Source organism: Hibiscus syriacus, unplaced genomic scaffold (genome assembly GCF_006381635.1).
Source record: "Hibiscus syriacus cultivar Baekdansim isolate YM2019G1 unplaced genomic scaffold, ASM638163v2 tig00111614_pilon, whole genome shotgun sequence".
Classification (NCBI taxonomy): domain Eukaryota; kingdom Viridiplantae; phylum Streptophyta; class Magnoliopsida; order Malvales; family Malvaceae; genus Hibiscus; species Hibiscus syriacus.
The window spans coordinates 684-72,772 of NW_024063134.1; the positions used below are offsets into that span (position 1 = coordinate 684).

Here is a 72,089-nt window from a genome sequence, read left to right on the forward strand (position 1 = left end):
TCAAAACAGATAGAGATGGACGCTTTGAGTTGGTTTATCGCCATTGGTGCTGCGGTTAGTAAATCAATATAATTCTGTTGACTCATTTCTGTTAGTTACATGCATTTAAAATTTAAATGATTATATTTCTTGTGTAATTATTTTGTAGATTCGTTCGTTTATTACTTGCATGCGCCCAGTTATTATAGTTGACGGAGCACATTTGAAAGGTCGATACCTTGGAGTAAACTTATTAGCAGTAGCCATGGATGCTAACAATGGGATATTGCCAATAGCTTACGGGGTTGGCAAATCTGAAACCTCTGATTCATGGACATGGTTTATGGGGCATCTTAGGGATTGCATAGGTCCTATTAGCAATCTGACAATCATATCCGATAGGGCAAACTCAATTGACAACGCTGTTAGAAGGTGTTTCCCAGATGCTTTTCATGGACTTTGTGGTGTTCATTTGTATAGAAATCTAAAATCAAGGTCTGGTATAAAAAAGCACAAATGGACATACTGGAAGACTGTAAAGGCTTATCGGGAAGTGGATTTCAATAAGCATATAAACTGTTTAAGACGTGTTTTGCCTCAGTGTGCTCAAACACTAGAAGATGTCGGGTTTGAAAGATGGTCAAGAGTACATCAACTTGGAGCAAGATATGGTTTCATGACGTCTAATAGTGCAGAATCAATTAACGCTCTAAGTCGTCATTCCCGAAAATTACCCATTACTATGTTAATGGAGTTTTTCGAGCCTCTATTCAACAGTGGTACTACAAGAAAAGAAACCATGCTGGTATTATTTCTTTGAATTTACAGGAACATTGGGATATATTTACTAAGTATTATTTATTTAAATTTACAGGAACATTGGAACATCGTGTTACACCATGGACTGAAAAAAAGATAACGAACGTGTGTGAAGTCAACGTCATGGAGAGTTGAACCATGTTCAAACACTTTGTTTGAAGTACTGGATAATAACTTAAATGGGCTTGTCGATCTAAATGCAAGGACGTGTAGTTGTATGAAATGGCAAACATCTGGTTATCCATGTGGCCATGTTATAAAAGTGCTCTTCATCTAAACCAAGATGATTCAAGCACATACGCTATGGATTGCTACACTACAGAAGTATATCGACAGACTTATGCCGAGATTGTCTACCCTATTTCACATCCTTCTGAGTGGGACATACCAGATGACTTACAAACAGTTTTGCCACCAACCATGGACAGAAGGCTACCTGGCCGACCAAAAAGTCACGATCGTATACCGTCTAAGGGTGAAGAGAAGAAGAGATCGACATGTAGTCGGTGCAAGGAAATTGGTCATACAAGGTTGACATGTGGATCACCAGTGCCATCACAATCATCTTTTCCTCTACCAAAATATGGATCATCATCAAAATCCAAAGCTCATATGGTGTCAAGAAAAAGGCAATCAAAATCGCAATCATCTTTAAAATCCCAATCAACTGGCTTCACCTTTTGGGTCTGTTAACTTAGGTGATTTTTAAATGCAAACGTTGTATTATGTAGATTTTATGTGTGAACTTTTAACATTTTCAGTTAGGCATGTATTAGTAACTTGAGTTTGAAAATTGCTATGATCTGTTCCAGTTGTTATCACTTAATAGGCAATCATCTTAATGTCCATCGCAACGCGGAAATTACTATCGCAATGCGAAATGAAAATCGCAACGAGAGAATCGCAACGAGGGAATCGCAATGCGAAATGAAAATCGCAACGCGAATTTAATTTCGCGTTGCGATTTTCATTTTCGCGTTGCGATTCTCTCGTTGCGATTTTCATTTCGCATTGCGATAGTACTTTTTGCCTTCAACATAATGCATATTGAAATCAACAAAATCAACCATTACATTTCAATCAATTAAACAAGCACAAAAGAGATTATGTTAACATCAATTAAACAAATCAACTTTTACAAATCACCTTTTACAAATCAATTAAACAATCAAAAAATAAGCAATAATTATTAGAGAAAATAACACTTCTACTATTGAATCAACTTTTGCAGCCATACATCATTTTCACGCAGCTCACTTCTGAGATTAACCTGCATAAACCAAACATTTGCTCAAACAACACTTTCTACACATCTAAAACCTACAAACAGCAAATTATTGAATTCTAGGTACTTAACCAAACATTTTCAAACCACAAGCCTATAAACATACCAATTGTTTATGGACATTTTTATAACGCGGATGCAGGTAGGGCAGCGTCTCGTATATATCGATCTAGCCATATAATGTCGAAACCACAAGCCTACTGCAGCTCTATCTATATCGGTGGGAGGTAGATACTTTATACTTCCTGTGATCAAACGGTCCAACGCCAAGCATACGAGAGGACCACAATCCCCTGGGTCCTTTCGTTTGTTGTGGTGCGGTCTCGTCTCTGCTAACTGTAATATTGAGCTTCTTTGGCTTCTTGTTTCCAGAACGAGTCCAATAATTTATCGCATCCAAGTATTTAGCCAAATAAGAGCTCCATCCCTTAATAATATCTCTTAAATCAGCCAATGATATGTAATTTATCATGCTGTCATATACTATTGCCTTAAGGGATGGGATCTGAAGCTCGACGAGAAGCCAATGGTTACGTTCCAAAACAGGGATAAACACCTGCAATCATAAGTAATAATTCATTTATTTGCGCACTTATTTATGAACACCTTTAAAAATTTAAAAATAAACACTAACCTTATCGACCTCCACCATGCAGGATAAAGTTTAGCTTGTCCATTGCCCAACGCAAATGATTCATCTCGTTGATTCTTCAAGTGAACTGCGTTAAAAGCCGTCGGCATTATTGTATACCGTGTATTTCTTTTATTTTCCTTAAGTTTCCTAATTATTAGTAGACGTGACACCCACGCATCGATATGCTGTTTTACAAAAAAATACATATATTAGTGAATTACATTAATTTTTAAACAAATTAATCAAATGAAAATATAGAAAAATATAAGACTTACCCCTCCATCGAAATAGCCATTGTCTTCGACCCCTAATAATACGCCCCACCAAGACCGATCAAGCAACAAATAGATATCATCATTGAGATTGCATATGTCAGTGAAACACCCCTGGCTTCGCTCGTGTAGATAAAAATCAACTGCAGTCTTAGCCCAAAGGGTGTTATCCAGAATTGTGTCCGGTAGTTGTTTCCTCTCCTCTTCAGATACCGGTATGGTACTGGCCGGTAACTCATACGAGAGCCAACTTGAATCCATCATGTCCGGCACGTCAGAGGGTTTCTCAAGAATCCTACATATGACGCCATGTGAATCGGGCTCTTGAATGGTGGGAGGAACCTCTTCAACGATGACAGTGGCCTCTTGAACGGTGGGAGGGGACTCTCGAGGAATGATAGGGGCCTATTCAACGATAGGAGTGGACTCTTGAGGGATGATAGGCGAGTCGGGCTTCTTCTTGCGGTGTCTTCGCACTATTGGGGTATACGGAGACTTAATAGCACGTGCACGCCGTCTGATGCGTGAACTCTGTCGTGCAAGAAAAACCTGACGTAAAGCATCCACCTTATCGGTCCGCTAAATAAAAATACAAATATCAGTAAATAAACAGACATGATATTTAAACAGTGAAAACAAAGATAAATATATTTCAAACTTTCAACCAAAAGACAAAACAAAGACAAATACTAACTTCACAGTGTTAAAGTAAAAAGTTTAGCAGTTTTGGCAGCAACCGAATAAATTTACTAAGCAATCTAAGTGAAATGGTTAATTTAAGTGAAATTACGAGTAAATTTATCATCAAGTTAAATATGGAAAATCTTAAACTTACCTCGTTGCGTAGAGTATGAACCTCATTCTGCAACGATACTACCATCTCACGTAGAGCGGCAACCTCACCACGTAAAGTAGACACCTCCACACGCCATGCACCATCGTTATCGCGTAGAGTACCGATCTCCTCACGCAAGGCATTGACCTCATCACGTAACTCCCTTGACTCATCCCGTGGAGGTGGAGAACAGGGAGATAGAAGTCGTGGCATCTTTGTCGGTCGCCTATCATGAGGTGATGGTGGAGAAGAGACTCGATAATGTGACGGGATAGGTGATGGCTCTCGTTGTAGAGGTGTATAGTCGGGTCGATCAGGTGATGGCTCTGGGTGAGGTGATGGCTCTCGAAGTGGAGGAAGTGGAGGCTGCTCATCATTCGTGCCATCAAAAAAACGCTGACTAGCTTGCCACCAATCAGTGGCAAGCTCAGCCTCCGTGGTGTCAGTCTCATTAATGGAGTGTTGGCCTCCTAATAATATAAAAACTAAAACAAAATTAAACGTCTACTATTAATAACTTGTTTATATATGATAGTATTTGTGTTAACTTACATTATTTATTGTCGCATATGGTATTAAGTCTTCCCAATCCAACATACGTTTCCTCTTCCAGGAAATAGCCCTAGGAATATCATCTGAGGATTTTAATGCATATGTCCGCATGCTGGGGAAAGCCTCGAATATCCAAATCTACAAACAATATAATAACAAACATTAGTAATTGTTAAATAATTAATTATAATTTTGAAAACATTATATAGAAATTCTTACCTTAAAGGCCCAAACAAAGCCTGACAAAGTGTATTTCGACCCATCGCCCCGCAAACTTTGCGGTCATCAAAGGCAGACGACAACTTAGTCCAGGTAGCTTTCCATATATACGAACCCCACGGAAACAGATTCCATGCATTTAGGTCATCTACCAATAATATTAGCTCCTGAGGAATAGGTTGTCTGGCCTCTCTGCCTAGAAAGCCGGCATACAAAAGTAGTAGAAGGCATACTCGGACAACATCGACGTCATTCATCCGAGTAAAACCATCTTTCTTATTAAACAATTTCTTCATGTCGTCGACGTGTAAGTTCGGCTTCTCTATTGACTCATCAGGAAAAACCCTGGATAACCATGATGGGCGGGTGATATGACGAGTGTACCGGCCTACATCATCGTGTCCGAATCGTAGACCAGTGATTAAGCAGAACTCCTTCCGCCCAAAACAAGTATACGCCGGTGGAAAATGAAACCATATCTCTTCCTCACCACGTTGTATACTGTCGGGTAGATCGCTAGTCATGGTCTGAAGCCACAAATGGGTCAAACTAGTATCTCCACCCGGATGCTGTACTCTCAGCCATGGCCCGAAGCAGGTTTCTTCAAACAATTTTCTTTGTGCAGGTGAAAGCTTCGAAGCAATTGTAGTGGCTAGGCTAACTTTATTCCTTAATGTCAATGAAGCCGAAAAAATTTCTACAAAAAAACAATAAACATACCAAGTTAGATATACCAAAAATTACACTGTCAAGATATACCAAAAACAAAACAATAAACATAAATAGTAGTTTATTCTTGAAACTAAAATTTGCAACACTGTTTCTGTCTTTTGGTTGAAATGAAAATCGCAACGAGATAATGAGAATCGCAACGCGGAAATGACTATCGCAACGAGAGAATCGCAACGCGAAATGACTATCGCGACCAGACAATCGCAACGCGAAATGAAAATCGCAACCGCGAAATTAAAATCCCAACTCGAAATGAAAATCGCAACGCGAAATGAAAATCGCAATGCGATTTTGGTTTCGCGTTGCGATTTTTATTTCGCGTTGCGATTATCTCGTTGCGATAGTCATTTCCGCGTTGCGATTCTCATTCTCGAAACTATTCTTCTTCTGCATTACTTCAACCAAAAGACAAAGCAAAGAAAAATACTAACTTCACAGGCTAAACAGTTTAGCAGTATCGGCAGCAATCGAATGAATTTAATAAGAAATCTAAGTGAAATAGTTAATCTATTATGAAATTACCAGTAAACTTATCATCAATCTCAATATGAAAAACCTAAAATAATGCAAAAATTTCAAAATAAAATAAAAAAACTAACCTTCGGAGGTTGATTTTCCATTTCTGAATGATTGTGAGGGATTTTTGACTGTGAATGGTTGTGAGGGATTTCGCCGGCGATGGGGACGGAAATCTTCGGAGATGGGGACGGATTTCGCCGTAGAGAGTGAGAGATGGAGATGGGACTGAGTGTTGTGTTTTTGGGTTTGAGGTTATGAGTTGCGATTACTGTGGACGGTTCATTTTCCGATTTATTAAGAAAAAATACGTGTTTGGAATTTGAAAAAAAAAATACGCGTTAATACGAATGGCGCTAAGTAAATCGCGTTGCGAAAGTCAGTATCGTGTTGCGAAAGTAAGTATCTCGTTGCGATTTTTTATTATCGCATTGCGATAGTCAGTATCGCATTGCGATTTTCCCAATTCGCGTTGCGATTTACTTATTCGCATTGCGAATTTCCCAATTCGCGTTGCGATTTACTTATTCGCATTGCGAATTGGGAAAATCGCAACGATACTGTAGACCATCGCAACGCGATTTTCAACTATCGCATTGCGAAAATGCAACGCGAATTTGCGATAATGGAGATCGCGTTGCGAATTAGCGATCGCATTGCGATTTTGTTGGTCATTTTGGCAAATCCGAAAAAAGTTGGTTAAAATCGTATATTATATGGAATTTTTGGTCACTGAGGTTATTTTCTCTTTTCAAATTTACAGCCAAACAAGTTTTATTCAACATTTTCTATTTTTTAAATTTTAAGAAAATGGAAATGAAACTAACTTATATTTTCTAAAATCAAACGACCCTAAATGTCTATTTTTATAAAATCACAAAATATAAAATTTAAATATGAAAATTTTGTTATATCACGTATTAAGTTCGAATCCAGATAACCGATTTCTTAAGATCAGATACGGATCATAATTTTAGTAATTGAAATTTTGGATATCCAAAATTTTGGATTGGATAATATCCTGTCTCCGGAAATGAACACCCGTACTTCAAACCAATATAAGCTTAGGATTTCACACTTAAAACTACAACCTATATAGCTTATGAAATGGAACATTTTCCATGACCAAATTATTACCATCCTCTAAGTTTCCTTGTAAACAAAGACACTACAACCCAGAAAGATGCTATACAGTACAGGTGCTAATGGCTACATGAGATTTTCAAGAAACCAAACCTCAGACGAAATGAGCAAGAACTGCATTCCAGTCTCGTTCGACTCCATAAAAAAAGTGAAACATCACTTGTATAATTTGACAACATCTTGTCACTTATCCTCAAACTCGACATCGATAATTTCTGGCTCCGACTTTCTTGAATTGGAGCCCTTGCTATCCCTGCGAAAGAAGCCTCCTTCGGATTGCCATACAATGTTTCCGCAGCTCGCACATCGGATTATTTGGTTTTTATAGCCAACAAACTCTCTCTTACAAGCTGGACAAGCACCCTGTCCAAATTTTAACATGGAATGGTTGGTAAGCCATTTTAAATAATGTTTTACAAGTTAATAGAAGGTAATAAAATAATTTCAGAACACAAGCCCTTCCAAAGCACGTCAACATAGAAGGTAATACTTTTTATTTCCTTACAAAACCATATACAAGTCAAAAGTTCTTTAAGATAATGCTACATTCTGCTAAACAAAACACAATCTTATACCCTAAAAGCTCCATATTTCTACATGAATACATTCAAAACCTTGAAAAACAACATTCAAGAACTTTTCAATCTAATCCACTGAAAAGAAAGCAAACAAATAGAAAGATGAGGACAGCAAAGAAAGTTTTATAAAGTAACTTGATTAATAAAAGGGTTAAAGAATCTAGAATCCTGAGTAAAAGAGTGGCTAATTACCATCTACATTTTCTTTTTTTTTTCAAATTATTTCTCCCCCTGAAACCAAACCAACATAAATATGTGCTAATAGAATAAAGATCTGCCTATTAAGGATGTGCTTAATTATTATACACATATCAATGTTTGATGGACTCTATCATAGTACCATTGTTTCATTAACTATTCCATTTAAAATTATAATTTCTAGTTTTTCTAAATTGTAGTCTATAATTCATAGTTAACAAGAATGAAAGAGACATAAGAAGTCACGAGCATTCATCATCACCATTCTGCAACTAAAGGACCATATTACAGCAGCTTCAACTGTAATCATCAGTTATTCAGAATGGCAAGTAAAATATTTGTTCAGCTACAGAGTAACAGACAAAGTAGCCTAAAGAATCACAACCAAGAAAAACTTTAATTTGGATCCTAAAGATCCACATGTTAAAGAACTCACCTAGCATCACCTTTACACGTAAAAAAAAAAGGTAATCAAAACTAAACAAGCTACACAAGTCCTCCCTTTGTCCTGCATTACATGAGTCATCTTACAGAAATAAGTGATACCTTTATAACAAGATTATTGGCAACAGTCCCAATGAGAAGCGGTCCAGCAAACGGCAGAATCCATGTGGCAAATATTATGCATCGAAACATCCAACCAGATAATGCAAACCAAAGGAAGAAAATTGTCTGCAAACAGATAAAAGAACTTCTATTATCCTGAAAGAAATAAGCTAGCAAACCCAAGCAAAAAAGTATTTAGATTTTAGAACTTCCCATAAAAATAAAAATAAATCCAAAGGATTTTGACTAATTTTCTCTGCATTGAAGAAAACACCTTGGAAAGATTAATTCCAATGCAGAAGATATTGATGAATGAGAGTCATAAGCATCGGGACTATAGCCAATTACTTTAATATAAGACCACTACACAAACAGATAGAGAGCTGACATGACATGACAAGAAAGATAACATGACACTCACCCTTAAACATAGGCCCAACATAAAATAATAGGCTTATCTCATGAACCCCCAAAATGAAAGCAACAAACATCTTTGGCATATGAAATTTTCTATCACAGGCAACTTGAAATAGGTGTTGAAGCTTAACTGCTGTGCAGGCAGCTATAAACACCAAAGACTAGTGATGTCGAATATCTGCTACTTAACCAACGTAAATGTCCCATCCTTTTTAATTAGTTACAGACAAGATATTGGATATTTGCAATTTAAACTACACATCTCAAGAGTTTTGAACTTCACCAATTATTTAACATTTAACAACCACCACCTGCAGCTACCAATGTTAATAGCTTCTTTCACAATATAATTGTTTTTAAACCAGATAAACATAACAGACATGGAACAGGGGATGCATGAACATAAGTTATGTCAGCATCTATGTTACTAGGACTCCAGGGTGCATGTCAAAGACAGGCATGTGTCTCATGCGGGTACAGTCAGATTTTTTAAGTTTTTCATGTATTTGGAGAATTCTTGAAGGTTATATTCCCTTATCTATGTATCAGAAATGGGTACTTCAACAAAAATTAAGAGTCCAACCAACATACATATATATATATAAAACATTTGCTAGCTTTGTCTAATTCTTTATTCTTCTTCTTTGGTTTCCTTCTTTCAAAACCCAATTGAGCATTTAGAAGTCTAAATTGTAATATTTTTGAAAAACTAAAACTCTAAGATTCAACTTTCATAGATAGTAAAATACAAGATTTTACTTCGCATCGTAGAAAATTAAGCATTTAATCAGTTAGAACATATCGCAATTTACTTCTTTTACTGTATGAAAAAAATTATTTCAGAATTAGAAACGCAATGTAACTGAAACTAGGCCAAATGTTGCTTACAGCAGAACTTCTTCCCAACGGAGTATCCAACAAATCATTCAGCTGCTTCCTGTACTGCAAACATATCAATAAAACCCCCAATAAGTATTGCAAGTATATAAATTCCAAGAGAAAAAGTAAATTAAATTTAAAAAAACACCAACCCTAGGCCAATTTCTGCTAAAATCCATAGAAAATGTCCGCCAACGTAGTCTTATCTCGAACTCCCGGTCAATCTCACGAGCACGGTCCGTAGCAGATTGGACGGCGGAGGATAGTTGGCGGGAAAAGGAGTACTGGCGGTCTAAGCGTTCAGCGTTCTTTTTAGTTTCGAAAACGAATTGCTCGAAGCCGTCGTTGGCGGTTCTCCAGGCGTCCTTCAAGGCCTCACCGGAGGCCATGCGGCGAGTGAAGGCGTCGAAGTCGCTCCTCCTAAAGGATCGGACAAATAAGGGGCGCCGACGGTGAAGGAGACGAGGCTGCGGTTGAAGCTTTATTGCGTGCCATGTCGTAGATGGCAGAGCTGTGGCCATAACTCAGACTCTGAAATGGTGATTTTTCAATTTTTCTCGCCCTTTACCCCTTTAATTGTTTTCGACTCCAAATTCTTTTCTTTAGTATTTAAATTATTATTTTTGTTTAATTTCAATCATCTAATTATTATTTTTTAAATCATATTTAATATTATAATTTTATTTTGTCATATATCGTTAAAAGATCGCTTATATCATAAATAAATACTTATAGTATATTTTATTTTTTATTTAAATACTTAAAATATTTTTTTTTCAAATAAATACTTAAAATTATCTTTTAGTCAAAATAGATACCTAAAATATTCTATATCAAAATAGATACCTAAATTATTTAAACTTTTTCATCTAAGTTGTAAAAAAACTGACATGTAACATTGATTAAAAAATATTTTAGGTACTAGGATGAAAAAATTGAATATTTTAGATTTCTATTTTGAGAAAAAAAATATTTTAATTACCTATTTTGACCAAAAAGATAATTTTAAGTACTCATTTTGATAAAAAATTACTTTAGATACTTGAATAGAAAAGATATTATACTTTAAGCGTTATTTGTTATAGCTTTGAAAAATTAACAAAACTATTGAAGTGATATATATATTTTTTAAAAGAACTCAATAATGATGTGATTTTATCTTATGGTGACACATCAATATCATTATTAATTTTGTAGTGATGAATAACTAAATTATAACTAAATTATAACAATAAATATGATTTTAAAAAATAATTAAATGACTAAATAAAACAAAAAAAAGATAATTAAAATATTAAATGTATAATTTACCATTTGTTTTAAAGCATTGGTAAAAATTAAGATTCTTATGCCTGATAGTCTAAAAGTAATTTTCAAAATCATATTTTCATCGTACTTTTCAAAAATTACCAAATTAGTCGATTTCTGAACTTGTTAAATTATAAAAAAAATCTGATTAAATTAGCTAATTATGTAAATATTAAAAACGACATTGTTATCGTATTATTTAAAAATGATTACGTCAATAATTTTATTAAAATTTTAATAGAAGAAAATTAAAAGAGAATAAAAATATAGTAATCTAGATCTAAACACACATATATGTGCGTATTACATTGTTTAAATCGACAACATTTTTAAATAATACCTTAATTAACATTTCAAGTAATCGATTAAATCGATCGAACCAAATTTTTTTCAGTTAATCGATCGGTTAATTTAAATTTGACCAGTTCACGATTAATAAATTTGGTTATCAATTAATTTGGTTCGAATTCGATTAATTAACCAAAACTTTTAAATATTTAATATATTATTTATAGCTTTAAAAGTGTTTAAATTTTAGTTTTAACCGAATTAATCGATTGAATTAACCAAGTTAATCGACCAAATTAACCAAAAATATTAAATAATTAATATATAATATATTATTTCAAATTTCTGTTAATTCAGTTAAACCGATCGATTAACAGAACTTTATTTAATTCGATTAATTATTTTCGAAAAAAATTCAATTCAACTAACGGTTAAAAAATCAGTTAACGAAATTTTATTTGGTTTAGTCGATTAACGGAACCGACCGATTGAACACCCTAATTTTATCATGCCAAACTTTAATACAATTATCTGAGACCCAGGATAGGGCTTTCGCTTTCTAACCCTCCAAAAAAATACACACGACATTGTTTGAAAAAATGAAATAAAAAGAAGGAACGTACACTAAACAGTAAACACCCATTAATCAGAAGATCAAAAGTAAGACTTTCCAAGACCAATTTAAAATTACCACTTAGGAGAATGGATTTAAATAATGTTATCGGAATAGTGGTCGTTGTATAGCGGGTTTGATGCCTTCTGAAATCGTTATTAAGGGTCTCAATCATAATTCTTAACCTGCAACTAAAAACGTAACCGCAACCTGGTCCAAATGGTAGAGCTCATAGTGGTAGATTAGGAGTGATGGCCCTGATCTCAATCCCTTGGATAATGAGACCACCCTTCCAATGACCTCCCTTGATCTCCAAAACACTCATTTCCAGATTCCCCTCATCAATGCATCCCTCATTGAAGAGCTCCCCCAGCTCCACCTCCAGCCACCCGTCTGGTCTAGTCTTTGGGAGTTGATCATCATACCTGGGTGTAGGCAGTTGGTCTTCTTCAATCTGCCAATCATGTAGTCTCGGTCCTCTTTCAGGGTCCAAATAAGAAGCTCTCTCTCTAACTTCACCGCCGGCAAATCCAACACTAAGTTGTGCAGGGTAGAATTCGAATCCGTAAATGTCGTGCATTTTGTACACAAGGTAAGCCTTGTACAACGTCAAGGGTGAAAGCATGGAGATACTGATCTTCCCACGGATCTCAAACCAACAAACACTCAGAAGCTCCGGTATCTCTTTGAACCTATTTTAACATCAAAATGTTTTACATGTTGACAACAACAATAGAGAAGAATTGCTAGAAAGAGTAAAAGTGTACTGCAACTCTCATCCATTAAAGTTAGATATGACAAACTTGATTTGAATCCGATTATTTGAATCGTTTTACCTAACCCGAAACTGGCCCGAATTTTAATTGGACCGATACAGATCCAACTGAAAATAATCCGAATTGAAAGTAATCCAAATCGAAAATAACACAAATCAAAAGTAATCCAATTCAAATTGACACCCAAAAATGACCCGACCCGACTTACCATAGACCCAAACTAAATCCAAACCAGATTGGATCTTGGCCTGAATCAACCTGAACCAAAGAACTAATACAACCCGAAATAATTCAACCCAAACCCGATTCAAACAACTTGTTTGACACCTCTAATTGAAGTTATGTTAGAAACTTTGAATCCTAGGAAACAACCAAATGGATAAAATATTTGTAACTTTTGTAATATTTGAATTCGAATTCATATAGTTTTTGTATTAAATCCAAATATAATCATGCATATCTGAGTCCAATTGAAGAAACATGAAGTATCCAAATTAACATTCCTAGAAGCATTGGAGTGATACCTGGACTCGGGTATAGAAATCCATGTCCAATAAGATGGTGTGTCGCTCCATACGATGTGGAGCTCCCTGGGAGACACCATGTAACATTTCTTCCCACTCGATCTTTCCAGCGACAAACTCTGTTTCATCCAAACCACCATTGTTAAGAAAAATATTCAAGCAGCAAAGCCATGGCATATTTTATTATTATTCACTCAAAATTTCTTCTAAGACTTCATCAAAAACTAAATCCAATTTGATGAAATAAGAACAAGCATGAGACATAAGTTTACATACAAATTGAAATCTCATATCTTGTTAATTCAATCACTTAAATTTGATAATGTTTTATCCCAATACACTTTCAGATATCAGAAATTAGAAGGCAAAAATCAAAATCACAATGATTTTGCTTTCCGAATATGATGCATCCAAATTTCAACCTTCAAATCTCCAAATTTTTAACTTGTACATCCCAAAAGGAAGTTAAATCACATAACAACGCAACGGAATTCTTAGTTACAATTAAAAAGAATTAAGCGTAGATAGTGAAAGGATGAAACTACCATTCGTCCACCATGGATGAGTACAGGGTTTTCACAGAGGCTGAGACAAAGCTGTTTCTTGGAAGGGAAAGAGAGCGGCGAGGGGATCAAATCATGGTATCTGGACGGAAAGAAGGATTCCCAAACAGCATCGGAATCGGCGACCGATTTAAAGGTGGTTGAAACAAGTGACAATCTACAGGCATCTCGAGGCGAAGTAAAGGAAATGATGACGGCGATACAATCTTGCGGGAGAGCATTCAGATTGAAACTGCAACACCCAACCTCTCCCTTCCCTTCTCCTTCCATTTCAGAAACCACGGATTGATTGGAATATGTAAATTATATATATATATATAACATAGGAAAACAGGGTAGGGGGAAGCGCTAAACTTAGCGGTTAAGTCATTGACTTTTTTTTTTATAAATTAATTACAAATTGAAAGATGAGGCGTGGCAATCAATCCCTAAAAGGAGCTTTTGTTTATTAGGATAAAATATATCCTAAATCACTTAATTGTATTTAAATGATTATTTTAGTTATTAAATTTTTAAAAATTATAAATGATCATTCAATTTATTTATCTTTTATAAAATAAAAATCACTACTTTTATTAAAAATAAAAATATTGAAAGAAATTTTAGTGAAGGTTAGATAATCGTAAACTAAACGCATAATAAAAATATTTTCTTACAATCATTAACACAATAAATTAATCACTTAAGACCATACAAAGAAAATGTTAAAAAATTTAACTAAATAAATTCGAATAAAATGTAGACACTAACATATTTGACTACATCAACAGACAAACCACAAAATGTATCAAGTTATTGAAAGACCACCAACAAACCGTAAACCAAAACCAAATAACGTGAGAAAATTATCCATGAACACAAATCGCATATCTAAATCTAATCCGAGGGACTAAAGCAAGGTGATCAACATGATAACAAATAAGAAACATTTTAATCAGACGTGGCGATGTGTATTTCACCCCTGAAAATAATAATAAACGAAAACAACAGTTAAACTATCGCAAACATGCAAAAAGATAGAGATAAGGTAAAGTTATTAAAAAAATAAAGATACAATATTATAAAATAAAAGAAAATAATGAGACCGATTGTCGATGACAAATACTAAAGTTAGCATCGGCGTCGCCATCAATCACAACGATAAAAAAGAAAATTAACTAGCAACGATACAAAGAAAATAGATAAAACTTGGGTTGAAAACCCTAATTAAATATATAAATGGTCGTTAAATTTTTGAGCAAATTACAAATTTCATCATCAAATTTTACTCTCTCCTATTTTACTCACTGAACTTTAAAAGTTTTCAATTTACTCACTAAACTTAATATATTGAGTTTTTTATCACTGAACTTTACTCTATATTTCTCCTATTTTAATCACTCCAACATTAAACAGTTAATGACGTTAAAATCGACATCATTTTTAAAAAAACTAAAATTTTAACCAAAACGACATCGTTTTGCATCTATATAACTGACCATTTTAAAGCCGTTAACTATTTAACGGTCGAGACAAAAAACCTAATGTATTAAGTGAGGAAATTGAAATGATTCAAAGTATAGTGAGTGAAATAGGAGAGATAATAAAGTTAGTTATTAATTTTGTAATTTACCCTAAAATTTATTGAGAAGGTGACTCACCAACGTGGTCGGTCTACTCGTGCTCACACAAACTCTACCCTTTTAATCTTTTTTTTTTTGGATAAGTAAAATTTTCATTATCCAAATAAGAGAAAGTACATTACAACACAATCAAGGATCAAAGAAAGCTAATTACAACAAAAGAATGGTTAGCCTATACCCCAATTGGTACAAAGTTGCATATTAACAAAATCAAGCCTATTTAGTTCTCTATTCCTAAGTTGAGAACCAACAATCTCCTTAATAGCAATGAGCAAGTCATCCATAGTTCTAGCTCTTACTTGGAATAGGCGTCCATTTCTTTCTTCCCAAACAAAATAGATGAAAGAGCTCCAAGCAATCTTCAAAATAGATGAAAGAAGAGATTTACCTTTCCAACAAGAAATAGCCCAAGCAAGCTTGATATCCCAAGGCATATGAGGCTTGGTTAAGAGTGAAAGATGCAGAATTCTATTCCAAAGAGAATAAACCATAGCACAATCAACAAATATGTGGTTTCTTATTTCAAGGCCCTCGTTGTATAAGGTACAAGAACCTTCAGTGGTTATCCCCATTCGAATGAGTCTTTCCCGAGTGGGAAGTCTATGAAGAATTGTCATCCAAGTGATGATACTGAATTTTGGAACATGGAGGGGAAACTAGATAAGTTTATGCCAAGGAACTTTTTCCTTTTTGGTACGAATCTCATCCCATATATCGTTGCTTTTAGTAGCTCCTGCATTGAGAATAGGGATGGCCTCAACTTTCATGTTTAACAGCCTGTTAAAACAATAATTGTAAGTAGCATTGGTAGGCAGCTGAAAGAAATCCCTTGATTTAATAACATAGTTATAAATCCAAGCAATCCATAAGGATCATTCACCAGTAAGAATGTTACGAATAAGCTGAGATATGCAGACTTTATTCCAGGTTTTTGAATCTTTAAGTCCCAGCCCATCTTCAGATTTGGGACAACAAATGTTGCCCCAACTTACTCTTGAACCATTAGCAGCAGAGTTGGTGCCTTTCCATAAGAATCTAGAACATAGCTGGTTAATTTTGTTGATAACAGCTTAAGGAAGCAGAAATTGTCTGCACCAGAAATTAGTTATACTTTGGAGGTCAGTTTTGACAAGTTCAAGTCTTCCTGCATAACTAAGATGTTTCCCAGACCATTGATGAATTCTTAATCTGATTTTGTCAATAAGAGGAGTACAATCTTTAGCAGTTAGTTTTTTGGTGACAAGTGGAACCCCAATGTATCTCATTGGAAGAAGACCATTCTTGAATCCAGTAGAATTAATGATATTATGAAGGTTCCTTGGGGAAATTCCAGCAGCAAAGAGATCAGATTTGGCTGCATTAAGCTGAAGTCCTAACATTTCATAGAATTTGTTAAGGACAGAGGTAACTCCAATGACTGATTCTAAGTTTCCTTTACAGAAAATGAGGAGGTCATCTGCAAAGGTTAAATGAGTGAGTCCAAGTTTTTTTCATTTTGGATGATATCCAAATAAGCCTTTGGCAGCAGCAGGGTTAAAGAGATTAGAAAGGATGTTCATAGCAAAAACAAAGAGGATAGGTGATAGGGGATCACTTTGTCTTAGGCCTCTTTCACCTTTGAAATAACCTATCAAAGAACCATTAAGAGAGATAGAGTATCTAGCTTGAGTGAAACAAACTTTAATCCAAGCATAGAATTTAGAAGGCATATTTATGACTTCAAGAATAGAAGAAATGAACCCCCAATGAATAGAATCAAAAGCTTTTTTGGAGATCAATTTTAATGGCATATCTTGGAGAAATGTTTTTCTTTCCATAGCCCTTGACAAGTTCTTGAGCAAGAAGAGTGTCGTCAATGATATTTCTACCTTTGAAAAAGGCAGTTTGGTCAAGAGTAATGATTCTAGGCAGAATAGTGGTCAATCTTTTAACCAAAATCTTGGTAATAGATTTATAAATGATAGTGCAGTAAGATATTGGTCTATAATCTTTAACCTTTCTAGGATTGGAAATATTTGGGACCAAGGCAATAATGGTTGAGTTAAAGGCTGGAAGAATAGAGGAATTGGCAAAGAAATATTTAACTGCTTTAATGACATCCTCACCAACCACTTGCCAACAAAATTTAAAGAAGAAAGGGGTAAAATTGTCTGGACCAGGTGCCTAGTTATTACCTTGACTAAAAATAGATTCTTTAATTTCCTTAGAAGTGATGTCTTTATCCAATTCTGCAGAATTTTCAGGAGGCAGATTATACTGAAGAAGGTTTTTAAAAGATTGAAGGCCACTGTCTCTGACTTGAGGGTCATCATTCCCTAAAAGATTTTTGAAGTAAAGAATGATTTCAGAGGAACTATCATCAAAAGACTCAAGTCTACTGGCTTGTTCATTCTTTAAGACTCTTATTGTATCTCTTTTGTTCTTGGAAGCAATGACAAAATGAAAGAATTTAGTGCATTTATCACCCTCCTTAAGCCATTGAACTTTGGCTTTCTATTTTAAAAACTGATTTTCTGCTGCTTCAAGGGCTGGCAATTCAATCCAAATTTTAAGTTCAGTGTCAATGGAACTAGTTCTGTGTGGAGTAGAGAGTTGAAATTGTTCAAGTTCAACTTTCTTTTGCTTGACCCTTGTGGAGATATTATTAAAACATTCTTTGTTTAAAGTCTTCAAACTAGTTTTCAGTCTTTTAAGCTTGAGAAACAGAGACAACATAAGGTTACCATGGATAGGTTGCTGCCAAGAGTTATGAACTTCATTAAGAAAATTTGGATGTTTGGTCCAGAAATTAAAAATTTGAAGGGTTTAGGGTGATTAGCAGGAGAATCCTTGTAAAGCCATACAATGGTCATGCAATGATCAAAGGGCCCAGGGGCTACAAATTCCACAAAAGAGATTTTAAAGTTGTGATCCAATTACAATTACAATTAACAATTAACAAATTCCACAAAAGAGTTTTTAAAGAAATGATTCTTTTTGTTTATTGCTCCAAGTGAAGGTAGGTCCAAAGAAATGGTGATCCTAAAAGAGAAGGGCATGGATTGTATCTTGGAAATCTTTCATATCAGTGGAAACAAATGAACCAATAATGTCATGGTCAGAGCTTTCTGAAGAGTGAAGGATAATGTTAAAATCACCTCCAAGGATCCAGGGAAAATAACCAAAATTAGAATCAAGGTCTTTTAAGTGTTGCCATAAAAGCCTTCTTTGGGAACCATCATTGCTACCATAGATTACAATAATATAAAAAAGTTGACCCTGAGAAAGACCTTTGACATAGATACTTTGGGCAGTAGCATGGCAGAAATATATATTAAGGCCTTTAGTCCAAAGAAACCAAATTCTTCCATTGGATGCATAATCATATAGTGAAGCAATTCCAGTTGCTAAACTTAGAATTAAATAAGTCTTCAAACTTATCAGATTTAACTCTAGTCTCAATCAGACATAGAACATCAATTTTATAAAGAATAGCTTTTTGCAGAACTTTATTTTGTTTTTGAGGATTGTTAAATCCTCTGACATTCCAGAAACTGATGATCATTGGGAAGAGGAGCCCAAATCACCCCCATTTACACTTTCTGAAAGACTTTTAGCTTTAATAAGATGTTTTTTCTTTTTGTTTTTGAGGTCTTTGATCAGTAAAGCTACACCCAGAGAAGCAAACCTTGGTTTTTTTTATTGAGATCCTCCATGGAGGAAAAGGTTTCATCAACAGTACTTAGGACCTCAAATCTGTTAGAGGATCCTTTGAGAGCATTCTTTGGTTTAATCTTAACAGGTCTTTCTCTGCCTCTTTTAGGAAGTGAAACAGATTTCATACCTATTACAGAAGGTGAATGAGAAAGAAGACCTACATCAGGAGAGCCATTATCATTGATAGGTAAAGGTACCTCTGATGTGCAAGTAAGGATGTAGAATGATCATTCACAACAATAGTGTCCGAGTGGCACAAAGAAAGACATGGTGGTTCTTTACAAGAGTCATAAATAATTTGAGTAGTGAGAACCCCTACTAGAACCGAGGAGGATGAAGAGGGATCTTCAGTGGCTGAAGATTCATTAAGAGGAATGAGAGATTAAATGGTTCCTTAGAAGAATCATAATCTTTTGTAGGATCAGTTTGAAAAGTGTTTTGAGAAGAACCATTAGTAGCAGGAAGGTTGTTAAGAGCTACAGGAAGAGAATCTCCTTTATTTCTCCAAACTTGAGAAGGATTAGAAACACCAGAAGCTTTAACCAAGCATCATTTATCATTGTGATCAAAAGTATTGCATCTTTTACAATTGTAAGGAAACCAAGGTACTTCAACGTAAACACTAGTAGATTGGCCATTAGCAAGGATCACATCAATAGTTTTAGGAATTTCACCCCTTACTCCTACCTCCACACAGATTTTAGCAAATTCTAATAGTGTCTTTGAGGCTGTGATTGAATCCATCGACAGAGGGATTCCTATTGCACTAGTAATATAACTTAAACCCTCTCTTGAAAATAATTCAAGCGGGACATTATACAGATGAACCCATAAGGGAATACGAGAAAGATTAGAGACTTGTTTAAAATGTGTCAGGACCATTTTCTATAACCCAGTTTCTTGCAGAATCAAAATTAAAAGTGTATAGATATAAGTTACTACCTGCAAAACTCACCTGGACACGAATCCCCTTTGTTGGGTTATTCCACAGATTCTCTATCATCCTCTGCATAGTAGTGAAATTGGGTGCAACCCCAAGGAATTGACCCACAAGTGACGTCCTCCATTCGACAATTCCAGCTTCAAAAACTTCTGGAGGAGGCTGAACAATGGGGTTGGAATCGCGAGATTTTGGTGGGAAGAATTGAAGCTCATGCCCCTGTTGACAGCCGAAAGGCTTTCTTTTATAGAGGAATTGAATTTGAACTATATGAAGTTTTTTTTATAATCGAGTGGACTACGAGGTAATATTTATTTAAAATTTTATTAATTAACTGACAATATATATATATATATATATATATATATATATATATATATAGATGCAATTACTCGAACTCATAACATCTAGGATTCGAAGTTTTCCCCCACTCAAAAAATTACTTTATTTTTTTACAGGATTTGAATTAGAACTTTATGGAGTTTTTTTTAATAATCTAGGGTGATTATAAGATAGTATCTATTTAGAATTTTCTTAATCAATTGACAATACACATATACTATGTGGATGCAGTTACTCGAACTAGGACATCTAGAAAAGACAATATTTCTTTTTACCACTGAAAGTATTTAATGTGATCGACTATATGAAGTTATTTCATAGTAATTATCATTTTTATGCTAAATTTTGTTACTATGGATATATATATTATGTTAAAAACACATTTAAAAACATTTTAACAAATAATTATTATTAAGTAGCAGGAGATTTTATATAAACACATTGGTTTTCAACTCAATTCTTAAATAATAATTTTAAATTATTTTATTTAAAAAATATAAAAAGATAAAAGATAAAAATAATTTTATAATAATACTAGTTACCCTTTAAAATAAAATTATTTTAAATATTTTTAATTAAATTGATTCATGAAATCAATTTAATCATTAATTTATATGTATAAAATGCATATATAATTTTTGCAACATATTTTTGAAAAAATTTGACATTTTCTCGATCTGAAATTTGGTTTTAGTGGATAATAAATAGGAGAACGTGCACATGCACGTGCAAAGATGGTACTCTTTAACTTTTCCTAACTTCTTCAATTTCTTTTGTTATTGTCACATGGAACACTCCAAGTTAGTCATTTATTCATTTATTATTAATAATTATGTTAACAGTTAGGAGTAAATCTTAAAATTAGACATGTGCATTCTCTGAAATTTATTTATTTGTTATTATTAATTATGTTAAATTGGGGTCTACTAACATTTTAAAAAAAAGTTCTCTCTCAATTTGTGGTTGAGAGCCACTTATAGTGATCCTAGCCGGTGATATTAGATATAAGATAATAATGGTTATTCGTAAGTTCATAGGTTGAACAAATATGATAATCAAATCTTAGATTTCACTCTGGTGGGTTACGTGGATCCGTTAAAGGTTTTACCTATACATCATAATTGGTTTGAAGACTTATGGCGGAAGATATAGGTTCCTTAAAAATTCTAGTGAGTGGAATTTTATAAGGTGAGCAATGTCATTTTTCTAATTATTTTTCAATCTTTATATGCCAATATCTTATGATAGCACGTCAACATCACTGCTAATTTTTTAAAACAAGTGACTAATACATAACATTAAGTGTGATTTAAAATAAATAATAAATGAGTGACTGAAAAAAAACTAATTAAGAAGTGGGTGATTAAATAAGTAATTTACCATTTTATTGGGCATGGGTTGGGCCATGGCCTAGGTAGACCTAGGCTTAAATATGCCCATGGTCATTATATAACGGGTTTGGTGTCATCCGAAGCAATTATGGCATGATTGCGATACACATAATAACACTCATTATGTATGCAAATTGCAATAAACATAATGCAATTAAAATCATGACTGCAATTTAAATTTATGGTCATGAGTCCGGTCTAATATAGATTAGGCGTGATGGCCCTGATCTCGATCCCTTGGAGAATAAGACCACTTTTCCGGATAATGTCGTCATTCTCCAAAGCTCTCATTTCCAAATCCAAGGCATCCCTCATGGAAGAACTCCCTAACTCCACCTCTAACCACCCGTCTATTCTGGCATTTGGGAGCCGATCATCGTCGCTGGGTAGGTAGTTTGTATACTTTAATCTGCCAACACTGTAGTTTTCGTCTTCTTTGTGGGTCTAAATACGTAGTTGTCTTACTCCGTTGACCGCCAGTAAATCCAACACTAAGCTGTACAAGATAGATTTTGAACCCGTAAGCGTCATGCACTTTGTAAACAAGGTAAGCCTTGTACAGCGTTAATGGTGAAAGCATGGAGATACTGATCTTCCCACCGATTTCAAACTAAGAATTACTCAAAAGTTTAGATATCTCTTTGAACCTATTTTAAGCAACATCAAAATGTATTACATGTTAACAACTATAATAGAAACAACAAAAACAATAACAACAACAACAACAAAACCCTATTCCCATATACAATAGGGTAAGGGGGGAGGTAGGGTAGTAGGCTGCCCCCAACGCCAAGTTGAGAGCAGCTTCCGTGGAAGACCTCCAGCACTAAGAAAATTAAAAATAAAGATAAAATGCAATTCATAAATAAATAAATAAATAAATACATAATTGAACAGTCTTCATATGCAGTCTTCATATGCGCGTCTGTACTGGGAAGTAATCCCTGCAAATAAATTCCTGCGTAAAAATCTCTACATATAGACAGAAACGTAAGTCCCAGCTAAATTTAAAAAGAGGAAATATAAAGAGAAGGATAACCAGAAGTCAGCGATAACAAGCTACTAGAAGGAATAAAGTCAAATCGGTTAAAAACCTAAACTAAGGCAGCACTACTCCGCTACCCTAGTTGTAAGCCTTCATAAATTCCAATGACAGAAGCGTATAAAAAGTAGAAGTCATGGAAATTACTACAAAGACATTAAAAAAGAAGACATAAATGCTGCACCATATGGCTGTGAACCACACTACTCGACTACCCTGGTCTTAAGTCTCCATACTTTCCTATCAGAGGTCATGTCCTCAGTAAGGGCTAAATCCTTCAAATCAGATCTCAAGCAGTCTACCCACTTCCTCATTGGTCGTCATCTCCTTCTGGCACCGTTGACTGTAATCGACTCTACCCTCCTGACCGCATCCGACGGTTGTCGCCTAAGGACATTCCCAAACCACCTTAGTCTTCCCTCTCTCAATTTTTTGGATACAGGCACCACCCCCAAGGACATCCTAATTGCAGAGTTTGGTGTCATATCCCACAGAGTCCTACCACATATCCATCGAAGCATTCTCATTTCTGCGGCCTCCATCCTCCTTACGTGACCCTTCTTGATTGCCCAACATTCATATTTTATTGATAATATGATTTTCGTCTCTCTAAAATTTGATAATATAAAATTTTGTGTCCGTCCTTGATAACATAATTGCTCAGAAATTAAAATCCCATGGGAAGGAGGAGAGTGATACCTAGATTCGGGTATAGAAATTCATGTCCAATAAAATGGGAGGTTACTCCATGTAATACCTCAAATTTTGGCTAGTGACTAAAATATAAGCTTTGAAAGTTTAGTGGCTAAAGTATAAACTTTGTAAAAGTTTAGGGATCAAAAGTGTAATTTTGGAAAATTTATATATTTTATCCTGTAAATGAAAAAGTTGACCTAAAACAAGAATTTTTGTCAGATTTTTTGTACAAGATTTGTGTTAAAAGCTATAAAGCGATAAAATTCAGTATGGAAATCAGATAATCGGATCGAACCGAAATTTCACGAAAATTTGAAAGATGCTAGATATGTGTTGGAAATATTATTTCCATATTTTAGGTCAGAGAAATTTTGTTTAGATCAGTGTGATTTTTCAGATTTTAGACCGAACAGTGGAAATTTAATGACTAATACAATTTTTGAAAATTGCATGGTCAAAGTAAAAAGGCAACACCAAGTTGATTCATATTTAACTAAAGAATATTTTAATGGAGGATAATACAATGTCATTTAGTAATTTTCAAGTTTTATTAATGGTAGAAATGAAATTTCTCAATAATTAATTTTTAAATTCAATTATATTGATTTGAAAGCCAAGTGTAAGATTAAATATTACTAGAATATTCAAGAGAAACAAATTTTCAGCTTCAAACTCTCTCTTGGCCGTGAGCTCCATTGCAAAAGGGCAAGGATTTTTGTTTTGATTTTTAAGTTTACATGATTGATTTTTGGACTAAGTTGTGAAATAGAGAATTAATCTACATGAAATTCTTTATCATTTGATATAAATATTACAAGGTGAAGATGCTTATATGTTGAGATCGAAAGTTAGTGTTTATGTAGGGTTTATGGATTTTAAAGAATTGATGAAAGATTATTATGTTTTTGAGGTTGGAGATTAATTCTAAGACATGGAAGATAATTAAAATCATGTGTAGAGCTACAACCATGATTAGGATTTTATGATATTGGTTGATTTTGATGTAATTTGAAGTTGTGATGATTAGAAGAGCATGAATTTGATGTTAGGAAGTTGAATTCATGCTTGAAGTTGAATGGAAATCAAGCCCTAGAAGACTTGTTATATTCGGCCATAAAGGGAAAATTAGGGGGAAAATATTGAAAATTTTCCTATGGTCTAGAAATGATATTAGAAGTGTTCTATGTGTTTAGGAGATCAATTTGGAAGATTGAGATAGTAAAAAGGGCTAATATACAAGTTTTGAGAATTGTGAGATATTATTGCAAGAATGTGATATTTGGGGTATTCCAATGTTAATTTTTAACATTGAAATGCTGGAATTTTAAGTTTAGAAAGTTGATTGGAATCAAATTTCAAATTTAGTAAAACTTGAGGGTGGAATTCGAAAGATCCTAGAATTATAGGGACTTGATTGAAAGTTTTTAAATGTGAATGTATTGTTTGGGTAAAATAGTAAAATTCTGGAAATTTTAATAGCATGTTGATTTTTGAGTTTAAATCATTGAGTTGGGATTAAATTGCAAGTTTATAAGGTTGGTGGTTGAATTCAAAAACCCTATGAAAGTTTAGGATGAAATTGCAAGCTTTTGAAATGTTTAAGTGTTGATTTGAATATTCTATTAAGATACTGGGAATTTTAGAAATTTATATGAAATGATCATAATGGTGAAGGGCTATTATGAATTTAATGGAAAAGTTAAGGTGAATTCTAGAAAGAACTCATTATTAGTGGCTTGATTTTGTAATTAGAAAAAGTTGAAGGGTTGATGACGGTGGAAATAAATATTTATGGAATTAAATAAATATTTTGAGAAGTTTGAAATTACGATGGAAGTACGATTTAGTTTTATATCGATTTAAGTATCGAATTTATTTCTATCAAATTTTATATTTAAGGTTAGATTATGTTAGTTCGATACTAACTTATAGTTTAAATATTTTATGTTATTTTATGAGATTGTTAGACCACAATAAAACTAGTGATCCAAGTAACTCAAAAGGAAAGGAAAAAGTGTGGGATTGAGAAGATTATCGTGGAGAAGGTTTGATAGTGAGGCAAATGTGAGTGCACATTTAATTTATACTTATGTTATCGAAAGGACATTGACTTGCGATGAGCCTGTGTCAAAGCTACTACAACAAGATATGACTCCTAATGTTATCTTATTTTTGGTTCAAGTCTATATGTTCATTTGATAAGTAATAAAATTATGGAATTAACTAAGGATGCTTATTAGGGACAATTATCTAGGAATTTATGATTCAAACAATAAGTTTAGAAATTCACCATAAATTATACAGAATTGATTAGAGAATGAATTTTATTCCGTTGGATTTGTATACCAGTTTAGTTTTGTTTAAAAGAAATGGGCTACTAATTTTGATGAGTTTGCAAAAAGATATGAATTTTTAATTGAGGATATGTCAGAAAACAGAGCGGCATATTCTGCTCAAAACAGTTTCAGCAAGTCAACTTTGAAAATTCACTATAAATTGTACAAGTGTAATTAGAAGGAGTGTCTTATGTGGTTAGATTTGTATTCGAATCTAGTTTCCATTGGTACAAGAGAAATAATTTCTAAGTATATAGATTAATACATAATAATATTTCTTTGAAGGTAGTGCAAATTGCAAAAATATGAAATTTTGATAAATTATGTAGTTAAAGCATTTGAACTCAAAGGATTGACTCTAAAGCTTAGTGAGACTTATATTTTGACTTATTAAAGAAATGTCAAAGTGAATGCAATTTATTTATTTAGTTATTTTGAGTGAGGACGACTTGTGATAAGAAAACATTTTATGATTTAAAGTATGTTTTCTATTCTAAACACATATTATTTTAATAATATTTGTATCAAGTTTATGGATCGTTCAGGGTATGACCTGCCCATGTTCTATTTTGACAATGATGAGTAAAAGTGATTCTGAATTTGAAATATTGTTTATGAAACAAATAAGACATGATCTGAAGCCCATTGTATGTTGCATTGAGAGTCGCATGTAGAATTAACATGCCATGAGGTGGAGTGATTATGATTATGATCTGGTACCTTTGTGTACATTATGTGTAGCATCGTTGGTGCAAATGATATGAATGCACTTAGAGTGCATATTCTGATTACGATGACAGCACTGAAGTGCTTATTGTGCACACTCGTTTGACTCACGTACCTTGCATTCTTTTACATATTGAACTATAAAATTATGACAGTTATGAGAAGTATATGAAAGAAAATGAATATGAAAACGAAATGAAAGTTCTGAATATATATGAAAGATAAGAATATGAATTGTTTATGATATTTGGTGTTGATTTACATGATTTTTTATAAAATCATGAGATGATGATTTTCAGTTTTTCAAGAGGAAAACCATTTGTATTGCTCAGTTTGAAAGTTTTAATGTTTTTATTTAAATTACAGTTTTAGGTTATAATACTTTGTGAAATTTAAGTTTTATATCATTTTAGCTATATATTGTCTCACCAACTTTTTCTTACCATGTGATGATTTTCATACGTAGGTTCGAGTAAAGAAAAGAATGTGAAGTGAGGAGTTTTCTGAGTATCTTTTGGAAATCAAACCTACCAACAATATCATTAAGACATATTATCTTTGACTTATTAGTGGTGTGTACATAACATCTGTTGATTTGCTTTACCGGATTCATTTTAAATGGGTATGTAATAATAAACTGGGATTATTTTAATTTTGACTAATTTAGTTATAATCATATTTATGAATGAATAATATTAATGTTATGTTTTAAATAGTTTTTAAATTAAGAAAAATTTAGGCAGTGTTATATAGTTATGATCATCACTGAACCACCTAATTACTAAATGAAATCGGATTCGTTTTCAATGATTAAACATTTATTTTTGATTTTATACGATTAAGATAAAAAATTAGTTGAAATAGTGAAAGTTTTAAAAAAGAATCGAGATTTTAAGCCTTTATGTTCAGTAAATATTTGTGAAGTTGATGTTATATCTTTAACTCGTATATCGAGACGTATACGGGTTATGTGTGTTACACTTCATACAATGATGAACTCTCTGGGTGACACCATGTAACATTCCTTCTGACTTGATCTTTCCAGCGAGAAACTCTATTTCATCCAGACCAGCAATGTTAATACTAAGTTACATGGAAAGATGCAAAAATAATATAAACACAGAGAAATTGTTAAGAAAAATATTCAAACAACCATGGCATATTTTATTATAAATCACTCAAAAGTTTCTTCTAAACCTCTATTTACTTCATCAAAAAAGATTTTAAAATAATATTATTCGCAAAAACTAAATCCAATTTGATGAAACATGAGACATGAATTTACATACAGATTAAAATCTCATATCTTGTTAATTCAATTGCTTATATTTGTTCTTGTTTTATCCCAATACAATTTATGGTAAAATTTGATTGAAATCTCATATCTTGTTTTAGACATGAAGTTTATTATGAATTGTTTTATCCCAATACAGTTAGGAATAAATCTCAAAATTAGACATGTGATCAGTTTAAAATTTAATTTTGATGCATTAAATATATGAGTAAAGTACGCAAATGATCATCCGATTGTATGTTGTTGTTTTGTTGAGTCACCGACTATTAAAGTTACAAAGTGATCCCTCGACTATAGGGTATTGCTTTGTTGAGTCTCTCGACTATTAAAAGTTATAAGATGGTCACCCGACTATTGATATGTTCCAAACTCGTATTTTTCTATTAAAAATTGATGGTTGTTTGACCTGTATGTTAACTTGTTGACTGAGATATGATAAAATTTAGTCTCATAATCTCAAACGATTATACATCTCAAATGATTATGGTATCAACTTTTATTATATCTCAGTCAGCAGGTTAACGTCAATCTCATCAATTATTTAATGGAAAAAATGATCAGTTTGGAGAATATGGATAATCAGGTGACCATGTTGTATCTTTTAATAGTCGAGGGACTCAACAAAGTAATGTCCTATAGTCAGGGACCATTTTGTAACTTTTAATAGTCGAGAGACTCAACAAAACAACACCCTATAGTCAAGGGACCATTTGTATACTTTGCCCTAAATATATTTAAAAATAAACGTATTGATTATTCTCATTTTTAATAATATAATTATTTTATATGTAATAATAAAAGAAATGAAACCACCATCATTAATCATTGTCTCCCATCCAAACCATCAGCACTAAAAAAAAAAATTAAGAGCTACAATTATAATTAATGATTTGCATCCATATAAGAATAGCTACCATCATACTCAATTATTGTATCGAACTAGCATACTAATAGACCATAAAACAGCTACTGCTACGGCTACTGTTACCGTGATCGTCATCGTCATTGTCACAGTCATCATGGTCCGATTCGTCATCGCTACACTCCTGGAGTTGCAGCTTGGATAAGATGGAGGGAGGGAGATTGGAAGGATCAGAGTGGTCATTTTTGGCCATGGAAAGAAAACTCAAGGCTGTCACAACATCACTCATCAAAGGGCGGGCAGCGGCTTCGTCCTGCAAACACATGGCTGCAATCCCGACAGCTTGATTCATGTCCCTTTCAGGGAATTGCTTCTTGAGCAAAGGATCAGCCATTTCCGGGAAACTTCTCGGTTGCCTGAATATCGGTTGAGCCTGTTTCAAACAGAGAACCAGCAGCCAACAGGTAGGTAGTTACTAAAAGTTCAATGGTACAGAAAGATTGGAGAACTATAGTAACCAAATACACATACCCAAGCAACTAAATTCTGCTCTTCAACAGGTTTAGTAGTGTCCATCACTCTTCTTCCAGTGATGAGTTCCAACAGAACAACCCCAAAACTGTACACATCTGCAATAGGTGTGAGTCTACCTGATCTTGAATACTCTGGTGCACTGTAACCATAAGTCCCCATTGCCCTCGATTGCATAGGCATCTTGTCGGTCCTAGGGTCGAGCTTGTCGAGTCCGATATCGGACAGTTTCGGGTTTAATTGTTCATCCAACAAAACGTTTGAGGACTTGAGATCACGGTATATAATGGGTGGGTTGGTCTTTACATGCAAATACTCCAGACCTTGAGCTGCCCCACATGCTATCTTCATCCTAGTAACCCACTCTAACGGCTTTCCCTGAGCATTTTTGCCTGCAAAGTCACGTTTCTCTTCAACAATACCAGAAAATTCAATGAAAAATGACCAAATAAATTGCAATTATACCAAGTAGATGGTCTTCTAAAGAACCCTGGGGCATGAACTCGTAAACAAGAAGCCTTCGATCTCCATCAGCACAGTATCCGATGAGATTCACCAGATTGGGATGCTGTAAGCGACTGAGTCTGGCAACCTCAGCAGGAAACTCTTTGTTTCCCAGCACTGCATTCCTGTCAAGTTGTTTCACAGCAACCACCTATCTCCAATTTCCAAAAATGGGAGATTAGGAATAAACAACAAATCAACCAATAAAATAATCAAGGGCAAACTATTAGTCCCTAAATTATTAATTTTGTTCGGTTTTATTTTTCAAACTTTGTTTTTTCTTTTAAAATCAAACCTAATGTATGGGTCAAGTTTTAATTTGGTACCTCACAATTAAAAAATTAACATACATGCTGACGTGACATATTTTATTTTTTCAATGATGACTTGACATTACCTAATGGTAACCCGTTAACATCACGTTAAGTTTTTTAACGATAGCATATCGAAATGAAACTTAAATTAAACATTAAGCATTATTTTTAAAAAAGAAATAAAATTTAAGTATCAAAACGAAACAAAAGTAATAATTTAAATATTAAACATGTAGTTTACCCAAAAATCAATAATGTTAACATTAAATCATATGTAAAAAGAAGGGCACATTCACTATCCAATTATCACTTTTGTTGTATTTGTTATCCAATTATTTTTAAAAAAAAAATCATACATAACATTACGTTTGAGTTTTATTTTGGTTACTCACCGCAAAAAAATAATAAAACTGCTAACATAATATTTTTTATTTTTCAATATTGACATGAAATTACCTTATGATGATATATAAGTCTCACCGTTGATTTTTTAAAGCCATATAACCAAAATGAAGCCAAAACTAAACGTTAAGTATGATTAAAAAAAATTAATTTAGTGACTAAAACAAAATAAAGTGATCGTTGGAGTATTGAACGTATAGTTTGCCCTAAAAGGAAATATTATTAGGCAGTAAAAATAAAAATTTGAGTGTAACCTGGCCAGTAGACTGGAGGGTGCCCTTGTAAACTTTACCGAAACCACCTTCACCCAACACAGATTCTTGACGGAAATTCTTGGTGGAGGCAGCTAGCTCTCGGAATGTAAATGCTTCCGCCTCTACATTCTCATTTTCACCCTCCAAGTTTTCTTTTTTTGCTTCTTAGTCCACACAAAAACAACAAATTTATTCTTTAAATCTTTCTTTCTCAATAAAATCACATATCCATAAACAATATTTTCATGTTTTAATTATTTTGAGATAATATTTTTCTAATAAATCTCATTATGAAAATACACAGACAAAAACTTATCATAAAATAATCTTTTTAAAAAAAACATATTAAGGGTATAATATGAATTTAGTAAACTATCAATTTTGATCTATTTTAGTACCTAAACTTTCAATTTTTTCAAAACAATACCTAATGTTTAGTTTTCATTTTATTTTTAGTACCCACCGTTAAAAACTTAACGCATCAGTATGTAAACTATCAATTTTGGTTTGCTTTAGTACTTAAACTTTTAGTTTTGGTCCGCTTTAGTACCTAAATTTTCATTCTTTTCAAAACTTAACATTAAATTTTAAACATGGTACTAAAATGAAACAAAAACTAAACTTTAGATATAAATTTAAAAATATTATAAATTTAAGTAACAAAATAAAATAAAATTAATAGTTTAGGTGATAAACGTTTATCCAAAAATTAAATCGCAATAGCATAGAAGAACCATATGCCGGTTTGAAACGGGGTCAACATGGCCCAACTTGCACCATTTAAGTATTAAACGTAGGCAAAATCTCAAGGAAATCATACGATTTTTATAATATAAAATTCATATATAAAATTATATTATAAATATTACAAAATAATATCATCAAATAAATTAAATTAATTGCAACTGCAATTTTATATATATAGATACTATTGATTAAAATAATAACAAGATATTAAGTTGGTCAAGGGATTATCTACGTCATTGTCTTTACTGAATATTTAAAGATGGAATGATATAATTAAAATTAAAATTTAATATTATGATGAAATTAATTGAAAGTTTAATGGTGTAAAAGATATAACGTTTAAAGTTGAATGGATTTGTGTAACTATTTTCTTAAATTTTTATATAATTGTTTAATTTTCAAAATAATTTATATATATTAATCTAATTTCAAAAGGTAAAAACATTATTTGGCAAATAAAGATTAAACATGTAAAATCACCCAATGCATTTAACATATATAATTATATCTAAACATATCCTTGTTTCTCTTTCTTCCTTGGAAATTTTACATCATGTAAAAAAGAAGAAGAGAAACTACACTTTAGTACTTAATTGTACTTTTTATTTTATTCTGGTTATCTAATTAGTTTTTTCAAAATTATATTGAATATTAAATTTTAGTTTTATTTTAGTTACCCATTTTTAATTGTCATTATAAGTAATGTCACGTTATCATTAATTTTTTTTAAAAAATATTTTATCATTTGTTAAGTTACTTTTCTAACGGATGGTCAAAATAAAATTAAAATATAACATTATGTATAATTTTTTTTAAAAAAATAGAACAAAAATAATAATGAAGTATTAAAGGGGAAATTTGATCTTGTAGAGCAATGGGAAAAAAAAAAATTTTCCCAAATAGAACATCCACCATATTATTTTATGATATAAGATTTTTGTCACAGTATAAAGGAGAGAACGTCAAAAATATTTTCAAATTTTTTGAGAGAAACACATCGATTACAACGCGTCTTGCCCATCACTAATTATTTTGTTCTTACATTTCTATGAATATTGTTTGGAAGCTGAAGACGGTAATTCTTCCCCTGAAAAATTTACGTCTCATGGTGTTTTTAATATTCTATCCTTGACACTCTAACAATAACCCTACATTAAGAAATAATATGATAGAAGCATTGTATGAGGAATTATTTTTTCCCACCGCTCTAAACGAGCAAATTTGCCCTACTAAAAGTGTAGTTTAGCCGAGAAAAAAGACGTACCAGGTGGTTTATATTTGATGGGGTGGGCGGGAGATCTGTGACTGCAGTCTCCTCTGAAGCTGGAATCCTTCTTGCTTTTAGGCGACGAGAAACAAGAGATGCAATTCATTTCTGCTTGCGATGATCTTTGTCAATAAATCGTTGAAGAAGAAGAAGAAGATGATGATGCTTAGGCGCAGAGTTCTACAAAAGAGGAACACCAGAAGAACCGTTGAAGAAGAAGAGACGGTGAGGACCCATGCTTTTGCCAATAAACCAAAAAAACCAACAAAATGTTTCTTTTCTTTTATTTTTTTCTTCCCGAGAAAACGAAGGAGAATTATGCGGACAATTTGTTGAGGGATATGGATTTCCCTAAATTTAGTGGACGGAGTATTATTTTAAAGGGTAATAAAGTATACAAATGGTCATCTGATAATAGGGTATCGTTTTATTAAGTACCTCAACTATTAAAAGTTATAAAATGGTTCTTCAACCATAGAATGTTACTTCGTTAAATCCAATGATTATTAAAAGTTACAAAACAGTCAATCAACTATTGATTATTTTCCAAACTCGTCATTTCTATTAAAGAATTGACGGTTGTCTAAGCTTGACGTTAACATGATGACCGATATATGATAGTCATTTGAGATTCATTGACCAGATTTTATCATATCACAGTTAACAAGTTATCATTCAGCTCAGAATATTATCAATTTTTAACAGAAAAGGATGATTTTGGAACATAATGAATAGTCGGACGATCATTTTGTAACTTTTAATAGTCAAAGTACTCAACAGAACAATACTCTATAGTTAGAGAACCATTTTGTAACTTTTAATAGTCGAGCGACTTAATAAAGCAGTACCTACAATCAAGGGACCATTTGTAACTTTATCCTATTTTAAATATTCTATATACCCCTTTTACGTTTATGTTAGGAATTTAAGTCACTTTGACTATTTATCACAATAATATTGAAATGTTTTTAAAATATAATGCATTTTTATCAATGTGTTGATTTTTATTTTTATTTCACCAAACTAAACTGAAATCTTAATTTCTTAATTTTAAATCACATAAAATTAAATTAAAATGAAGTAACAAAACAGAATTATAGACATTTTATGAACAAAGATAAGGACGTTAACGTAAAGCTGTAGATGCCATAGCTTCGTATCAAGGCAGAATAAGAATAATGTATCTGACAACCGTCTAAACTCACGATAACCAAAAGGATAGTTTTAGGCAAGCTTCGTTATTCCATCACTCAATCTATTAGGGATGTTAGTGAGGAGCGTAATTGAACATTTGAGATCTGTTGGATCTCATTTGGAAGAATTTGGCCCATTTAGGCTTAGGCTTAGGGATGGCAAAAAAATTCGAATCCGACGGGAAAAACCGAAAATCGAATTAAACGGGAAAGGGGACGGTAATCCCCGCCCCGATTACCCAGCCCGATACCCGTCCCGATAAATATTAAAAATAATAATTATATATATATATATATATATATATATATAATATTAATAAATTTAATTTAAATTAAAAAAAATATAATATTTATATATTTAATTTAAATATATATATATATATATACCCGGCCCAATACCCGACCCGATTCCTGTTTAAATAACCGTTTATGCCAAACGGGGATACCCGTTTCCCCGCGATTTTCTCCGATTACCCGATGGGGATCCCCGTTTAAATCCCCGCGGTTTTTTAAGCGGGGACGGGTATGGATTTTTTAAATGGGGACGGGGACGGGGGGATCAATACTCGACCCGAACCCGGCCCGTTGTCATCCCTACTTAGGGTAGGGGGATTTGTGAGGAAGCTAATTTTTGAGGGATTAAGTGTGTAATTAACCCATTACTAGAAAAAAAGGTTAATCTCTCATTTTTTGAAAAGGCTTAATTATAAAATAAAATACCCAAACTATACCACTTTTCAGGAATATGTATCCAAACTATTTTTTTGAATCATCCATGTGTCTAACTTCAAACGTTACTATTTTTGGTACCCGATTCGTAATGGCCGTTAAAAATCTCCGTTAAAGGACATGTGTGACATTTAGGTGATTTTAAAAATTATTAAAATTAAAAATATAAAATTATACATATTTTTTTTAAAAAAACCTTAATTTTTTTGAAATTTCAAAGAAGGTCCTAAAATTCTAAAATAGTTAATTCCAATCCCATTAACAACCATCACCGTCTACCATTTTTGTTGCCACTACCGTCGAACCATGCCACTACCGTCGAACCACCGACCCATCACCGAACATCATAATCTTGTCATCATTCGACAACACATCATCGTTTCCCCTCTCCGACGTTTATTTGTGCACCCATGCCATATAACCTTCACCGTTCCCCTCTCCGTCGTTCCCCTCTCAGCGACTGCATCAACAACCCCTCGCCGTTGTTTTCCCTCTCCAAAATCAACTAAATAATCTAATAAATTTAGGAATAGGGTAAGAGATTTGGAAATTAGGGTTAGGGATTTATGTTTAAGGATTAGGGTATTAGGACAACAACATGAGGGATGGTTGACAGTGGAGGACTGATGATGGGTGGATGGTTATTCGATGCTACCAAAGGCGGCAGGTGATGGTAGGCGACGACTGGTATGGGGTTGGAATAAATAATTTTAGGATTTTGAGGTTCTTTTGGTAATTTCAAAAAATGGTAACATTTGTAATACTAGGCAACATGATGCAGAAAAAATAGTGTAGGCAACATGATGGTACAGACCGAACACCAAAAATGATAACATTTGTAACACTAGGCAACATGACGCGTCACTATAGGCACCTATTTGTGAAAAACGATATAGTTTGGGCACTTATTTTATGGTTTAATACCAAAATAAATGTCCAAACTATACCTCTTTTCCTAAAGAGGTGCCTAAACTTTTTTTAACCCATCCAAGTGTCTAACGTTACAAATGTTACCATTATAGGTGCTTGGACCATCAACGATGTTAATTTTCTCCGTTAAGTGACAGTGTTATAATATGGTGATTTTGAAATTTATTTTTTTAAAATATTATTATATTTATAAAAAAGCCCTAATTTCTCTTAAATTATAAAAAACATCAAAATTCCTAAATCCAAACCTTAACCTGTCATCGCCGCCCTTTTCGGCCATGACCACCAGGGCCAACATAGTCTCTACCATCCTCCAAGTCACATGTTGTCGTAATTGTCGCCGGTTGGCTGTCAGAGTCGTGTAGGATCGTGATTTTCATCATAGAGTTCGTGGGGTATAAAACGTTGATTCGTTGTCGATCGACTGTCGATCAATCATGATTTCATAGGGGTTTTGGTCGATAGGGGGAGGTGAGTTTGGGTGGAGCTTTGTTGACGGCAAAGAGCGGTAGTCGATATGGGTTTAGGGGTTGAAATGAAGGTTTTCAAAGTTTTGGGGTTTCCCCAAATTTTTGTGTTTTCTTTTAAAAAATATATAATTTTTTTAATTTTAAATAATTTTTTTAAAATTATCAGATTGTGACACGTGTCATTTATCAGGAGAAATTAACACCATTGACGGCCCGGACACCTAAAATGATAACGTTTGTAACGTTAGGTACCGAGATGAGTCAAAAAAATAGTTTAGACACCTATTGAAAAAGAGTTATAATATAGGCACTTATTTTTTTGTATTAAGCCTTATTTTATATTTAAGCCTTTTCCAAAAAAAAAGGAGCCTTGGTGAATATACAAGATATCATTGCACCATATAGTCAAGTTACATGACCAAGCTTTAATCTTTTAGTTTCTTGGAGCAGGCTTCTTCCTATGATCAGATATTGAATCTATCTTTCAATTCAGTGAAGTCGTTTTACTAAACTAATCTCTCTTGCATTTGATAGCATTACTTTTCTTCATGTAGAACTAGAGCCCTTCATTGCTTTGTGAGATTTCAAAGGAAATATGGTTTTCGTGAGTATTCCTTCGTTTTGAACTAGCATTGGAATCTTAGAAGAGTATCTCAGTCTTGGTACCTTTAAGGTTGTCATCAATCGAATTTGAGTTCCTTCTTTCGTGGGTTACTTACTTCTCTTTGTAGATTTCCTGGGAGCATCTGAATTTTGACTACATAAGTGAAAAATCATCGTTTCAAAATGAAAACCATGATTGACAGTTCCCCAAAATTAGTTATTTGAGATGCATTTTTACTTGGGAAACTGCTCAGACTTGATAGTTTAGGTGTAAGTATTCATGTTTGTCATTACATTTTATTGTATATTGCATTGCATTCAACAAGATGGTAGAGATAAAAAATGCATTTTTAAGACTGAGCTAGAAAAATATGGTAGAGATAAAAAAGGAATTTGAAAATGGAAAGAAGCAACTATTGAATGCATGCGGGATGTAATTCCTAGCTCGAGCCGAACAAAACAGACCCACAACACTGAAATGGAAACTAACAAATGCACTTACACAAAACACCCAAACCAATATCGGTCCTTCCACTTCTTCAAATGTCTTTCCAGCCACTACTTAGGACCTTGCTGTTTCACATCCTTCAGCAGACGACTCCACACACAAGTCCGGGTTACCGGCAAATGCTCCCGGGAATCTCCGGTATCCCTGGTTACCAGGAACCGATCCTGAAAAATCATTATATGACAAATTCAAGACTTTCAGGTCTTTCAGGGTTGAGATGTTTCCAGGGATTTGGCCAGATAGGGAATTATGTGACAGATCCAAGGCCCTTAAGCTCCACATTTTCTCTAAACTAGGAAGTTCTCCGTCGAGATAGTTATAAGATAGTTTAGATATTCCAGTCCTTGTACTTCGAAGAGGACGTCCGGAATCTCACCCTGTAACAAATTATTCGACAAGTCTATTCCAACCGTCGAGGAGTGTTTGAAGTTGAAGCTTAATTCGTTAGTATCGGTGACCATGGCGGAAACTTTAATCTCGACGTTTCTCATTGAAGTAAACGGCTCTTTAGGTTCTCTGTCACTGTTCCATTGTTGTTGTGGAAGCTAATATTGGAGTTACCATCTGGTATGAAGCCTGAGAATTTGTTCCAGGAGAAATGGAGCATCTGGATTGATTCGAATGTGAATAGCCAGCTCGGTAGATTCCCACTGAATTTTCTTCTTAGCAATCCCTACCACTTTGTGTATTGAATGTTGCATACATCGCTGGCAGCAATGGACAGTTGGGCAATTAATTTTTTAAACGGTAAAAATGAGTGTACACCATAAAGAGGTTAAACCTTAATCGATCAATGAGGGTATGGTTCACTTTCCTTCGAACTCGTTTAATGCCCACTATGCACTATTCCACAATTACTAAGGACATGATTTTACTTTTGCCTTCTATTTTGTGTGGATGCCATATTGATGTTGGGAAAATTATATCTGCTGAATTATATGTTTGCGCTCAGAAAACTACAGGGCATTTGTTTTTCCCCTTTTTAATCACCTTACTGTGCAAACAAGCACAAATGCCTATATTGTCTTTTGATCAGTTATTTAAGAATCGTACGACTATCATGCTTGCGTCTATCAAGTGCACTTTGTTGCTTGAAGGGATGGACACAGACTAGTGTGATGAGGGAACCAACGAAGGCCCTGTTGCTCCTGATGCTACACAGACCCCTATACCGCATGTGAGCCCTTCTATATTAGAGCTGCAAAATGCTATAACATCGGTGGCAGTCAAGCGGGACAATCTCATATCAATGCTAAGTCATGTCTTATAGAACTAATCTTAGATGCATAATGTCTAAGTTCAATACTGGCAGTATACCCACGAGCATGCCAAGGCATTTTAGCAAGTGATAACCAAGAAGTTCAAGAAAGTAGAAGTAATTTTCCCTACCTTCCTAATGTCGGTGTTGGATGATTTAGCTCCACCAGCAATGACAAATGATATAGTCAGTTCTTCCAGCGTTGAAGGCGAGGAGGATGGGGAAGATAATGCTCTGGACATAGATACAACAACGAACGAGGTAGAAAAGGACATTGATTCTAAGGAGAAGAATGTAGAGGACGACGGTGTGGCTAATTCGGTAACATCTACTGAGATACTTTTTGTCGACTCTAAGGATGTCAACTTTGAGGAAGTTGATGAGGAACACATCAGCCACCAAGAGAAGAAAAAGAGCTTGAAATCGGATGATAGCAAGGACAAGAAAGCTTCCCAACAATTGTTGGATTTAAATGACGATACAGTTATGAAAGATGCTGCAGTTGTTGCAGAGCATGATTTGGATGCTGATCAGATCATCGGCAATGCTATCGAATAGGTTGTGACAATTACTACAGCCAGTCCATCGAAGAAATCTATTGCTGCGCAAGTTGGCGGTGCCAAGGAACCTCTGGAGGAGCCAAATATGGAGACCCCTGCACCAAAGGCAAAAGACACTTCTACAACATCGACTACTCTTGTTCCTGATGCTACTGTGGTTAAAGCCAATCAACGTCAACTAGCCAGATCGGAAGAGTTCAATGAAGACCAAGGTGAATGCAAAGCGCTTCCGCCCCAGTGTAATCAACCCTCGAAAAAGTCCAAGAAAGCTCATTTAGGGGAGTTTCGTTCTCCCTCTCTCATGACTATTTACTTTTATTTTATTTTTGTTAATTTGTGTATGCATCGAGGACAATACATCCCTTAGGTTTTGGGGTGTGTTATCCAGTTATGTTTCTTTGGCTGTGTTGATTAGTTTTATTTCTTTTGTGATATTTACATTTTGTGTCATTTAGGGTAGTATTTAGTAATGCATGTTGTTTGTGATTGTTTGCATGATTCAGCATTTTGTTACATCATTTAGGAATTGTATTTATAATGATGCAAGATTAATGTTATAAAATCAATGAAGTTTTTTAAAAGAATTTTGATGATGCCCAATGATGAAAATTTTATAATGTTAAATGCTAGGGGAATGCTGTAGGAACTTGTTAGAGTTGAGTTCATAGAAACTTTTTAACGTTATAGGTGCATGTTCTCAATACATAGAGAAGTTAGAAATTTTTTAACTTTAAATCTCATATCTTTATTAGATGTTGTAGCAATTTTATTGTTAAAAAAAATTAGGAAATAAGTTCGAAGGCATGGTAATAGCTCCAACATAGTCTTAGGAAATAAGTTGGAATGCTCCAAAATTAGCTCTAGGAAGATTGCTATAACATTGAAAATCATTAACCCAGTGAGAACAATTTTTTCTAACTTAGCTAAGTATTTATTGGATACACCTAGCCTGCACTCTACTACATTCTAACGATTCTGATTCTAATAAGTTGAAATTGCATTCCTTAATTCAAGATCATATGCATGTTGTATGCACTTCTACAACAATGTCCTCAGGGCTGAAAAATGAAATTAAAATTCTGTTTAGTTTTATAATATTATTATGTGGCATTACAGTTAGCTTTAGTTGCATTGTATGCATGTTGTTGCTTGATGAAAAAGTAAATATTTAAATTTGGGGTGTGATAACTCTCCAAAAGAGTTATCTTTTTGGATCCTTTTACCTAGGTTAAGTTTGAACTTTAGCATCATTAGGAGCATATTAGGATTATTTGTACATATTTTTTTTTGCATAATTTGCATAATGGGAATTAGTTGAGTTGCTTTGGGCTAGTTTTAGTTTTATTGTTGAAAAATGAAACTGATGTTGTAGCATTACTTGAAGCTATAGATAATGTTGTGCAGAGGTTGCAACAACATATGACTCACCAGGCGGTTAGGGGAACCTTCTAGAATGGAGAGCTAGAAGCTAGAAGCTTAAGTCCCTCGTCAGGGAGTGTTGCAGCAGGTTGGGAGCTTTGTCGAGTAGCATCTGTGGTCAAGAAAATTTATTTTCTACTTTTGCTCTTCGTTTGAAAGATGGAAGTAACAAGTAGAGTTGAATGTTAAATTATTGTCTGAGTTTATATTTTTTGGGTTATGAACGTAGCCGTTTGTAGAATGTTTTTATTATGTTTTATGCTTTAATCTTATGTTATGTGATGCTATACTTTCAAAGATATTGTAGAAATATAATTATCTTCATGGATGGTTATTGATGATGTTTAAAAATGAAAATCATTAAATTCAAATTCATAACTTTAAAAAAAAATTAAGATAAACATAATTTAACAATATACTAACTTTTTTATTTTATGGAGTATTCTATCATTTCTAATGCGGAATCGACTCTTAAATTCACTTTTTACTATCATTTTATTTTGTTCAGCAAATAAAATTTATATTCATAAATTATGAAGCCAACATCAAAGTAGAATGTCTCATTGAAAACATCCTTAAATTTATATATAAAAAAGAGTACATTCTACATGACAAAGAATATAGAATCACAAAAGACCTCACCCAAATAAACACCTATCAAGTAAATCACTTCCCTACACTATAACACCTCAAAACCAAAACCAAATTCACTAGAAAGCAAAGCAACCAAATTTAAATTATATTTTTATTATATGAAAGTAAAATTATTATATTCGAAAGAAATATTTGTAATTTATAAAACTTTAAAGGATAAACTATATCAGATAACACCAAACTTTAAGTATTGACTCGTTTATATCACTATTTTTTTAATTCTATCAATTTTAACACTAATATTTAATTTTACGTTCAATTATGTTTCTCCGTCGTTGATGACTTAATAAAACGATGACATGGTAGTTGTGCGTCGTGATGTCGATGCCATGTCTCTTCTTCATGCTTAATCTTTTCGAATGTGCAGATCGAAGGGATGCTATTGGAATTGTTAACAGACTTGCTAATCTCTCTTTAGGCATGGCAGTGGGTGGGGTTCTTTTAAAGGATGAAATTGATTTGCTAAAGGCTCACCCTACGTTCCAAATTTGTTACGTGAAGCGAGAAGATAATTGTGTTGCACATAAACTAGCTCATTGGGGTTTAAATTGCAGTAACCCTTATTGGTTTATTTTTTATGTCCCTGAATGTATTGCAAATGTTGTAATTTCTGATGCGATAGCAAGTTAATGAATTTACTCATTTACTTTAAAAAGAAAGTCTTAATCACTTTGTTCATTTCACCCTGTAAACTTCTTTGGTCATGGAGTTTAAGCTTTCGTTTCGCTTTCTCTATTTTCTTCTCCATTTGTTCTTCATGTTGCTATTGGACGCCATTAGAGGACGAGAAGAACGAAACCCAGAAAGTGAAGTTCTTATCAGTTATCTCTTTCAATATAGGGCTCAGAACCTTCATCTTCTTTCTTCATGGAACAAGAAAGTTCATCAGTGCGAATGGGATGGCGTCTTCTGCCAACTCGGTCGAGTCACCATTCTTGCACTTACAACTGGGTCTTTGAAAGGTCTACTCTCTCCGTCTCTTTCCTCCTCCTTCCTTCTGGATTTGTCTTCCAACTTTCGGTTTAGGCATGCAAATGAAGATGAAGAGGATGAAGAAAGAAAAATATAATTAAAAAAAATCAGGTTTAGTCCCTAGGTTATTTAAAATTTCAGAATTAACCCTAAATAAAATTTTGAATTTTTAGAACTTTTGTAAAAACATAACAAAAAGTTGACTTAATGATTAAGTTTTAACCTTTACTTCCAAGGGTTTAAAGTTCAAATTCATCCAAACACAATATTTCAATACTTTTTCTCAAGCAAAATAAAGTCGTTTTAGGTTTTTTGAGCACCAAAATAGTAGGGCCAAAGCAACGTTGTTTTTGTAAGGCAACCATGTCAGCAACGTCATGATGCGTGACTATCATGTCATCGTCCCGTTAAATCATTAACGACGGAGTGGCATAATTGAACGTAAAACTAAAAGTTAGTACTAAAATTGAAAAAATTAAAATTTTGATAGTTTAAACGAGTCAACACTTAAAGTTTAGTGGTATACGGTGTAGTTTATCCAAATCTAAAATATTTGGTTAGCTTTGGACTTTACTTTCAAGTTTTACCTTGACTTGCTTTTCAGCAAATTGTAAACCAATTTTGGGGATTCGGAAGGGCATTGGCTTGGGGGCCAAAATTTTGTTGGGTAAGCTACACATTTAGAGCCTAAACTATTACTTTTGTTCAATTTTGGTATCCAAACTTTATTTTTTTCAAAATCATATCTAATGTTTAGTTTTGGTTTCATTTTAGTGCCACACCATTAAAAACTTAACTTTGATGTTGATGTGTCACCATAAGATAGTGTCATGTCATAATTGATTTTTTTAAAAAATACCACGTGTTAGCAGTTCTGTTAAGTTTTTAACGATGAGTACTAAAATGAAACATAAACTAAACATTCGGTATGACTTAAAAAATAACTTTAAGTATTAAAACGAAACAAAAGTAATAAATTAGATACTAAATTAAAATGGAACAAAAGTAAATTAGATACTAAATATTTTTTGTTTTATGTATTTCTCATTTAACGTCCATGTAGCGTTGATTGCATAAATATCGATATTTCCTTTGTTTCTCTAATCTTACAAATTTAGTTATGTATTTACGTGAGGCTATGTTTTCTATTTTTTTAATTTAATTAATTTAAATTAAAATTTTCAATAATTTTAAATTTTAGGGTAAACTACATGATGACCACCCAACTATAAGGTTAGTATCAAAAGGACCATCATTTCAAATTTACGTCAATATGACCACTAAACTCTTTAAATGAGTTTAATATAACCACTAGCTGTTAAAATCTAACGGAGGGGTGACGTGGAAATTAAAAAAAAATATAATTACACATTTGATCCTCAATACTTGTATATTCTATAAAATTAATCCTAATTTTAATTTAATTCAAAAAAGTAATCCTCCAATATATGACATGCGTCAACCGATTATTGAGACATATTTTATTATTTTAATTAATTGAATTTTCCCACCAACCAGGTGGTGAAACGTGTTATCAACTGTTTAAAGGGAAAACAAAAATAAGAGGAAAATTGCTACCAAAAGGAATTGATCGTGGGACCTTGGACACAATGTGGGCATGCTTCAACTATTAACGCAAGTCCAATATTTGTTTTTTGTTTGTCAAATCTTGTATATATCTTGTTTTAAATATACATAAATAATAATAATAATTTAATAAATAAATTATAGGATAAACTACTTGAATGACTACCTAAATAATATTTTAATAAATAACTTATTAGTTAATATAAGATTTAAAAATAAAAATAAGTTTAAATTTTTTATATTTTAAAATTAAATTATTTTATATATAATTATTTTAAAAAGTTTAAATTATATATATATATATATATATATATATATATATATATATCTTTCTTACTATGTTTGTTATTCATCTATTTTTAAAAAAGTTTAAATTGCATATTATTTTTTCTTTCTTACAATGTTTGTTATTCATTTATCATTTAAAAATAATTATAAAATAATTATTTTTAAATAAGTTTAAATTATATATTATAAAAATAATTATTTTTAAACAAATTTAAATTCTATATTGTTTTGTTCTTTCTTGCAATGTTTGTTATTCATTTATCATTTAAACATAATTGTAAAATGATTATTTTTAAATAATTTTAAATTATATATTGTTGAACTTAGTTTGATATAACAAATTTTAAGGGAAAAATGTGTCTAGACTAAATTTAATTTATTCAAAATTCTCAAAAATAATTCAAAGTCCATAAAACTTGAATTTGAACACAAATGATTTTCTAGAAAAGAAGTATCGATATTGTTCTTACAGTATCGATACCACATGAACAATATCTATATTGTTCTTGTAGCATCAATACCTAAGGTAAGAGAAGTATTGATACTCTCATGGCAGTACCGATATTGTCTATTAGTTTTAAATGTGTTCAAATTCCAGTAGGCATTTTTGGTATCGATACTCCTTTAGTAGTATCGATACCATGACCTTAGTATCGGTACTCCCAGCCCAACGGTCAAAAACTGATTAGTTTTTATTAGTGTAGTATCGATACTTTAAGGCCAAGTACCAATATTCCCTAGTCTGGGCAGTTTTATTTTGCAGCAATTAAGTTCCCAACGGCTACAAAACATCCCAAATGGCTAGAAACTCATTCCAACATATAAAAATGATTTGATGACACATAAAGAAGGTTACAAAACCTATCCAAACAATCAATATCAAGAGAAAAGCTCTTTCATTCTTATTTTTCCTTTTCTTTTGTACATTAGTGTTTTGGTGAGCTTAATTGTGTAAACATCTTCTTTTGAGAGGTTTCTTGTTTATATTCTTTTTTATCCTTTTGTAAAAGAGGTTTGGTTCTAATTTAGCCATTGAAAACTAAGGAGTTGTAAAAGGTTACTTTTGAGCCTAGAAAAAGAAAGAACAAATTATTGAATTCGTTAGAAATCCTTAGTGTGGAGCTAAGGTGGTGGATGTAGACTCCATTGAGGAAGTTGAACCACTCTAAATACTTGTGCAAATTTTTTCTATCATTTCTCTCCATACTCCCAAAATTTTATTTGGCTAATTCACCCCTTTTAACACTTTTTCGATTGATCGATAGAGCATCATAAATCTCAATAATTGGTATCACAATGGGCCACAGTAAAAAATTTAACAACCTTGTGAAGATCTTTGAAGCTCTCCGTTAATTCTCGATGCAACCGAGAAGATGACTTCCATATCTTGACCGTACTACCTTGAGGACTCTCACTTTATCCATTAGCTTCCTTACTTCAATGGAGTAAATTATTCCTATTGGAAGAATAGGATGATGTTGTTCATCCAAGCCATCGATCTTGTGGTTTAGGATGCTATTGTCGATGATTCTCCCACTCTTTCAAGGAACTGATCAGAATGGACAAGTAAAGATAGAAAGCTTGCCCAAATCAATGCCAAAGCCATGCACGTTCTCTTTTGTGCTCTTGGCCCAGAAGAATATAGTAGATTAACTTCATGCTCTAATTTTAAGGAGATTTGGGACAAGTTGGAGGTGACCCATGATGGAACAAGACAAGTGAAGAAGTCAAAGATCGACATTCTCACTCTCAACAAAGAGAATTTCAAGATGAAGCCCGATGAAGACATTAAGATTATATCTGATCAGTTCACTTCAATCATCAATGAATTGAAGAACTTTGGAAAGGTCTATCCCAATAAATAAATGGTGATAAAGATGTTTTCCTTGTTGCCTACATCTTGGGAAGGCAAAGCAACCGCCATCGAAGAAGCCAAGGACTTGGAGTTGTACTCCCTCGATAACTTATCGATTCTATACTCACTCGTAAAGTGAAACTCTAAAAGAATAAGGAAAAAGAAGAAGAGAAGAAAAAGAAAAAGAAAAAAAGGAGTTGGGAAACGCGTTCAAATCCACCAGTGAGCGTAATCAAGACTCAAGTAAAGAGGTTGATGAAGATGAAGAGATTGAAAAGTTGTTCAAAAGGTTTACAAAATTCATTTCTTCAAAAGGAAAATAAGTGAAGCATGAATCGAGTAAAAAGAAGGGTCCCTTAGTGTGCTTTGAATGCCAAAGAATGAGACATGTCAAATATGAATGTCTTCTCTTAAAGAAGAAGAGATCAAGTAAAAAGAAGGCATTTGTGGCGGCTTGGAGTAATGAAGAAGACTCCAATGATGAAGATGAAGTTGTCAACCTATGTCTCATGGTCATCGAAGAAGATATAATGGTAACTTCTAACTCTTGCGATTAAATTCTTATTCGTTTAAAGAGTTACAATATGCTTATAATGATTTGTATTTGGAATTTTAAACTATGAATTCCAAATATAAGAAATTGATTTCAAAATTTAAAGTTGAAAATGATTTTCTTTTGAAAGCAAAAATGGATTTTGAAAAATAAAATGAAATTTTGAAAAATGATTTTGAAGTTTCAAAAATCAAAATCAATGATTTAGAAAAATAAAATCTTGATTTAAAAGTTAAACTTAAATGCTTAATAAAAGAAAAAGAAATAATTTCTCAAAACAATTTATCATGTTTAAAAATGGCAAAATGCTCATATTGTCATTTCCATGGTCACATGGAACATATTTGTTCTTTAAAACTTAGAAAACCTTTTAAATTAGGCAAGTATGGGTTCCCAAGAGAACAAGAGACTTTTACACTAACATTTAAGGATTTAAAGCAATTTGGATACCAAAATCCAAATAAATGTCTCTTGTAAGTGTGTGGGAGCAATGGTGACAAAAGTGAAGAAATTCAAATGCTTTAGCTACACAAAGAAAGGAATGTGTAACCTCTAAATTTAATGTTTTTATTTCTATATATTGGTTGCCTATTTTGTTTATGCATGCATGAGTTTTTAAGCATAAATGATAAAATTTTCTCATGTATGTTAACATGTATTATGGTGAACATTTTAAAGCTTTGATGATTTTCATTAAATTTTTAGTTCATCATAATGATTTTTGGTCAAATTTGCTTTTAATGTTTTATTTTTACAATTTTGTTTTTATTTTGACCTTAAATTTAAGTGTTTATGCACGTGCTTTTTATTACAAATGATGCCTCTCTAACAATTGACATCAATTTTTTCAAATGCATAACATTTTTGGATAATTTTATGCATATGGACTATAATGTATCATGTTAATATTGCATAAAGTAGTATAGACTTGGATTTATTGAATTTCATGTGTTACTAACATGTTTGCTCATCTTTGTTGAAATTCAATAGTTTTTAAGTGTCAAGCTTTTAAAGTCAATTTTTTAATGCATTTGTTGAGGGGAGCTTTTTATTTTTCAAATGGTTTTTATGTTAAAAATGTATACTTACTTCTCAATTGTTATTTTTGAACCTAAACGTTTGAATTATTTTTTATATGAAAAAGGGGGGGGGGAGAAATATGGATTTTAAAAAAAATTCAATTTCAAGAATGAAAGGAGTTCTAATATCTTTCCAATATATTTCTCTTTTTCATTAAATGTTTTATTAAGGGGGAGTTTTCCAAAAACATTTTTTTTAAACTGTTTTGTTATATTAAAAATGGGAGATTGTTGAACCTATTTTGATATAACAAATTTCAAGGGTAAAATGTGTTTGGACTAAATTGAATTTATTCAAAGTTTTCAAAAATAATTCAAAGTCCATAAAACTTGAATTTGAACAAAAATGATTTTCTAGAAAAGAATTATCGATACTGTTCTAACAGTATTGATACCACATGAACAATATCAATATTGTTCTTGTAGTATCGATGCCCATGGTAAGAGAAGTATCGATACTCTCATGGAAGTACTAATATTGCCTATTGGTTTTAAATGTGTTCATATTTTAGTAAACTTTTTGGTACTGATAATTAAAGGAGTATCGGTAATACTTTGTATAGTAGTATCGATACCATAACCTCAATATTGATACTCCCAACCCAACGATCGAAAAATGATTAGTTTTTATTAGTGTAGTATCGATACTTCAAATTCAAGTACCAATAATCATTGGTCTGGGTAGTTTTATTTTGCAGCAATTAAGTCCCCGACGGCTCCAAAACACCCTCAATGGCTAGAAATGACTAGAAATTCATTCCAACATACAAAAATAAGATGAGGACGATTAAAGAAGGTTACAACACCTATCCAAGAAATAAATATCAAGAGAAAAACTCTTTCATTCTTATTTTTTTCTTTTGTCTAGTACATAAGTGTTTTAGTGAGCTTAATTGTGTAAACACATTCATTTGAGAGGTTTCTTGTTTACATTCTTTTTTTATTCTTTTGTAAAAGGGGATTGGTTCGAGTTTAGCATTGAAAACTAGGTAGTTGTAAAAGGTTACTTTTGAGCCTAGAAAAAGAATCAATAAATTAGTGAATTTGTTAAAAATCATTAGTGTGGACTAAGGTAATGTTTGTAGACTTCATTGAGGAAGTTGAATCACTCTAAATACTTGAGTAAATTTTTCTATCATTTTTCTCCATACTCCCAAAATTTTATTTGGCCAATTCACTCCCTCTTGGCACTTTTTCAGTTGATCGATAGAGCATCATAAATCTCAACATATATTATTTTTAAATGATAAATGAATAAAAAATATAAGAAAGAAAAAATATATATAATTTAAACTTGTTTAAAATAATTATATAAAAAATAATATAATTTTAAAATATACAATTTTTTAAGAATTTTTTTTAAACCTTGCATTAACTAATAATTAATTTATTAGAATATTATTTGGACGGTTATTCAAGTAGTTTATCCTATAATTTATTTATTAAAATATTATTATTATTTATGTATAATTTAAAACAGATATATATAAGGTTTGACAAACAACGAACAAATATTGGGCTTGCCACAATAGTTGAGGCGTGCCCACCTTGTGCCTAATGTCTTAGGATTGATTCCTCTTGGTAGCAATATTCCACTTATGTTTGATTTCCTTTTAAACAGCGGTGACATGTGTCACCATTTGAGTGGTGAAAAATTCATTTAATTAAAATATTAAAATTAATTTAAAACTCTCTAATCTGGTTATGACATGTGTAACTATTAAAATATGTCTCAATAATCGAATGACATATGATACTGATTGGAGGATTAATTTTTTGAATTAAATTAAAATTAGGACTAGATTGATAGAATATACAAGTATTAAAGATCAAATGTGTAATTATACAAATTTTTGTTAACTATCACATCACCCCTCCATTAGATTTTAATGACTAGTGGCTATATTAAACCCATTTAAATAGTTCAGTAGTCATATTGACGCAAATTTAAAAATAGTGGTCATTTCGATACCAACCCCATAGTTGGTGGTCATCCAAGTAGTTACCCTAATTTTTAAATACATTTGATAATCTTAATTTAAAAATATCTGATAAAGCTTTTATATTTACAAAAACGTTTGAAAATGACAAATAGATAACTAACAAAACTGCTCCAGGTACCCTAGAATTTTTTATTTTATTTCTTCCAAAATACATTATCTTTAAAATTTTATATTATTTTAGAAGTTTAATTATATTTAATAATCCGTTTTAAGTGAAATATCAAACATATTTTTTTAATTTAAAATCAAAATATAAATTTTTATGCTTAATTTGTTAATTTATTTAAAATACATGTAACGATTTTGCATAGTGATAATTTACTAATACCAAAAGAGAAAGCTAAATAGCTCTCTGTCAATAATTAATTAATTATCAAAAGATAGCAATAAGTAGATGTGGTTAATTTAATAACGCACAGAATATGTCTATTGGTTTGGAGTTTGATATTATGATGACCTAATAGAAAATACGATGTTGGTCCACCTTAATTTCTAGAACACAAGAATAAAATATAGGGTAAACTACGTTTAGTATCTTATTATTTTTGTTTTGTTTTAGTCACCTAACTAGTTTTATTTTAAAATCAAAACTAACGTTACATTTTGGTCACCCACTATTAAAATATTAACGGTGATACCGATGAGTCGCCATATGATAATGTCATGTCATCATTGATTTTTTTTAACAAAAAAAATCATGTCAGTAGTTTTATTAATTTCTAACAACAGATGGCCAAAATAAAATCAAACGTAACGTTACGCATAATTTTGAAAAACATAATAGTTAGATGACTAAAATAAAACAAAAGTGATAATTGAAATACTAAACGTGTAGTTTACCCTAAAATAGAAAATAAAACTCTTACGTGTGGAATTCCAATAATCTATATTTTCAATCCTCAATCATTGTATTCTTCTTTAAAATCAAGGAAACACCAACCCAGGAGATTGGTGTTTGTTTTCAACACACACAAAAAGATCGCTTGTGATGTACTGCTTGAATGGATGAGTTCAAGTTACGTAAACAAAAATCTTCACCAGCAAAAAGTTTGAGCCAGAAAATTTAACAATAGACAACAAATACAAATCAGAAAAGAAAATGGTAGCTTATTGTATAAGAGAGGCAAGTGAAGATAGTAGGAGCCCACTTTGGAGACTTAGCAAAGTTAAAAAGTTTTCCTGGGAAAGTGACAGAAAGTTTTGGGTTGTTTTTGAGTCTTGTTGCATCTTAAACACACAAATTTAACCTACTTTTAAATCATAGTTTGTGGATGGTTCTGCTGTGCAGCAATTAATTTAATTAGTTAAAGATAATTTTCATCTTAAAATGTTATCATGTTTAACCTAAAAGGTTTTACAAATTTATAGTATTTTTGGTTGCAATAAAGGATTTTTGTGGTCGCATTTTTTGTTGTGTTGCGTTTATCGAGATTGTGGATATAGTAGGCGTTATTGCGGTGATTGCGGGTATCGAGGTCATGCAATAACAGTTGCTGTGGACACCACTACCGCTATACAGCGGACCCTATTACGGTAACATGCCACTATTTAAATTCTTGGTTGCAACTTAAAATGTTATATTACAATGATTTTAAGAGTTACAACTGAAAATGTTATACAAATTCATAATATTTTCGACTACAACTGAAAATCTTATAAATAAAGATAACATTTTTAGTTCAACCTAAAATGTTACATGTCGAAACTAACATTAACAAAATGTAGTTTAGAGTGTCCCTAGTTTGGGTTAGTCCCGTTTTAGGCTTGAACTTGAGAATTTTAATGCAGTTAATATCAATTAACACACGTCCAAATATACCTATCATATCAGTTGGCATTTTAAAACCCTATCTTGTTCTGTACCAAACTGAACTCAAATGTATGTTGACCTTGTTTGATAAGAATAATAGTGACTTGATGACAAAGTCATATCCACCGCCATCCATATAACCAAACCAATTACACCTGCCATTGTTGCATTTCCTGCAACAACTGGCTGGTCTCTTTGCATTTGTTCCATTGAAATGAGAGACAAAATGGAAAGACTTGTTATTCTTCCCTTCTCCGTTGGTTGTGTCTCCGATGCAAGCGTGGCTGTTGCAGTGCACCACCACCAGCCTAGAAGATCTAGGCCTGCCCTCAAAAGTTGCTTTCTTTCTTTTCTTACTGTTTTGGTTTCTGCATTAATTTTGGTTTCGGATTTGATTGCTGTGTGTACTTGGTTTTGTAGGAACACAAGAAGAAGACGAAGACACTTTGTCGAGTGAAAACATCAAGTATTCACTCAAACTCCTTCCTCTTCCCAAGCCTGACATTTCAGCTGGTTTTAATAGGCTCTTCACCAAGAGTGTCAAGACTTTATCTCAATTATTCGGTACGTTATAGATAGTGATGATTTAGATTATTTAAATTATGGTTCGTGATTACGGTGATTACGGTGATTACAATAATAACGGGTGTTATTGTGCGATAGTGAAATAATGGCTTCGGACGACACCTTTACCGGTATACTATGATTGCTATTCCTAGAAAGGAAACCAAGATTCTAACTCAAGAGGAATAAAGTATAATATTTCTAAAAGTAGAGACAATTTCACAACTATCTCATAAATATTTTAATTTTACATATAAATTAAATATAAAAAATTATTGAGTTGGGGTCATAGCCCTTCCCATATGCTTAATAGATCTATCCCTGGTTATTTCGATAGCGGACCTAGTATGTGATGATTACAATATATTATTTGTTTAGAATCTTCTTTAAATATTGGCAACAAGCATACACCGTAGACACATAACTATTTAAATTCGAGACATATAGAGAAATCAACACTCTCTCCTACCATACATGTCCGAAACAAATATTATTTTACTAAAGGTTTACTGTGTCTTCTTTATGCTCAGTTTCATGTATCCATATAGAAGCTCACTAGGCAATTTCAACACCATTTGTAAAATTCAAAAGCTCTATCGATTATAAACCTAAGCTTAGCTCATTTAGTTCACGAACTATTATCTTTAAGCTTGAAACTCGGCATCTGAAACTTCCGGTAATCGATTGCAGGACTCAAATAGTGGTCCGCTATTAGAATAATGGCCCTTATATAGTAATAAAAGTATTGTCGGAAATCATTGCTGCACAATCGCGATAGTTAAAAATGACCACAATAATATACGCTACTGTTGTAATCGCGATAAACACAACACAACTGAAAACGCGACTGCAGTCGTAATTTAAATTCCGGATCAATGTTACTCATATATATAACTCTTTTGGTTTTCAGCCTACAAAGAAGAAATAGAAGAGTCGGAAAACGAGATGGAAATCGGATTCCCAACAGAAGTAAAGCATGTGACACACATAGGATTGGATGGATCGGCTTCTAGTAGCCCCAGCAGCTGCGACAATCGTCTCTCTTTGAATGACTTTTACACTTTCCCCATGGACTTACAGCCAGCGGCTACGTCACCCCTTTTTCAAGCTTCAACCTAGATACCCCCAAACATTGGAGGTTATCAATAAGACAAATGGTGCTCTACTTAACCCATATTTGATAATTTGATGTATTTAAATGTAAAAAAAATGGTTGAATTTGTTTTGTGGTTTTTACAAAGTTGTATTGTGGGCGTATAAAGTAGTAAACTGTAGTTTTGTTATTAATATATGGTATTAGAAAATATACATTTGTTAAAATTATTAAATTATTTGGTTCAATATTCTTTTAATCACTTAAGATTATATTCAACTTTCAATCTTTGAGTCCTATAAAGAAAAACAAAGTCATTCATACTCAGAATTGTAAAACTACGTGGTATGTAATAGTCTATGATGAGTATAAAACATATCATGAAGACAGTTATTTAAACATAAAATTTTAAAGAGAACAACATTATCGTTTATTACTGAATTCACCTAATGAAATCGAACTTATCAATATTGGAGTAGTAGTTTGTACAATGATTGATCAATAGAGCAAAAATCTATTAAGCAAGACTTCATCATTATACATGTATTCAAAATTTCAATCATATAACCTTTTTAAATCTTAAGAGAGTATCAGATGACAATTAATAAATTACTATGATTCGTATTGTAACTCCTAACTAATAATTTTTCATAAATTTTAAATATAATTATGATTCTACCCAGAGGAGAGGAGAAGAAAATGTAACACTCTAAACCAGTACAACACAGTTGACCAATTTAAAGTGCTACATGGAACCACCGAAGTGGCTGACCAACTTTTTCTTACTTTCTTTAAATTTAAAACAACTGTAAAATAAACTGAAGAATAAATAAAATCTTTACACTGAGGAGCTCCAAACTAAAGTATTTACACTTTACAAAAACTATACATACCACTCTATTGAAACTACGACTCAACTGGACAATAAAGTTTACAACTATACATGCCCTTTCAAAACTTTGAATCTGCACTGGACTGGTCTGGACCTTGGTTTATCTACTGCTTCCCAACTACTTGATCTACTAACCTGCCCACAGAAACATCCGGAGGCTGAGCTAACTAGCTCAACGACGCACTAAAAGATAAAATTTACTAGCTGCATATCACTGGAAGGCTAGCTATCAAGTCTACTGATCTGATTTTCTTAGTTAATATCCTTGCAATACACACACTTTCTATGCTACTGTAGACATCATGCTGCATATCGGAGCTCACGTACCCCTCTAGTCTACTGAGATATGGGCCTTGAAATTCTACATCAGACACCATACCCCTGACTAACCCACCCCTTGCGAGTGTCAGGACTCGACCTTAGTTAGTCGATTTTGAGGGCATTGCGCCTTACCTAAGGATATATTTGGACTGCATCTATACTTTCAACTCCACTAGCTTTTCTAAAGGAACTCGTGTGTCTGAATCGTTTCCCAAGCATTAAACAAGGCTATTCTTATTTGTCCCTAATTATTTGATTTCTAAGTTTGAATTAACATCAATTATGTTATCACTTGTAGTCTTGTTTGATGATATAATGAAGTGTTGGGGTGCCTCATGTCTAAATCCCTCAAAAACTGACATTTCTGCCCAAAACAGACTAAAAGTATCGATACTCCTACAAACGTTTCGATACTTTATATAAGTACCAATACTTTTAAGCATTATGTTCTTCCTATTTTCTATACTTTCTGGGATTTTCGATACTCCTACCCAGAAAACTCATTTTTACCCCAAAACGAAGAACAAGTATCGATACTATCCCTATAATATCAATATTTTACCGGCAGAAGCGATAAAACAAGCATGAAAAACTCTATTTTTCAAACCCAAAAACCCTAGTGAGGTCCCCAAACATTCTTAAAGTCTTATTTGATATTCAAGGAGCATAAATAAGGCTTTAATACATACTAAAAACATAAAACATATAACCTACCATGAATATTTACTAAACATGCTTAAACTAAACTTTCAAGCTAAACTTCTTTAAAATGATTCTACTACTAGTATGGAAAAGCTAACAGTGTGTTACTTGGATTCTTTGGATGCTAGAACACTTCTTTAATTAACTAGGGATCCACTCTTCCTTTTCTCTTGGCTTGAACTCTCTCTTCAACCTCTTTAACTAATCAAGATATACAAATGGATTACTTACTTAACTAGGTGTTGGATAAAGCTTAGATACACTCTCTACAACTCAAACACTCTCTTAAAATGACTTAAAATACATGATTTCTAAAAACCCATAAAAACCCATTTTTGAAAAACTAAGTCAAACCTTGAAATTAAGGGCTCTAATGGAAGCTTAGAAGATTAAGAATAAATTTCTTACCTTGATTGCTTTAATCTAGGCTTAGGTTTCCTTAGAGCTTGATCTTGACTAAGTATAAGAAATGAAGAAGAAGAGTTTGGAGAAGAAGAAAATGGGAAGAAATGACTCACATGAAAAATAAGGGAGATAATGGGCTTTTTTAACCTTTAAAAGAAGCTACGGGTAAGCTACACTTTTAGTCATTCTCTCTTTAACTCATTTTTAAAAACACCACTATCCTTTAACTATTGGGTCAACCTAAGCCCAATACCCTTTTTAAACTGGTCCAACTATCTTAAGAGGTCTAATTGGATTGACTTACGGGTTTTAGGTTGACCGAAACTACTGACCCAAAAATCGGGGCATTACAGCTCTCCTCTCCTAATAGGAAATTTCATCCTCAAAATTTCAACAGACATCTACTACTAATCTCAACTTCTACGACATTTAACTCTAAGAGTTGGTCAATAAATCAACTATGGCTATTACTGGAATAAGAAATAGGGTAAGGTTACCTGAGATCTTATCATTTGCATAATCCTCTTCATTAGCTCTGATTGCAAATTGATAGGCTACAACTCTGGGCTCTCTACTAGCTCCAGGCTGAATGACACCTCTACCAACCTGAACATATGAAATTATTTCTCTTTGAAATTTTCTGCCCCTCTGGACTGTTAGATCTGACTGTTGCGTCGAAGCTGGAACTACACTCTGAGCTTCTAGGCAATCTTGGAGAAAATGATCTAAAGACCATCAGAGGTAATAACCCTGAGCCCCAAACCTATAAACTCCTAGGTACTTCCTACCATAGTGAGAACAAGTAGGATAAGAAGGCGCTCTTGACGATCCTTCAACACTAGCTACTGGTGCAGTAAACAATGGTCTCCTACACTGACTGCTCCTACTTCCTCCTCCATTAGCACTCTACGTTGGTTGGTTAGATTGACCTACCATGACTCTCCCAGGCTCCTAAGATTCTATGCCCCTCTTACATGGTTGAATTAGTTCTACTGACTCTACCATTTCTCCACCCAGGCATGAAGTAGAGTCTTCTTCCACTGCTCTCCTTGTCACAACTCTCTCTACTACTTTCTCCTGGTGAACTAGCTCAAAAAAGACTCTTGGTGGATTGGTAGCTAAATTAGTCAAGATATCTAATCAAATACCTTCTTTGAACTTTTAGAAATGATGATGCTCTGACGGAACTAAATTTGAAGTATATCTACTTAACCTGAGGAACTCCACCTCGTACTTGAATACTAATATGTCCTCTTGGATCAACTAAGTGAATCGATTTCTCATTGCATCCATGTGGGCTTCTCCTATATACTTTTGACGAAACTCCTCTAAAAATCGGTCTTAGGTGGGTCGCTCGGGCTCTAACGACATCTCCATTGTCTCTCACGAATCTATCGTTTCACATTTTAGCAGCGAGATAATGCACTCTAACATTTTCTTGGCAGTAAGATGCAACTGACGGATGGTTCTAAGGGTTTCCTTAATCACTAGTCGATTACGATTGGATCATCATCCCCTGACCCAAAGAATTCAGTGGCCCGGTACCTCCATAGCCTCTTTACTAGGGTTTCCTGAGATGCTACAACTAGATGAACATATTGGACTGGCTGGACAGATGGGGTAGCAGGGGCCTAAGGAATAACTCTAACTATGTGCTCACTACTAGAAAAAACCCCTTTAATGACGCTCATTGTGTGTCATCTATGGGTGCAGATGACACACAAATGCGGGTCATTGAAGCCACCGACATAAATCTCAGATGACACGCAATTGTGTGTCATAAATCTATGACGCACATTTATGACATTCATTTATGACGCTCATTTATGATGCTCATTTAGCGTCATTGAAGCCCCCGTCATAAATGAAGATGACACACATTTGTGTGTCATAAATTTATGACACGCATGTATGACTTACATTGCGTGTCATTGAAGAACACATCATTAAAAAAGATGACACACATTCGTGTGTCGTGATTGTATTTCGTAAATTATATATATATATATATATATTGTAGATTGACAAATAATCAAACTAAAACACATTTAATGCCTCATGATACTAAATATATATATCATATTATACATAAGCAATCCATTTGCATACAATATATTCACATTAAGTTATCAAAAATATTGTAATCATATGTCGATACAAAATATCACAACATTATAAAGTTTGCCACATAAGATACCCATTCTTTACGAATATCATCGTCATCACCCGTGTATTCTTCTTTCCCATCGCCAACCTAAGTAAAAAATATAAAATAAGTATATAATTTATACTTATTTAAAGTGAAGTATATAACTATCAAAGAGTACTAAAATGACCCATTTTACATATGCATTCTTTAAAGCATATGTAAAAATAAATTTTACACATTTAATTATTAAAACTTCCCATATAAATTATATACATTATCACGGCACGAATTCACAGTTTTCAGTCTTGCTAACAAGTACTTGAATTAATTTGTTTAGAATAACATCATACTTCAAGTGCATAGGATAATTGTATGACTAATGTGTATGTATGATATGACATATGTGTATCAGAAAAGTTTTCTTACATTCTTATTGACCAGCACTTCAAGTCCATTCTCGACTATCTCTTTCATGAACTTACAAACATAATATCCACACTCGGTACCTCCCGACTGACGGGGACACTACAAAGAGTTTATAATAAACGATTAGTCAAAATGAAAGCTGCAATTTAAACAAGGAATGATCGATCGAAGTCCTATGACGATTTCATTTTCCTTTCTATAAAATATATTGATAATCAAAAACCAAATTAAGTTACTAAAATATATTGATAATCAAATGAAAAAACAAACCCAGGATTATATGGAACTAGGATGATGTCATTGTCCTTTCTTAGAGACAATCGATCTGCAACGCTTCGAATTGCCTCATCGCTATTTTTGAATTTTGCCTTACGTCCTGATGGCGAGATTGCAGATGGGCTCACAAAGCAAATTCCACGATCTCTTTTTGGCCCATTCTTGATTTCCTCAAATAAGTACCTATATATTAACATACAAAAACTAAAATGATTAAATATATTGTGTTTGACTAAAATTAAAATTACGCACTTACATCATATAACAAGTAATCGCATAACCGATCATCTCATCCACAGTAAAAACCACTTCTATGTACGTGAAACTCTCGTACCCAAACATATCGTCCTCACATTGCACTTTCACGGACTCCACAATTTTAAGTTTTATATCAACCATACGTGCAAACACTTTCAAAACACAGTCTTGGGTAAGTATGCATAAGTATTGGATATGGATTAGTAGCTTAGGGGGCCGTTGGTTTCGCCTGATTAGTAGCTCCCTTCGGATTAAGCAACATGGACATGGATTGCAACCTCTTTGTTATCTCGGTAAATGATGGCCTGGATTCAAGATAATGAGACCATCACTGTTCCATTAGCTTCCTCCAATCAAGATGGCAATATTCTGGAATAGGAGGTCGAAGCGTGTTCTTCACGATCCCTCCTGCAGTCATAATTCAGTAATCAAACAGAAGGCTTTTGTTTAGCTTTCAGACAGAGTGAAAAACTGGAAAGGAAAGATGGTTAAGTGTATGCAATTTTTGATATGGCTTTAATTTATACACGAGTTGTTTGGGATGTTGTTTTATACTATTACAGAGCAAGATCAAATGTAATCTTATACCCTAAAACTCACATAAACCTTTTGTGATCTTCATCTTCAACGAAACAAAATTTGATTGATCATCAATGACTTTTCCATGCATGTATATTTTCCATTCATAATCACTAATCAGGGCTATTAGCATATTGGTAAATCAAAATCTTACCAATGATGGCACCGCAATGTATATCAGCTTATGGCTCCTCTCCAGTCAAGATTTCCCACATTGAAATTCCATATAAGAATACATCAACCTGTCAAATTAAATATTCATAAATTTGGCTTTAACGTGTACTCATTTTTCCCTTCCCAGTGGCAAGACATATATACTTGAATTTGGCTTTACTGACATTTTCAGAAACATTGGTGTTGCTACCATTTAGCAGTTCTGGCGCCATCCATGGAAGGGTTCCTCACACACCTCCAAAAACTAGAGTATTGCGCTTGATTCTTGATAATAAAAAATCTCCGATCTGCAGAAACAACACGCAGTAGCCATACTTGAAGTTAAGAGCCAACGAAAACCTTTCAGAGACATAAGCCGTACTAGTTCCTAACATGATAACTTGATAAGTTACGACATATAGACTAATTTTGAGGGGAACATGAAGGTTTAAGGTTATTCTATAATTCTATTTTCTATACATATGATCACCTCATCTTGGGCCAAAAATAATTTTAGGGTTAACCAAAACTAAGAAATTTTCTTTCTGATCATTTATGGTTTATAATATCACACGAGGCACCTTGAAATCATAATGCCCACAAGAATGGTGTTTGTCTTTAACAGATTGAGTATCTTGCATATGGGTCATTGTAGGTCCCTTAGATTGACAAGCAAATTGCCACATTTCAGATCAAAATGAACAATATTTTTGGAATGCAAGTATTCCATGCCAAAAGTAGCACCCATGTCAATTATGAGCCTTTTGTGAATATCAAGTGATTTGTATAAGAATTCCAAAACAACCAATAAGTGCATTATTAATGAGTGAAGGATGATAAAATTGAGAGAGAGAATCAAGATTATCTTTCCTTCTTGATTAGGACAATCCTAAGTGATCCATTTACCATATATTCAGTTACATTTGCCAATGTTCCTCCACTTCCATCTAGTACTACTCCATAAAATACGACCACATTTGGATGATGCAGATTTGAGAGGATCTGTGCTTCTCTCCAAAAGTATTAAATCTGGTACAACCAAACATTTATCAGCTTTGGGTATGCAAATAACTCAAACTGATATGAATATTACTACAAAATTGGTTGAAAGATCTAACAACTACAAAATGCCCAGAAGGCTCAAATCTCTGTATATTTTCAGTTGTTTCTTTCAAATTTAAGTCAGTTGCCCTAATATTGCTCAATCAATCGCAAATCCCACCCCGGAGGATAGAAAAAGAAGCCATATTCTACTTTCCTCCCAATACTATTTAAAATTTGAAGCAATGATGAAAAAATACAGGCTAACCTTTCTTGATAAAACATGTGATTAGTAGAACAATTTAAATATCATAGCTAATCTTTTTTGTAATAAATATCATAGCTGCTAAAAACAAATTTAACTCAAGAACTGACAAGTTTATGAAAATGAAAAAAACAGATTATAAATCTCCAATTGGAATAAGAACAGAACACTTCAACAGAATTCAAGAAAAGTAGGCTGAAAATAGAACAATAGGAAGAAGAACAAGGTTACACCTCATGAATTTGACTTCCATGACATAACAAAAATACTAATATTTTGCATCCCCTTTATTATTGATTTTTTACTGAAACCCAAAATGCAAGTGTACTACCCAAGCTATGTAACCAGTAAACTATATTCCATTTTTTCCTCTTTAGAATTTTTGACAGCCAAAATTTGTAGAACGAAATAACTAGCAAAAATGGAAACACAACAAACTTACTTCAAGATGAATTGATATAGTGTTTAATGCAGATATATATCCTCAAATCTAAACCCTAAATCATTATAAAGCTTCTTATAAGTTCAATAACAACTCTCTTACTTTTAAGATCACAAACTAGAAAGATAAGGGGAGAAAAGAAAGAAAAAAATCTCTGGAGATCAACCTGTCGGTCTTTTTCTGATGATCTCCCAGAAAAGCAACTCTTTTTATTCTCTTTATAGCAATATCTGTTCCCCGTCATTTTCCATGATAAACAGTACCATATGTACCAGATCCTAGCTCCCTTAGATCTTCGAGATTAACATCTTTTATAACTTGTACACCAAAGTTTAAATTCCCTTCAGAAGCTAATTTTACAATCGATGATTAAACCCAAACGGGGGAGGGACTACCAAGGGGCAGATAATTTGTTCAAAAGGTTTTGGTTACAAGAGAAAACATGACCAGACTTCAATGGGAAAAAAAGATAGAGAAGAAAGCTATCATGGCAAGGAAAGGAGATGGAAAAAAGACAAAAAAGAAGAAGGACAAACTCAGTAAAGGAGATCAAATTACAAACTTATGCATAATTTATTTGCATGTTATCCATGTTGAACCTTTTTTCAATCTTTTTATTCTCACCATCTAGGAGGGAAAAAGAGAAAAAGATTATGTTATAATTTGGGATCTACAGTATTTGTTATAATTGGTCGAATAGACGTGACGAGTTTAAATAAAAAAAAATATTATTTGAGCAAACTGATCATGTGGACGTAACAAGTTTCCCTTCACTATAATATTTACCGTATATTCCAAATTAATTTTAGAGATGATGTAATGGATTAATTCTTTTACCCGTATGATCTATTGGACCAATTTTACCATAAAAGGTGACGTGTTCAATTGGCAACATCATCGTTTCTGGTGCTCTAGATTCAAGTGTTGTTGTTTGTAAATTCCAGCAAGTTCAATCTATATATTCAACTATAGACTTGGTAATGCAGTCCAACTGACCAGGATGAAACTTCTAAGTTAAAATATTTGACTTCTGGGAAAGCCATGACAGTTAAAATTAGGCTATAATTAAACAACTATAAAAACCGGTAAATTTTCAATTGAAGTCTCCATAAACAGCTAATTAAACAACATTAAAAATGCTATAAATCTTAGCATAGTTACCAACACTTTTTACACTACTGTCGCTGGAATTATAGTTGTGTTCAAATAATTTTTTGGTCATTTAAGATCTGTTTGATACATTTAATTAATTTTTTGAAAAATAATTTAAGTATCTATCCTCATATCCGTGTAACATACACGTAAATAAAATAAATTTTTATTGCATCATTCTTTGTTTCTTCATTGGATTGGTCTTTTTATGTCTATTCATTGAATATTAATCTGAATTGAATATTATTGTATGAAATTTTACGTATTCGAATTAGGATAGATCTAGCTCTTGGTGTTGAGCATTTAGGCAAAGGGAATGCCCCCTTAGCCCATTCAATGGTCATATGCTGTGATCATCATGAGTTTTACTTTACCCTAAGGACCAAAATCTCTTTTTATTTATTTATTTATTAAGAACAAAAAGAAAAATTAAAGGTCAGAATTCTTCTCCTCAATTAAATCATACTTTTTCGCGATGAGAGAGAAAAAGTTGAGTGAAATATGAATAGATAAACTTGGCACCATTACATATAAAAGATTACTAAACATTAATGAAATGGCATGGCCACCCACATGATTAATGCTTGTACACTTAGCTTGACCTCGCCTAATTGGCCCAAAGAAATGGAATTTAGAGGCTGCCCGCCCATATTTTAATCTCTTTGTTTTATCAAATACAAAGACTGCCTAACCATCCCCATTTATTTATTTTTATTAATTTAGAGTAATTACAAAGCACAATCTGTTCAAAAATAACTCTCAGTTTTTTTATATTTAGACGCTCACATTCCTAACATTCATAATGTTCGAATCTAGATCCTCAAAGAATACCAATAATTCTTTTACTACGAACATCATTTGATTTGTGTCACATTTATATGATTTGTCAACTTGGGCAAGCATTTTTGGGTGTTCTAAATATGGATAAGGACATATGCATGACTTAAGGACCTTTTAACTTGGAAGGTTAAACCTTTCATCTTGTGCAACATTATTTCTATAATATAGTGATTTTTTTATTTTATTAACAAAATTTTTAAAAATAAACACATATAAATCGAAAGTATATTTTATTATTTTAAGTAACCTGTTTGATATTTCATTAATAATTAGTAGAAAATTGATTAAACTTTTTTAAATACATTATTTTTATTATTTTGTTAAGAAAACACTTTAAATACAATTAAGAGAAAATAAATAAATTAAGTGTGGGTATAATATGAAGTTTAATTTTGAACAATAAATAAATAAAATAAATAATGATGTATTATTTTACCGAAGACTCAGAGTTGAACAATATTTGATAAATTGAACAATTAAATTTGGAAAATAAGAAACACGAATAGATTTAATTTCAAGGTGGATGAATTTATCAGAAAGATTGAGAAAATGAAAAAAAAAATTACAAATTTTAAGAAATAAAGAAAAAAAATTCAAGGTACTCCCTAATAGCCGGCTCTTAATAAAATATTTCTATCATTTCAATAATTTATTTAAATATTAACATTCAACTTATATCGATTGTGAAATATAATTTATAATAATTTAATTTCAATTTTAAAATCATTTCCTTGAAATTTGAAACATTGTATCGCTCATATAAATAGGGGGTGAATTCACGAGATAATGTTCTCGAACTTTTTTATTCACGATATAGTGCACATCCCAGATTAATTGTTGAAATGGGGTGAATTCTACAGTGATGGCCATAGGACGCCATGCAATCCAGGCAATCTTGTAGGACGCCATGCAATCCAGGCGACATACGGGGTGACATACGAGCCATACGGGGTGACATACGAGCCATACAAGCCATATACGAGCCATACGAGCCAATGGAGAGGTCGCCATGCAGTCTTATACGAGGAGAGGTCGCCATGCAGTCTTAGACGAGTCATACGAGCCAATGGAGAGGTCGCCATGCCGCCTGGGCGACCTTGTAGGTCGCCATGTAGTCCCGGCGACCTTGTAGGTCGCCATGTAGTCCCGGCGACCAAGTAGGTCGCCATGTAGTCCCATGTAGTCCTAGCTCACGAGACCTCATGCATGCACATGCAGCCACAACTTAGATTCCTTCACGTGCTCCCCTCCTGCTCCCCACTGCATGCCTACAACTATTGATGCATGCATGTGAACCATTTGAGCCGTGAATTATTGGTACAATAATTGAACCATTGCTGCGTGAAATCAGCTGCTATCATAGCTGCAATTGCACAATTATTGGTGAAATAATTGAGGCAGCCGGTTATATATGGGGTGTGCATTATCGTGAGAACATAAAAGAAAGAAAGAAAGGGAGAAGAGATTGCAGCCAGAGCTTGGTCGCCGAGATTGCAGCCGAAGAAAGGGAGAAGAGATTGCAGCCGAGAAAGAAAGAAAGGGAGAAAGGAAAGTAAGAAGAAGAAAGGGAGATAAGGTAAATTTTTTTATATTTAAATTAGTTTATTATTATAAATGTTTAATTTGTTAGTTTAGGGTTTAGGGTAAAACAAAAAGCAGTTAATTAGTTTGTTAGTTTAGGGTTATATGATTGTTAGTTTAAGTTATAGTATACATAAATTAAAAATTATTTAATTAGTATATGTTTGATAGTTATATAGTTAAAAAATAATTAATTAGTTTGTTTTGTTAATAGTTAGTTATATAAAAAATTATTTAATTAGTTTGTGTTAGTTAAATAGTTAAGTTATATTTGTTTGTTGAATTTATATTATATAAAAAATTAGTTAGTAAGTTTATTAGTAGTATATTATAATGAAAAAATAGTTTATTAGTTAGTTTTAGTTATATAAAAGAATATTTTATTAGTTGTTTAAGGGTTTAGCGTTTATGTTTAACTTATATTTTAAAAAGTTTAGTTTGTTAGTTTATTAGTTTATTATATTATAAGTTATTATATTAAAGTTTAGTATTGTAAATTAGTTAGTTAGTTTATATTAGATTATATTAAATGATTTTTTAAATATTGTTGTTTAATTTTTTTTACAGATTCATTCCAATGGCTGACCAAATTCCACTGTTGAGGCTTGACAATGAACATATTTCAAGTCATTTGGGAATAATGGTGAATAAAATATTTGTTTAATGAATTATAATTAATAAATATTTGAATATTATTTTATGATTGTGATAATTTTTTTGAAATATTTAATTGTAGGAGGACGAGCAGCGAGTCCTTCGTCTTCGACTACATAAAGTGCCCAAACCACACCCACTGATAGAAGAAAATTTGCAAGAGGCTGGATTTTGGTATATAACATTTGTGCGAGATTACAAGTTGGTCCCAGGTTTGATCAGTGCGTTGATTGAACGTTGGAGACCAGAAACGCACACGTTTCATTTGCTGTGTGGCGAATGCACGATAACTTTGGAGGATGTGGCAATGCAACTCGGGGTCCAAACTAATGGGATGCCGGTGGTAATGTCACATGAGTTTAATAAGGTGGAACAACTTTGCAACTTGTTTCTTGGGAAAGCGCCCGTACCACCAGAGTGTAAAGGGTGGCGGGTAAGGTTGTCATGGTTGAAGAATGAATTTCAACTTCAATCAAATAGTACGGAGCACGAAATTATATATGCAACACGAGCATATATATTACAATTGATTGGGGGAATTTTGATGCCTGATAAATCCGGTAGTTATGTTCACACTCAGTATCTTCTTTTTTAACAAATTTTGAGAATTGTAGGCAATATAGCTGGGGTTCGGCGATATTGGCGTTCTTGTATCGTGAGATGTGCAAGGCGTCATTAGTCGTGAATGATAATAATACAGTAGAAATCGGTGGATGTCTGTTGCTGCTACAATCATGGGCTTGGCATAGACTTACGTTTTTGACACCGATTAGTCGGACTGCGGTTGACTTTCCACTTGCCGGAAGGTAATATGAATCCTCTATTTTAATATAAATATTAATTAAAAAATATTTATTTTGATTAAAATTATTGAACAAAATGTCTCAATTTTGTTTTGATTGATATACAGATGGAGGCATAAAATTGAAGGCACAGGGTTGGTGCACAACAACATTAAAGAGTTCAGGTTGAAGATCGACATTAAGGCCAAAAAGGAGGTATGCATAATCTGTATTTTTTAAATTAACTATATTATTTGATTTAAATCAATTTTATTGTTTTTGTAATTTTACAGTTTAATTGGAGACCATACATGAATGAAGAATTATTTGCGTTGATACCGCACGATATTTTAGATGGGTTTCAATATTGGTGTGCTGTTACACCATTGATCAATTTTGCTTTTGTTGAGATCCAATTTGGGGATAGAGTGCTGAGGCAATTCCACTTCCACCAACCTATTCCGCGGAGTCCATGGGATCATGACCTCCTCCAAAACTTAGATGGTCGTCGTCCAGTGAATTGGGTTGAGACGCATAACGACCTGCACACATTTGATGGTCGTCGTAAAGAAAGCGTTAATTGGGTTGAGAAGCATGCAACCTACATTAATGCTTGGAACAATAGGGCTTCATTCATGCCAACTCTTGACGCCATTCAAGACGACGACTTTAATTTTGAGACTTCGGCTTACCTTGCTTATTTTTTGGATAATGGAAAGCCGTTCCTCACAACAATAGTAGAGAGGCGATAATTTTTGAGGTTTAAGAAAAGATTTGGTAAAGCTGAATACTCTCTACCGAGTGGGAGTGGGAGTTCATCTCTACAACCTGAAGCGGAAATGACCGATGTGGATAATAGCGCACCACAATCGTTGCATCACGCAGTTGATGATTCTACTGTCCCGGCATACATACCAGAGTTTGTGCAGCCTGAGGCACCCATCTATTCTCCTACGTTTTCGTCGACGTATGACTTTGAACACATGACAGTTCCAATACCCCCAATGAATGAGGGGGATGGGTACAATACTCCTGAGCCACAACGGCCACAACGTATCAGACGTCCGCCCCGACATTATCATTCAACAACACCCCGGCATCGACAACAATTGTAAACTCGTTTGCTATTTATTACAAATTATTTATTGAAATTAGACTAGTTTTTTTAACCTTAACAATGATTTTTAGTATCAAATCATTACTAGTATCAAATAATTAAATATTTAGTAAATCAACTATTTTAAATCATTAGTATGAAATAATTAAATATTAACAATAAATCCTTATTAATAATAATTAGTAAATCATTAGTATCAAATCATTAAATATTTAAAAATCATTAATAAATTCGACTATGTATAAATTTAAACTCAGTAATCCACACTTGTACACTCATTTGTTAGTATTCTATAATTATTAGTAATAATTATTAAATCATTAGTATTAAATCATTATTATAAATAATTACTAAATAATAACTAAATAATTATTATAAAATCATTATTATAATGATTATTATCAAATCATTACTAAATCATCAAATCATTAAATATTTAAATCATTATTAAATCATTTTTATAATGATTATTACTAAATCATTATTATAATGATTATTATCAAATCATTACTATAATGATTATTATCAAATCATTACTAAATCATCAAATCATTAAATATTTAAATCATTATTAAATCATTTTTATAATGATTATTACTAAATCATTATTATAATGATTATTATCAAATCATTACTATAATGATTATTATCAAATCATTACTAAATCATCAAATCATTAAATATTTAAATCATTATTAAATCATTTTTATAATGATTAATAAATACATAGAAATACATATATGATTACTAATGATGAGGCCTATATCTTGGTAAATTAGGACAATTGTTTTTTGAATGGACTTCACCCCTACATAATCCGCATCTCTTTGCTTGACCTCTCTCTATAGCATGGAAATCCATACTGGTATGAATTCGAGTGGACTCAGGTCGACCCTTTGGACTTCTGCGAAGCATTGGATTTGGTAGCCATTCATCATGATCCTTTTTGGGCCAATATGATTCATTCGGGATCTGTCTGAACACATAGCTGTAGACATTTAATATCCTACGTAGGTGGAAGCATTCATCAACATAAGTGTATGCGCTTACACCAGCATACATACATGCAGCGACTGCATGAGCACATGGATATTTCCATGCCTGAAAACGACCACAATCACACCATTTGTGTCGTAAATCAACTCTAAATGTTTGGTCTTCTCCTCCGACGTTACGACGTATGCATGACACGACAAAAGTATGACCAACTCGGTCGAAATTATGAACAACCATTGATGTTGCCAATCGCTCATTTGCTTCCATTGATTCCACCACTGTAGGAGCCCAAGTTTTACCTCTATTTATGAGACTCTCAATTTCCTTGCCTTTGTCCGACCAAACTTTATCCAGTCTAAAGTACGTCTCTTTCACCACACTCGCTATTGGGAGATGGCGTGTACCTTTTAGTACCGAATTAATGGCCTCAACAAGGTTTGTGGTCATATGTCCGTATCTCCGACCTTCATCGTATGCTTGCGACCATTTTTCCCGCGGTATTTTGAAGCCCACTTCCAAACACGCTGATCATCGTAAAATACCTTCAAATTCTCCAATCTCTTGTCAAAATTTGGTCGACGTAGTTCGTATCCTGTTCCATAATATATTGTGTTAAACCGCAATTAAAAAAACCACGTAAAAAATACACAAATATTGAAAATAAAACTTACCCATGCTGACTATCTCGCTACGAATATGTGCGTTATGAAACTGGTCGATACTATTCTTGCCAATATGACGGATACAAAATATCGGATATGCATACGGAGGTATCCAACGACTTCCTGGTCGTTCAATTGCCGCCAAAATACCCGTTCCTCTATCGGATATCAAGCAAACTCCATCTTCACGAACGACATATTGACGTAGATTGGTCAGAAAGAAATCCCAAGCCTCTGTTGTCTCTCCCTCAACAATGGCGAATGCAATTGGGAAGATATTTCGCTCACCATCTTGAGCAACTGCCATCAAAAGTACATGCCTATATTGACCAAACAACCACGTACCATCTACTTGGATCATACGTTTGCAAAATGGAAATCCTTCAATACATGACTTGAATGCCCAAAATAGTCTATGAAATATTTTCTTCCCTGGCAGAAGTTGACCTTCTTCGTCATATGCGGGCATGGTTTGAGACTTCACTATAGTTCCTGGGATAAATCGCTTCATTGCTTGTAGCAAATGTGGTAGCTCATTGTACGATGTATCCCAATCTCCATACGTCAACTTCATTGCCTTCATTTTCGCATTCCACACCTTGCCATATTTTACTTGATATCCAAATTGGCTTCGAATAGATGCAGCTAACACTGAACAAGATATCCTTGGATCCTTTTCAACCATCGCCTTCACGTATTCACATATTACATCGGAGTCCAATAGTCGGTGGTCTTGTTCGATGGAGTTTCGCAAACATGTGTGCGAACCATTGTACCTCATGATGACCCAAACATCGTGCCTTTGATTTTTCGACACTCTGATCTTCCACTTGCACTCTGGGCCATATTTTACACACTTTGCGTATAGGGTTTTCTGGTTGGACTCTGCAACATGGACATCAACATGGCATTTGATGCAGTACTCTTTAATCGCCAGCGTAGCTTCATTTTTTCCTCTGAATTGCACCCCAACTGAAAATTCACCAGAATTATCGAATGATTCAGTCATTTGGTACGGAGGTAAATGTGGCATGTCTGGGAATTCAGGTGCCCTCATTGCATCATAGTCTATCTACAAATAAAATGAACAATCGTGAAAAAGTTGTTGCTCAATTTCTCTACAAATAAAAAAATAAATTAATTTAGATTAAAAAATTAGATAAGATAATTTCATAAATTATTAAATATAATATAATATACTATTATATTAATGATCAAATAAAATTTATTATTTAACTTGATTGATTGCTTACTAATAAACCTAATAATGATTTGATAATTACTATTAATCTAATGATATGATATTTAATGATTTAATAATAATATGATTTAGTCATAATCACTAATAATTATTTATTATAAATATTTAATGATTTAGATTTGATACTAATCATTTAGTAATTATTACTAATAATAATGATTAGTTTGATAATATTTTTATTTTTTAAAAATATCAAACAAATTTGTTAGGCAAAACTGTCGAGATAATGTTCTCGAAATAATTATTTCGCGAGATAATGCGTTGTCCGGATTATTTCATTCAATTAATTTTTACTTCTTACTAATATACACATACAATGTAAATTAAACAAAATATTTTTAAAACAACACTAAATATTTTAAACACAATATTTTTAAAACGAAAATTATCTCGCACAAATTAGTTTATATAATATAATATAACTTACTAACTAACTAATTTACACATACACAACAACAAAAAATGGACAACAAAAATAATAAATTACTCACGTCTTTATGCCTTCTTCCTTTACTTTCTTTTCCTGCCTTGTTTCTTTCTTCGAATCAATCTGTACATGGGCAAATGTTGTGAAATAATGTCCTGTATGTGTAAACAAAATATTTATTTAAACAACAATAGCTCCCACAAATTAATTTTATATAATCTAATATATTATAATATACCTTAAACTAATAAACTATTTCTTTATTATAATATAACTTAGTTAAAATAACAAACTAATTAAGCACTAATTAATTTTTTTATAATATAACTTCAACTTCAACGAACAACCTAATATACGTTTAAAGACACTAACAAATTAATTAATATTTTTTTATATTTAATAACTTAAACTAAGAAACTAATTAACTAATTTTTTATATAATATAATAATATATAACTTAAACTAATAAACTAATATAATATAACTTAAACTAACAAACTAATAATTTATACTAACAAACTAATTAACTAGATTTTAGTTTTACCCTAAACCCGAAACTAACAAACTAATAATTTCATATAATAAACTAAATTAAACAATAAAAAAATTACCTCACGAACTATGTTTGAGCCTTTATCTTCTTTTCTTCTTCTTCCTTTTCTTTCTCTCGGCAAAGTTTATATGTGCTTATGCTTCTGGTTCTGCTTGTGCTTCTACCCTAAACCCCATATCCTTTATATAAAGCAACTGAGCGTTGGACAGAGTCATTAAATTTGACTGTTGAAGCAAATAATATTAGCATTGCATCGTATAACTATTGAGCATTGAAAGGCTGCAAATGAACAATAATATTTGTTGCATTTGGCAGCTAAATTAACGCTGCAATAACGCACTATAGATGCAACACATGCAGCTACGGATGCAGGAATCTCTCATGCAACGCATGCATGCAGATACAGGAATCTCCCAGAGCTTGGTCGCCGAGACTCCATGGCGACCTACCTACCACGCCGTGACTCAATGGCGACCTACACCGTTCGACGTGCATGGCCCATGCACAGTTCCAACGTCCCATGCACAACATGCATCCCACAACTCCCCCATGCATTCCCACGTCCCATGCACAACATGCATCCCACAACTCCCCCATGCATGCTCCAATACTATTTGATTGCATGGCGACCTACACCTGCTCCTTTGCAAAACACCACACAGGTCGCTCGGATGCCATGGCGACCTCTAAGGTCGCCCGCCATGGCGACCTCCAAGGTTGCTGTAGAATTCACCCCATTTCAGCAATTAATCTGGGATGTGCATTATATCGTGAATAAAAAAGTTCGAGAACATTATCTCGTGAATTCACCCGTTGTACCCTCGTGTATAAATCTGCAACTACTATATGATATCGGCACCTTTGTTTTTAATCTTGGCATTTTATTTACTTCTGTTATTTTAGTAATATATATAATATTTAAGGTGATTATAAAATATTATCTATTATAAATGCTTTTAATTTTTAACAATGTACGCTCAATCACCTTGTTGCAGTTATTAATGCTCGAACCCGTAATCTTTAGAAACGACAATGAATCCTTTAGTTTTGAAGTTAGTTAGTTCGTACCATAATGATAAAAGATATTAAAAATTATTGTGGGCGTGGTTTGTATCATATATAGGTTTTTTGATGTAATATTTGTGATGATGAACATGAAAAGTATACTAAATTGTTTGTATGATCCCTTTAGAAATTGCATAGTTATAGTTTCATACAAGCTGTATTTTGTTCCTTTAAAAAATTTATAATATATGAACTTATTACATTATTGTATAGACCTCTTTTAATTAGGCTTAAAATATAAAACAGTATCTGATTATTGTTTCGTTATGACATTATTTTTATAAAAAAATTGTGATGCGGAGAATAAGGTCAAATTCTTT

At 32.9% G+C, this 72,089-nt stretch overlaps 4 protein-coding genes and 1 long non-coding RNA gene across 5 annotated transcripts; 2 read left to right on the forward strand and 3 right to left on the reverse strand.

Annotated features, from left to right (window-relative positions):
* Positions 1-6,814: 6,814 nt before the first annotated feature.
* LOC120165822 lies at positions 6,815-10,158 on the reverse strand. Its single transcript, XM_039175260.1, has 4 exons — positions 9,757-10,158; positions 9,614-9,667; positions 8,309-8,434; positions 6,815-7,349 (listed from the first exon to the last, which is right to left on the reverse strand). Exons 1-4 carry the CDS (start codon positions 10,123-10,125, stop codon positions 7,170-7,172), a joined length of 729 nt encoding a protein of 242 aa, XP_039031191.1. The 5' UTR covers positions 10,126-10,158; the 3' UTR covers positions 6,815-7,169.
* Positions 10,159-11,903: 1,745 nt separating this feature from the next.
* On the reverse strand, positions 11,904-13,968 carry LOC120165778 (putative F-box protein PP2-B12). The gene is made up of 3 exons (XM_039175222.1): positions 13,659-13,968; positions 13,114-13,232; positions 11,904-12,505 (listed from the first exon to the last, which is right to left on the reverse strand). Exons 1-3 carry the CDS (start codon positions 13,944-13,946, stop codon positions 12,043-12,045), a joined length of 870 nt encoding a protein of 289 aa, XP_039031153.1. The 5' UTR covers positions 13,947-13,968; the 3' UTR covers positions 11,904-12,042.
* On the forward strand, positions 13,122-27,572 carry LOC120165779. Its single transcript, XR_005519863.1, has 3 exons — positions 13,122-13,254; positions 15,514-15,521; positions 27,556-27,572. It is a non-coding gene; the product is annotated as an uncharacterized LOC120165779 (long non-coding RNA).
* A 1,130-nt stretch (positions 27,573-28,702) lies between these two features.
* LOC120165834 (probable serine/threonine-protein kinase PBL25) lies at positions 28,703-37,357 on the reverse strand. The gene is made up of 6 exons (XM_039175274.1): positions 37,137-37,357; positions 36,684-36,721; positions 30,629-30,789; positions 29,620-29,809; positions 29,155-29,546; positions 28,703-29,056 (listed from the first exon to the last, which is right to left on the reverse strand). The coding sequence occupies exons 1-6, from the start codon at positions 37,355-37,357 to the stop codon at positions 28,709-28,711; spliced, it is 1,350 nt and encodes a 449-aa protein (XP_039031205.1). The 3' UTR covers positions 28,703-28,708.
* Positions 37,358-51,293: 13,936 nt separating this feature from the next.
* LOC120165810 (CRIB domain-containing protein RIC4-like) lies at positions 51,294-52,877 on the forward strand. The gene is made up of 3 exons (XM_039175245.1): positions 51,294-51,448; positions 51,534-51,677; positions 52,588-52,877. The coding sequence occupies exons 1-3, from the start codon at positions 51,328-51,330 to the stop codon at positions 52,794-52,796; spliced, it is 474 nt and encodes a 157-aa protein (XP_039031176.1). The 5' UTR covers positions 51,294-51,327; the 3' UTR covers positions 52,797-52,877.
* Positions 52,878-72,089: the final 19,212 nt, after the last annotated feature.

What these genes read in the sequence shown, in the direction of transcription:
- LOC120165822 (XM_039175260.1), bottom strand. Translation starts at nt 10,125, where the DNA reads ATGGCCACAGCTCTGCCATCTACGACATGGCACGCAATAAAGCTTCAA. An exon ending in CGTTGGGAAGAAGTTCTGCT is followed by an intron (nt 8,435 to 9,613) that starts GTAAGCAACATT and finishes ATCTGTTTGCAG; the next exon opens with ACAATTTTCTTCCTTTGGTT. An exon ending in CCAATAATCTTGTTATAAAG is followed by an intron (nt 7,350 to 8,308) that starts GTATCACTTATT and finishes AAATTTGGACAG; the next exon opens with GGTGCTTGTCCAGCTTGTAA.
- LOC120165778 (XM_039175222.1), bottom strand. Translation starts at nt 13,946, where the DNA reads ATGGAAGGAGAAGGGAAGGGAGAGGTTGGGTGTTGCAGTTTCAATCTG. An exon ending in TCATCCATGGTGGACGAATG is followed by an intron (nt 13,233 to 13,658) that starts GTAGTTTCATCC and finishes TGGATGAAACAG; the next exon opens with AGTTTGTCGCTGGAAAGATC. An exon ending in ATTTCTATACCCGAGTCCAG is followed by an intron (nt 12,506 to 13,113) that starts GTATCACTCCAA and finishes ATGTTAAAATAG; the next exon opens with GTTCAAAGAGATACCGGAGC.
- LOC120165834 (XM_039175274.1), bottom strand. Translation starts at nt 37,357, where the DNA reads ATGTGGAGCTTAAGGGCCTTGGATCTGTCACATAATTCCCTATCTGGC. An exon ending in GAAGGATGTGAAACAGCAAG is followed by an intron (nt 36,722 to 37,136) that starts GTCCTAAGTAGT and finishes TCACTTATGTAG; the next exon opens with TCAAAATTCAGATGCTCCCA. An exon ending in CCCTCCAGTCTACTGGCCAG is followed by an intron (nt 29,810 to 30,628) that starts GTTACACTCAAA and finishes AATTGGAGATAG; the next exon opens with GTGGTTGCTGTGAAACAACT.
- LOC120165810 (XM_039175245.1), top strand. Translation starts at nt 51,328, where the DNA reads ATGAGAGACAAAATGGAAAGACTTGTTATTCTTCCCTTCTCCGTTGGT. An exon ending in ATCTAGGCCTGCCCTCAAAA is followed by an intron (nt 51,449 to 51,533) that starts GTTGCTTTCTTT and finishes TTGGTTTTGTAG; the next exon opens with GAACACAAGAAGAAGACGAA. An exon ending in GACTTTATCTCAATTATTCG is followed by an intron (nt 51,678 to 52,587) that starts GTACGTTATAGA and finishes TTTGGTTTTCAG; the next exon opens with CCTACAAAGAAGAAATAGAA.